Source organism: Ammodytes marinus (assembly GCF_949987685.1).
Source record: "Ammodytes marinus genome assembly, chromosome: 4".
Taxonomy (NCBI): Eukaryota; Metazoa; Chordata; class Actinopteri; order Uranoscopiformes; family Ammodytidae; genus Ammodytes; species Ammodytes marinus.
The window spans coordinates 31819997-31892085 of record NC_137233.1 but is presented as its reverse complement, the minus strand read 5'-3'; the positions used below and the strand labels follow the sequence as shown (position 1 = coordinate 31892085).

The 72089-nt window shown below is 40.3% G+C and overlaps 4 protein-coding genes across 4 annotated transcripts; 2 read left to right on the top strand and 2 right to left on the bottom strand.

The window, feature by feature from the left end:
- Positions 1–14857: 14857 nt before the first annotated feature.
- On the top strand, positions 14858–25339 carry LOC307248861 (endothelin-3). Its single transcript, XM_080025393.1, has 4 exons — positions 14858–15111; positions 16773–16971; positions 21765–21917; positions 23450–25339. The coding sequence occupies exons 1-4, from the start codon at positions 15039–15041 to the stop codon at positions 23529–23531; spliced, it is 507 nt and encodes a 168-aa protein (XP_079881519.1). The 5' UTR covers positions 14858–15038; the 3' UTR covers positions 23532–25339.
- A 13940-nt stretch (positions 25340–39279) lies between these two features.
- Positions 39280–43608, bottom strand: pdrg1 (p53 and DNA-damage regulated 1). Its single transcript, XM_080026875.1, has 6 exons — positions 43520–43608; positions 42461–42536; positions 42057–42131; positions 41825–41905; positions 39750–39833; positions 39280–39624 (listed from the first exon to the last, which is right to left on the bottom strand). The coding sequence occupies exons 1-5, from the start codon at positions 43601–43603 to the stop codon at positions 39751–39753; spliced, it is 399 nt and encodes a 132-aa protein (XP_079883001.1). The 5' UTR covers positions 43604–43608; the 3' UTR covers positions 39280–39624; position 39750.
- Positions 43609–52440: 8832 nt separating this feature from the next.
- svbp (small vasohibin binding protein) lies at positions 52441–54533 on the top strand. Its single transcript, XM_080026269.1, has 3 exons — positions 52441–52552; positions 53057–53191; positions 53747–54533. The coding sequence occupies exons 2-3, from the start codon at positions 53078–53080 to the stop codon at positions 53831–53833; spliced, it is 201 nt and encodes a 66-aa protein (XP_079882395.1). The 5' UTR covers positions 52441–52552; positions 53057–53077; the 3' UTR covers positions 53834–54533.
- A 3300-nt stretch (positions 54534–57833) lies between these two features.
- fbxo2 (F-box protein 2) lies at positions 57834–62536 on the bottom strand. The gene is made up of 6 exons (XM_080025483.1): positions 62495–62536; positions 60286–60351; positions 59274–59400; positions 58994–59086; positions 58774–58912; positions 57834–58178 (listed from the first exon to the last, which is right to left on the bottom strand). Exons 2-6 carry the CDS (start codon positions 60320–60322, stop codon positions 58044–58046), a joined length of 531 nt encoding a protein of 176 aa, XP_079881609.1. The 5' UTR covers positions 60323–60351; positions 62495–62536; the 3' UTR covers positions 57834–58043.
- Positions 62537–72089: the final 9553 nt, after the last annotated feature.

The window sequence follows — 72089 nt, the reverse complement described above, 5'->3', positions numbered from 1 at the left end:
TAATCGGCAGTTGGATTGAAACTGTCAAATAGATTAAGGGCCAATCAGAGCAGTGTGAGCTCTTTGGAAGGTGAGGTTTAAAGAGACAGGCTCTAAAAACTCAGCGTTTCAGACAGAGGCTGAAAATAGGAGATTCAGCGATGGCACTCATCACAAAGGTTTCTGTCCTATTCTCATTGTCAGCTCATTCAAATAAGAATTCCCTGAAATCAACTGTCATCATTTAGATATCAACAGCATGCTATTTGTCACTGTTAGCAGCTTGTGGCGCTTGCTTCAGAATCTATAGCTCCTGCCTTTTGTCCTTCTTTTGGTTTCACGAGTTGTTGACAGAAACATGTGTGACTCCCTCTGTTATTTAACCCGACCAATGAGAATACTTCTGCCCCAAAGGAATGTTGTACCACTTCACACACACACACTCACTCACACACACACACACACACACACACACACACACACACACACACACACACACACACACACACACACACACACACACACACACACACACACACACACACACACTTACGCACACATAATCGGTGTCAGTCTTCCCACACTCTCTCTTTCATATTGCACTCTGTAACCTTCCCAGACAACACCTGTGTGCATGAATCACGTAACACACATGCTGCCAAATGCACATACACCCATTAAGTGGATCTCTGCTGCCAATCACATCAGCCAGGTGGATTGTGGGTGCCCCCTCAGGGAATTGACTGGATCCATTCCCAAGTCTGGCTTTTGTGTTGAATCATCAGCTCTGATAAAGCACTGGAGCTCACGGCAACAGGAAATGAGTGAGTGTATGTGTGAACATTTTTGTACATAAATACTCAGCCTATTAGTGGTCATAAAACACTTTCTGTCAGATGTGTAGGAGTGAGCTCTAACTCCAATGTATCTGTTGAAGCCAGTTTGGCGAGTCAGATCAGTTTACAGTGCTGTTTGATGCAGAGGAAGAAAAGCAAAAGGCACAGACTTGTGTCAAGTTAAAAAGCTTATTAAATATTGTGTTTTAAATGATGCTTTTTATTGTGTATTGTGTCCAATTTTAATATTATTAGTTTTGTATTCATTTTAAAATGTTATATTGTTGATACAGATTGCATAAGTAAGCATATCCCGACACAGCGAATGCTTTCAAATTCATTGTACATCATTTTGGGTTTTTTAATCATCTCAAAAAAGGAAGCGGTAAATTAAATCATACTTAAAAGCATTTTTCTCCTGATCTGAATGTGTGGGTCTCTTCTCCAGTTAAACCTCTAAGTTATGTCTAAGGTTGCTCTAAGATGCAGTGGTCCTAAAGTAGATCAGGATACTGCATTTATTTTTAGTTTTTTGCCATTAGGGGGCCAAAGAATGACAACTGTCAAATACAATAGCTTATTTCCACAAACAGTGGACACAGCATACTATTTATTAGAATGAGTCCGTTTAGCTAACTTCCTGTCAGTGACTGCAGTCAGCGGTCCCCTCCCTCTTCCCTACGTCACCACATTAATGCACTGTGGTCGAGTTATCTAGCATCATCTCAGATCCATAAGTGTGATGATGAAACATGATAAAAACCATCAAAACAGACATTGGGAAGGATTTTTACCTGCTCCGCCATTGTAGGCGCATACACATTCACCCATCTGTCGCTCGTTTGAGACGTGCCCGTTTGTAGCGTTCTCTCTTCTGATTGGATATCAGGTTGTGGGATACTCGAAAAGTTTATTTGCCGAATACATGCAGAGCGGGTGACTGAGAGACCTGTGTTATGAAGCGTGCACACTATATAAGTGATCACTGTAAGAATATAGAGCGATTTAACACGTATTCATTAACATAAATATAGCCTACCGCTCACTTCACCTTTAATTTGATCTGCCTACTTCTTTTCTTGATAGGGATGCTATATCCATTTAAAACACACTGATCAATGATCAATCCTTTTTTTCATTTTAATAACCATAAATAAACCACCATTGTTTGTAAACAATAGCTTGCAGAGGTGAAATATTAGATCTCTGTTTTCAATGTATCCAAGATTCACCGTATCTTCTTCAATCTCACTTGCCTTGAAAGCCAACCTGGTAAAGCATCAACAGTACCAGATGATCAAAAGCACTTGGCCTTGGGAGCTTCATAAGTTAATAACTGATCTGTGTTTCAGATCCAGTTGAATTCTGAAGACCCTAGCCCCGCCCCCGCAAAACAGGTCAAGGTGCCGAGATTCTTGAGACCAAATGTTGTAACTAAAGGCAGATGGCATGAAACACAGCACACTAGGCAGTGATTTGTCTTCATACATATTTAGAGTTTTTTCCCCCAAAACGAATAAACATCTCTATAATCCGATCAAACAACTTAATGCTGAACATGAAGAGACTATTAAATCATTCACTGTCATCTAAATATTTATCATGCCTTTCAGAAACGATAATGGGTAAAACATTGAAATGGACACGCCAAAGCTACTTATGGTGAGCAGATATATAAGCAGAAAAAGAGCCACAGAATGAATGCAGAATGTTTATTCTATCACAGTCATTTACGTAAGGGTCTGACTTCATACCTCAATAATCTGTTTAAAGAATAAGACTAAAATTATATATAACATTTTTACTTTTTTCTATTATCACACATCTCCTTTGAAGAGATAAAAGAAAACATTTGTGAATCTATAAAAACTCTGTTATAGTGTATGTGCTATTGCTATAGCTGTCCAGAACTGAACACTGATACAAATTAAGCCATACCTTTACATTTACCTTCACCAAAAACTCTCTGTCAGCATTGTGACCCCAACTTCCTATATCATTTATGCCCTTAATGTTTTACATTTAATATAGTTAAAGGCCTACTTCACTGGTTGGAATATGAAGGTGTATTGAACTCGGAGATCCTATTTAGTATAAATGTGCAAAAAAAATTGAAATCGGATCATATTAGCCTGAGAAAAGCCAGAAAGAGTGTTTTATGGTCTCACTGTCTAACCCTACATTTTCCTTACTGTGACATCACAGTAAGGGTAAGAATTAACAGGACAGCTGGGCTAAGGGAAGACTGAGGGAAGACTGAGGGAAGAAAAACCTCATTCATCATATTATAATAGTTATATTATAATGATAGAACGCTGGTTCCGTATGGGTGAAGTATTCCTTTAAGCTTGTAGCCTACAACATACTATAACCAGCTTACCAGCAGATGTTAAATAAGCATGGTTTTATTTTTCAAGAGTATTACATCCCTCATTGAACTCATTTAGACTTCTTTGGTCTCTCAGGAAAACTTTGACTTTTTCATAAACCTTCAAATGTTCCTCAGTCTTTTGAGTCATAAATGAAATGTGTGTTTTTCATGTATTTTTCCTTCCTTCGTCTACTTATTGTCTTTATATCTATCTAGCCTAATTGGCTCTCTTCTTGAGTAGAACTTGAAATGTCTGCATGTGTCCAATAGTATATGTAGGCCTACCTATGGTCATACACAGGGAAAAATCTCTGGAAAAAAATCTAGAGAACATCAAAGCCATGTCTCTTGAATTGGCATCTCTACATTCATTAATGGAAATGCTATAACAAAAAAATATGTATTAGGAATTTGAGAGAAGTGTTGTCTGTATAGAATCAATCAAAATGTTTTAATTTTATTCAAACATCTACCTATAAATACTAAAACCAGAGACATTGATCATTTGGAGTGGTCTCTTAATTTTTCCCAGAGCTGTATATACAATTTATGACAGATGACTAGTGCTGTGCCCCCGACATAATTCTATGAACGAGTCAATTGAAAACAGAGACCCATGTGCACTATCAAGAATGAGTGTTAACAGATGAATTCAGTGATGTATTGTTTCGTTCCTTACAGTTGTTGCCCTTCAACCTTATTGCTACATTGAAAGGAAAGGGGGAAATATTTTTGAGATCTTGCAGCCCCAAGAGATTTGCCTTCTCTGCCTCCTTGACATGCAGGAAGATGGAGATAATGCTGCAGTGTCCAATAACGTTAATTACACAAAATGCCTGTGGGGTTCCTTGTATCCCTGGCTAGAAGCTACATCATCTATCAGTTACATGAATAAGAACTCACTGCACAAGTGAACAACCAAACTGGTTTGCGTACAGGATGATTGGCGGTTCAGTTCCAGCACAGACCAGTCGCTTCAAGGTGTGGACTTCAGTTCACCTCCCTGGGTATTGCTGTGGTTTCACTGAGGAAGGCTCTGAACCCCTAACTGTGACGCTATGTGGCAGCACCATTAGCCTACTCTGCCATCGTGTCTAAAGGCTCATGTAAGCTCCCATTTTGTGTGTAAATAGATAAGTATGTTTATAACGTTATAATCATCACTGCCCTCATACTTCCACGTGTCCTTAACGTAGGAATGGCCGTTAAGCAAAACAACCACTAGTGGACAGCAGTGTCTCTCAATGAGCCTTAATATGGACAAAAGGCTCCGTCCAATTCGTATCTTACTTAGAGCATAAATACCTATTATATATTAACCAGGGAATTTGTCTAAAATGCATGTATGTCATTATCCGACACTTTGGTATCATTTAGCATGACTGTATAACATTATAACAGCATGTATAGGTTAGAAAAGAAGAAAAAGCATAATAGGTGCTCTTTACAGTAAAATTCATCAATCTTGTGCACTTTGAGAAGAAAACTAAGGCTGACTCAACTGTGTCCTATGTGAGCTAGTTAGTACTATTTTCTGGAATAATTTGGAGACACACAAAAAGGAGCGCAACTCTGATTTTTCAAAAGATGAACAGTTCTCAATTCCAACAGCTCCTACGAGCATGCGCATGCGTTCCACGAGCACAGAAGAGACAGTTCCACGAGCACACATATTCCACCAGCCAAAGTGGCGGGTGGACTTGATAACTTACTCGCCTATAGACTACATTAATCCGCATTTGGCGAGTGTTAATTTAGAGCCCTCTAAGCAGTGTTATGCATCGCTCCTCTGTGTCTAATAAATTAAATAGTATCTTGTCAACCTAGCCTTCCAATTATCTTTGCAGTAATAGGCCTACATTTTAATAGCAAATGCTATCAAAACTGTGGCACTGTGTATGTTTACTTGTTTAAACCCCACCTGTTAAAAACGGCAATACAAACAGAAATGATGAACGTGTTGATTTAGAGCGGGGAAATGGAATCAGATCAGAAGTGGACAAAGAAGACACATGTGTACTGCCAGGTGTGAACCAAGCCCCAACCACAGTGATTTCTACCAGCATCCAATGAGGAAGTGACAAAAATTGCAGAACGTTCCGGTGGTACCAAAAGTGAGCAATTTTTCATTAAATCACTTGTTAAACAGGCTGTTTTCACAGTCTTATTAAACCTATTTATGGGCTGGTCCACAAAACCATTCTAGTCTGTAATGTTTAGGTCATATCTCCATGACAACACTGAGGGCGGTGAATTTTTTTTCTAGCAGGCTAGTTTTTATTGTTTTGGAGGTTAAAATGTATTAATAATTAGGGGCACGATCTCTTGAGTGCAGCTATCAGCCCGTTGTCCCTCACTTCGCCTTGGAGGTATACGTCATCCAGAGGGGCGTATCTCCTTCCCCCGACGTCACATCGATGCCCTTTTTCGGCAAGAGGAGTGAGGCGGAGTAAAAATCTCACAAGATGGCGACGAGCAGAAGCCAGGAGAATGGGATGCAGTAGGAATAACTGAGGTCAGCCCGGATGCTACATCCATTTTATATACTATCTATGGTGTGAACACATGGACTGAGTGCTGTCCACTTGTGGTCGGATCACTAAAACCACATCATAACCCCAGGTGGAAACAGGGTCTTAGACAACGTCGTTAGAGTTGTCCCAGTGTTTCCTCCGTTATGTGTCCACAAAAAAAGCATTGGGCTGTGGGAACATAGACATGCTACAATTAACTGTCAGCTTAGAGGTAGTCATGTAGCCTGTGGGAGAATAGATTGTGATTAGTGAAGTTTTAAGAAGTTAACAGCAAGAGTTCTTTAAGAGCGCCATTAAGACTCACCCTCAAACATCTTCATTCCCCCATGACTAATATGAGTGATTTATTTTGAAAAAACTAGTGGCTCAGCTACCATTTCAGGACATATTCTTTGCTTGTTTTTCATGCCTCAACAAGATCAACCGTGTGATAAATACCATGACACTGAGTAATCTATCTGTCTGTGTGTGAGCACATCATCTCAAACCAAATAGCACAGACAACAAAGGTTCTAAGTACTTTGTACAGTAGAGTCAAACAGTAGATATATGGGGAATGGGGGTTCTTATTGAAGACCATGCATTCCTAATGGATTTTGGTGGTAACTTGTTGAAGACATTATTCCCCATTCAGCCTGTGTTTTTTATTTGTTTTGGGGGTTTTTTCTAGTCAAAATTCCACTGGGCTCGTGGGTAAGACCCCAGCAAATCTACAAATCCTCCATTAGTGTTGCTCTGGATTAATGACTTAGTGTGGACTGAACGCAGGGCAAGCTAAAATTGTGCTGACAAGCTGGTTTGTTCCAAAGGAGAGAGCGTTGAACAAAGTGATGCAGAGAAAAAAAATTAAAGCATTTTGTCATTGTTAGCAAACACCACATGGATGTCAAGAGAAGCAAATGTCTTCCCTGCGTCTTTGGAAAAAGACAAATTCAAATTCACACATTGTCTCAGAACATTTCTCCTAAATGACACCTGTGCCACTTGAAATACATGTTTTTGGTTCTCCTTCCGTCTTCTATCAGCCAAATGTTGGTCCCTCTGATATCTGTGGCCTTAAAGCCAATACAACCCCCCCCCCCCCCATCCCCCCCAAAAAAAGAATGACAGACAGTATGCATAAATGAAACATATGGACAGTACTATCAACTTTCATGTGTCTGAATGAGAATTTTATGATTCGCACATGCGATGTGAGCATGAATTGTAAAGAATGTCTTCGTAACACACTATGTATGTGCACATGGCTTCTAAAGTTACAAAGTCATAAAGTGGAGATGCTCCACAGGCCTGCTGGGCGGAGAGAAATGTACTGTTAACAGTTGAATTTATCATTTTTTATAGTCCTATTTTCTGAAAGGATTTCTGAACTTTGGCCAGGCTTAATGCCTGACTTAGATATATAGTTTCAAACTCAGCATGCAGGGAGCTTTGATTTAGCATGAAATGGGTCAATCCAGAACTGGGGGACAATTAAGGAATCAATAATTTCGAATAAAGGGACCTTTTTATTTCACTATTTTATGTTATATATTTAAGAATAACAGGTCCTTTTCCATAATTTGATTAGTCCAGTTCAGGTATCAAAGTACACTTTTTATGATAAGTTGTATTTGATGTTTGATATACTTGGCGCAAACCCTTTACCAATACTCAGGAAACCTTAATATAATTCCTTTACCTTTAAGTAAAGAAAGTCATATTCACCCCAAATAACCATTTCATTTCATTTATGACCTGAATTAAATTCATTTAAGCAACTTTTGAAATCTATATTGGCCAACTTGCCAATGGTGACATGTTTCATTTGACATATCTCAATATAATATACATTCTTAAGTATTTGCTCAGATGCATATATGCATATGCAATAATGTACATTCATAACATTAACAGTAGTAGTAAAAAATATTAGCATGGACAGTATTTTTGGATTTGTATAATGGGGAGAGGATGAAATGACTTACTTTCCACATCCACTTGCCAAATGGGGGCATGACAATGGATGTTGCCAGTCACAAAAACACACCTACAGTAGTTTCTTAACAGATTCACATATCACTTTGTGGAAAACTTGCTGGAGGAATGCATACTACCAAGTGCCTTCTTGTTTAGAAAGCTGATATTCTACACTGTAAGAAATTTCCCTGTAAAAAAACATTAATCAACTGGCAGCAGGGTTGCCATTTTCTTACTGTTAAATTAACATTATATGACTGTCAATAAAATTGACAGGATTATGCTGTTAATGAAGAAAACTGTATGAACCTGTTTTTTCAGTAAAAACAGTAATCAACTGGCAGCAGGGTTGCCATTTTCTTACTGTTAAATTAACATTATTTGACTGTCACTAAAATTGACAGGATTATATTGTTAATGAAAAAAGGGATGAACCTAGACTAAATGTTTGTTATGTTGGTTGCACCGTGAGCGAAGGGGATGTTATATTTCATTGGGCAGATCTGTTTCATTCCATATGTAAATTTACTATGTCTCCTATTTGTTCAAATGCTAAACACAGAGAGCAGCTTCTGTTTGTTACTTCAAGACACTTTCTACAATATATTAAGTTCAATGGAATGATTAATTTCTATTGTAAATTGTCTCCTGAGTTGAACTAGGGATCTTGTTTAAGATTTCCACAAACCGTTTGTTATAACCAAAAATAACAGTTAGTTCACACAGAAATGTTTTATTTAAACAAAATGCATAGTGAAGTAATGGAATGAAACATCCCCTTTACTGAGGGTGCAAATAGCAACATAACAAACGTTTAGTCCAGTGCAAGTCATTGTGGGAAAGGGGGCGTCTCTACGATACACTTTGTTGTGCTTACTTGATTTATCTAAGTGGTTCTCAACCGGTGGGGCGCGCCCCCCTAGGGGGGCGAGGGGGATGTAAAAAAAAAAAAAAAAAAAAATCTTAATTTTTTTTTTTTTTGTAATTTAAATTTTTTTCCTGATATGTATCCTAGTTCAGAGATGATATGTATTTTTTTTCTTTCTTAACTTTTTTTGATAGGTAGTTGCCAAGTTCATCACACAAACACTCCAATCCACTGATATGAGATCAGTTTGCAATTTTCAAGTACTGAATTAATGGTAGGACTAAAACTGGTCTCTGGTCAGCAAAGGTCTTGAAAACAGCATAAGTGTGCGTGTGACATGCGTGCCACCCATGCATGTGTATGGGCACGTGTCCCAGCAGATTTTTGAAATCTGAATAAAAAAATGTAAGTTTGTAGTTAGCAAGTGTAACATGTTCTTAGGGCAGAATTTCATAAATAAAGGTTTATTTTTTTAGCAAGATATTTGGTCAAAAGCTAGTTGTCATCCGTCCCTCTGTCCAGTTGTTAGGCATCTGGCTGCTAGCAAGTTATGTTGTCTTGCTAATTTTACTATTCATCTGAACTGAAATAAATATTGACTTTTTCCTTTATTATCTTCGCCAGAATGCACCAGAATGCTTAGATTACATGTTAAAAACACAAAAAAAATCTTCTGGGGGGGATGCCCCCAGACCCCCCTTCAGGGGTTTAGTTTTCTGACAAACATTACAATGGATACTAACATGATTTGGGCATTTCGGATTATAAATCATCTTTGAATTGGTTGTACAACATATCACATGCTATTCATTCAGGGGTGCGATGGCCACCCCACTCTAGCTCTGTGGCCCACCTTGGCCACCCCCAGTCAAAATTTCCTGGAATCGCCACTGAGACACACACAACTCCGCGTTCAGGCTGCACAGCACATTAATCGCAGGTAGCATTTTGAGCTAAATCTGGCCACTTTCCAAATCCAAGACTCAATAGTTGAAACATTCTCTGAACTGGGTTGTCAGACAGCAGTGTTTCCCATTGATCATAGACTTTGTTTTGTGAAGCTTTTTCATAACAGGTATACCTATTGTAGAATTTATTCTGTGTATGTTCTATTTAGGCTACTATTTTCTTCTCTTCTAAGGAGATTTTAAAAAAAAACATTTCCTCAGTGTCTCATTGATACAATCAGCTTTTAAAGTGCACCAGAATTTAACGTTAAAATATAAGAAATTTCTGGTCCCCAACCCTAAACCCAATGTTCAACTCAAAGGTGCGCCACTGGCCTAGCCCTTGTGATAATAACAATAATAGATTATCTATCTATCTATCTATCTATCTATCTATCTATCTATCTATCTATCTATCTATCTATCTATCTATCTATCTATCTATCTATCTATCTATCTATCTATCTATCTATCTGTGTAGGGTGGTGTGTGTGTGTGGGGGGGGGGGGGGGGTGAGGGGGTTGTCAGGGTCGGTGGGGGGGCCCAACTGCAATGACCCAGCTTTGGGGGGGCCCAGCTTGCAGAAGGTTGAGAACCCCAATCCGTTTCCTTAATTCTACTGAGTAAACACAACTCTTCAGTTAAGTAAGACTAACTTGGTTTAATTACGTTAACTGCAATTTCCATTTCCAAGTAGATATAACTCAACTTTAAGTAAACTTAACCAGAGGATATACAGTAAACAACACTTATTAGTTAAGATGTGGATGGATGAGGATTAATGAAGAAAACTGTATAAGCTTCACATGTGCAGGCAGCTCATGTCAAGTTGTCCCTTCCAAGTTTGATGGTAAATTAACAGGAAAGTTCAGTATTTTTGAAAAACATTACCGTTCCGTAAAATAACAGCAAAGGACTGTAATTTAACAGACTGCCTTTTATTTTAACAGTTAAATGCTGTTTTTATAAATAACAGGTAAATGCTGTTGAAATCCTGCTGTAAATTTACAGCAATTGTTTACAGTGTAATGTTCAGATTTCATTTTGATGAATGGGCCAATGTAACCCATACCTCCCTTGTAATGGCCATGTGTTGTGAGGTAACGTTCTCTTGGGGGAGGTATGGCCTTCAGCACACCATTGAAGGGATGCCAATGGAGATTATCCCTCGTTTTATTTTCTCCACTCTGTGCATACATTTCATCTGGCAGTGGGTATCATTCATCTCTTGGATGTTCCCTGGGTAGATGGTGTGGTTGTACAGCTGGGCACACCATTACCCCCCAAACCCTCTGGAGTCTGCCACTGCTCATCTTCTGGTGTGCTGAGCATGGACTCTCCTGTGTGCTATTCTTTTTTGGGCAATCGCTCTTCAGATTCTCCAGTTGTGGTGCAGTATTTTTCTCCAGGAGAAAGATTGACCGCCTGGTGAAGCCTCATTGTGGACGGCACAGCCTGAAGGTGAGCTGGCAATCAATTTATTTTATTTATTTATTTCAGGTTTATGGAGCAGAGACAATGCATACTGATGAAAACATTTTAAAAGAAATGTAACGAATTTGCCAAAATTAGCCAGAAGGCTATTTTACATTCGCTGTCCCTGGACTGATGCTAAGAGGGCACCCTGGAAATATCAAGCTTTAAATAAAGCAGCTTTAGCCCAACACATTAAAAGTTGATTATTGTTAATAAACATAAAAACAGTAACAGTTTTTCAATTATTTCACTGCATCCTCCACATCTTGCTCTCCTATGTAAAACAATTTAAACTGTGATGGTCCCTCGCTCAGAGCTTGGTACAGGGGCAAAGCTGTTGGGATACCAACTCCTTGGTGGACAAGCCAGTCGGCCCTCCTCTTCAGTGTGCTACTTCTATTTCATATGGGGCACCTTCGCCATGGATTGCTCAAAGTAGTTCCAGGTCCCCCTTGTGAACCAGTTCTTGAAAATGTCTGTACAAAAGAGGTAAATGATTAATACGCTGCTTGTACTGTGTGCAGGGCCTGTTGCTAAAACAAAAATGCCTCTCTAATTTCCTTCAGGAAGGGCTCAAGGTGTTGCCATATTGCAGGTGGTCCCTTCAATATCGATGTCCATATTTTGCAAAAGGAGGTATAGTAGGAGCATTATGCTTCCTCCACTTTGGAAAATATTAATTTATAAAACCCTGGGGTAGCCTGTTAATGTGACGCACCGAAATGCTAGGCTTGTTTGCCATAGTTCTCTGAAAAGTCAACATGGACTACACGTCCGTTTACAGGGAGGTTCAGCTTCAAGGCCCGGGAGAATATATTGATGCCTGATATTATAGAGATGGCCCCTGGACTTCTGGAGCCAAGTGGCAAACGTTTCCACCAGCTGTTCTTGGGAGTATTCTTATTGTTTTTTCAATTTTATATTTGATGTTGCTCCAGAATATTTTTTGAGTTCTTTGTCAGCAGTAGCCCACTGAAGGTAGGAGATGCTGTAGCTCTGTAGTGGCTTATGAGCTGATAGGTATTATTGCTGCATTCCTCACATTCCTCATATACATGGCTTGCTTGCACTGTCACACGTGATGGCATGTGTCAGGGTCTCCAAATTAGATGTGTCAATGATGCGCATCTGGTGGAGCTTTTAAAAAGTAAAAAAAAAAGTATTTTCATGGGAGCTCTAGTGAAGCATGTCTCTCATGTCCCATCTCTCTCTCTCTCTCTCTCTCTCTCTCTCTCTCTCTCTCTCTCTCTCTCTCTCTCTCTAGCTTTGCATACTTGGTATGTAGCTCCTCAGCTTCTGTTTAATGGAACAACAGACTTCTCCTTAGGGATGTGTGTGAGACTTGCCAAAGGAGATGCTCTGTATTTTTCTGCTTTCTGATCAGCTTTTCTCAACTTATCCTGGCGTTCCTCCATCTCTCTGATTAGGCCTACATATATAGGACTACATGTGTCATAGGCGTGTGCACATGTACATATGTACAGCATCAATTTAAATTAATACCTTTACCCAAAATCTATATAAAGTAAAGTTGTATAAATAAAGGATGTGTTTGTATACTGTATTAGGGGTGTAACAATACACGTATTCATACCGAACCGTCACAAATACAGACCACAGACCCCGTGGTTCAAGAGGTGAACCGTGATATGTAAGTATGTGCCTAAATAGCGTTAATATGACTTAAATATGACAAATGTACAGGGGTGTTTTGATTGCGGTGCAGAACCTATTTGAGAAGTTTATTTTTTTGAGAACTTTGTTGTTTGCAGCAGCATTTATTTATAATGAAAAAGACCTATAAACTGCAATTGTAGCTAATGCTGCAACAATTTTATTTTTTGGAGAACTTGCAGCAGTATTCTTTTTATATATTTAACCGTACTGTACAGAACCAACCCGTGACTTCAAAACCGAGGTAAGACGTTTGTGTAGTTACACCCCTAATATACAGGTGAAACTCGAAAAATTTGAATATCGTGCAAAAGTTCATTCATTTCAGTAATTCAACTTTATAGGTGAAAATAATATCTTATACAGACTCATTACATGCAAAGTGAGATATGTGAAGCCTTTATTTTTTATAATTGTGATTATTATGGCTTACAGTTTATAAAAACCCCAAATTCAAAATCTCAGAAAAAAGGATTTTAAATACAGAAATGTCGGCCCTCTAGAAAGTATAATCATGCATATGTACTAAGTACTTGGGTTTGGGCCCCTTTTGCATGAATTATTGCCTAAATGCGGCGTGGCATGGATGCTATCAGCCTGTGGCACTGCTGAGGTGTTATGGAAGCCCAGGTTGCTTTGATGTGGCCTACAGCTCGTCTGTATTGTTGGGTCTGGTGTGTATCATCTTCCTCTTGACAATAGTCCATAGTTTCTCTATGGAGTTCAGGTCAGGGGAGTTGTCTGGCCATTCATGCACAGTAATACCATGGTCAGTCAACCAGTTACCAGTGGTTTATGGTACCGTGGGCAGGTGCCAAGTCTAGCTGGAAATGAAAATTGTCATCTCCATAAAGCTTGTCAACAGACAGAAGCATGAAGTGCTCTAAAATCTTCTGGTAGACAGCTGCGGTGACTTTGGACTTGATAACACAGTGGACCAACAGCAGCAGAAGACATGATACCTCAAATCATCACTGATCCAAATAAAATGTTGCGTTTCATTTGGAAATCAAGGTTCCACAGTCTAGAGGAAGAGTGGAGGGGCACAAAATCCAAGGGGCTTGAAGACCACTGTCAAGTTTCAACAGTCAGTGATGATTTGAGGCACCATGTCATCTGATGGTGTTGGTCCACTGTGTTATCAAGTCCAAAGTCACCACAGCTGTCTACCAGGAGATTTTAGAGCACTTCATGTTCCTGTCTGTTGACAAGCTTTATGGAGATGCTGAATTACTTTATCCAGCAAGACTTGTCCACAGTGCCAAAACCACAAGTAACTGGTTGACTGACCATGGTATTACTGTGTTGATTGGCCAGACAACTCCCCTGACCTGAACTCCATAGAGAAACTATGGACTATATTGTCAAGAGGAAGATGATACACACCAGACCCAACAATACAGACGAGCTGAAGGCCACTATCAAAGCAACCTGGGCTTCCATAACACCTCAGCAGTGCCACAGACTGATAGCATCCATGCCACACCGCATTTAGGCAATAATTCATGCAAAAGGGGCCCAAACCAAGTACTTAGTACATATGCATGATTATACTTTCTAGAGGGCCGACATTTCTGTATTTAAAATCCTTTTTTTTTATTGATTTTATGTAATATTCAAATTTTCTGAGATTTTGAATTTGGGGTTTTCATAAGCTGTAAGCCATAATAATCACAATTATAACAAATAAAGGCTTCACATATCTCACTTTGAATGTAATGAGTCTATATAATATATTAGTTTCACCATTTAGGTTGAATTACTGAAATAAATGAACTTTTGCACAATATTCTAATTTTTCGAGTTTCACCTGTATAGCCTGTATATTTTAAAAAAATATATATTTAGGTTTTTCAGCACAAAACAGATACAGAGCTCGTAAATGACTTTAAATATTAACTGTATTTTAGTTTTGTTATTTTGGAATTAAGATCATTTCATTTCATTTTTTAATTGCAAAATTTGTCGGCTTATGTGGATTAAGTCATTTAGGCCTACACAACTATTCAACAACTAGTACAGTCAACTCTTCCTCCATAAACGCGTTCTGCTCGTCTGCTATTGTCAGCAGTCATATTTCAATTTGTTGGACTGAAACACTTTTATTTTGAAAAGTGCAGTGTGTGGTGTTGCTTCGGACTTGTCTCACGAGTTGTCAGCTCGTGATAAACCGGAGTCTGTCGGAGGAAGGCAAACACACAGCGTCAGCCGCGTAGAGGTGCGTGCGCTCAGCAAGCAGACAGTTCATCAGGCTGTACGAGTACTCCTAACGACAACAGAGAACACGCGGACGCTTTGGAATTGTCTTACGCTATTCTACCTGTCTGCACATTTCAACAATTTTTTTTTTTCTTTTGAAACATTTTTCTTTATTATTCTAATGTTTCACGTGTGATGGCTAATGCGCCTTCGGTTGATGTGGGAGTGCTGTTCTTTCTTATCGTGGTGGCTGCATCTCTGGCAAACGGTGAGTTGTAAGCTATTAGTGGGTGGTCTATTTTATTCTGGGCCTTTAATACATAAATAGTGTTCACAAAAAGGAGTGATGGAGAAGCCTAAAAGATCAATTAAAACATGCAATTGGCGATTTATCAGTCATCTGTGTGCAATAAAGAACTGTTCCTGTAATTCTATAACATCCACAATAGGATAGTGTGAATGTCTGTTAGGATGTTGTTTTCACTGTGTATTAATCTCCTCATCATGCAGTGTTTGGCTGTAGTGCACTCCATGTAAATAAACTAGTAATTGAACTACATGTTGTAGTAGATTGCTAGTAGTTCAACACTATTCATATTTTTTCTTTGAAGTTAACTACTGAAACTGCAAGTATTTTTGAACCATAAAAAGAAAGGAATGAATTTTAATTTGTACCATTGCTTCTTTAATTGAAGCCCCATTGATGAGCCCCAGATAATAGAAAAACCCAGATTTGTTTACAACATAAATGTGACATTCCTTGTATTTCAGTCCTTGTGAAGATAGGATGGCTTTGTTACAGGCAGGTTAGAACTCTGGGCTATTCATCTTCAGCTCACCTGTGAAAATATTTGGTTATTGTTTTTATTTGCTTTGTTTATTTAGTTATTTTTAAACACATTCTATTTAACCAACATCTTTTTGGTGTGTGTTTGACCTGTGAAGAACAAACTGGCACTTTTTAATTTCGGCAATGAACTCTAAAAAATGTTTTCGTCTGGCACGTGATTTTTTTTGTGTGATATTTTGTTATAATGTTATAATATATGTACATTGGCTATTTGATCACTTACTTTAAAAGTAGCTTAAGTCAACTGTATAAGAGTTCTCCCTATAGGGCATCTTTGCTGTTGTTCAACATCTTCCAGTGTGAACTCATTGGTAGTTTTCAAAGCTATCCTGAAAAGGTAGCTTCCCCATCACTGCCATTGTGTGGCCATATTGAACATAATTGTTCAACCATGGAGATAATGGCAAATACCAATCTGAGGTGCAGAGCCCAAAGTAAATTCACATAACAGATCTCATGTCTCTACAATGATGTAACAGAGAATATAAGCACATCCTTCTTTGTTTTTGCTATCTTTACCAATGTGTGTTATCTTTTCCATCTAACTTTCAAATGAAGATAATAGGTCCATAACTGAAACGTTCATAAGATCATGTATTGCCATTAGATTTGTCTACCAATGAGGTCATCACTTTGCTTGTTGCAGAAATGGCAGTCAGTGACAATAGCATCTAGTCACTGAGGTCTGAGGACTTAGAATAATAAAGAGGTTCCATGGACTTGCTTAGAAGTCCCCGTCTTCCCCAGCAAGTGGTGTGAAGAGTACCTGACAACCCTACTTGAGTAAGAGTAGTGATACCTTACAAGAAAAAAGTCACATATAACACTTGGGTAAAAGTACAAAATATTTTGATGATAAACAATTTACAATTTAATAAACTCTTCATATTTTTCTTATGCAAAAATCTTAAGTATGTAAGTAGAAACTTTAAGTAGGCTAATCAGATAAATGTAGTAAAGTAAACAATGCTATTCCCTGTTGTATTACATCCAGCGATACTATTACTGCTATATACTATTTTAGGCCAGAGATAAAGAGTTTTTCTCAAAGACTTTCTGAAACGCTCTTGACCCTGCAGGATCTTCTTCTAGCAGAGATGTGAGCCAGAGGAGGCAGGAGGGCGAGGTGCAGCCCAGCACACTGCTGCCCAGCGGAGTGGACCTGCTCCAGCCGCCCGGGGCCAGGCGGCGCGCTAAGAGATGCACATGTTACACATACAAAGACAAGGAGTGTGTGTACTACTGCCACCTGGACATCATCTGGATCAACACACCAGAGTAAGAGGCAACCTCCAAACATCTGCCTGCCATGGTCTGTGTGTGTGTGTGTGTGTGTGTGTGTGTGTGTGTGTGTGTGTGTGTGTGTATGTGTGTGTGTGTGTGTGTGTGTGCTTGCATGTGCTCTTCAAAGGTTAATGGGTATCAATCATGAACTTACATCAACATCATAGGTAGCGTTTACACCAGTCTTGTTTATTGCTGTTGAATTGAAACCTGGGGCGCTGAACTCCCAGGTGTGGTTGGGGACTCTGGTCCAGTTAAAAGGGCTGGTCAAGGGCCGCTTGTAAGTGAACTGTGGAGCAGTGTGAACCCCTACAGCACCAATCACAGTAAGCTTAGTTTTTACACGTCATTTCACCGTCACACATGTGTTATGAACATATTTAGCGCACGTTGTCTGAGCCTAAAATTGAGATGGATTTCCCCCTTTTATCTTTTAACTGTCTGACCAATCATTGATCACCATTTCAGTGCACGTGACTTTGTTTACAATTTATATTCAGTTTGAGTTTTTTTTCAACGCTTTACCGAACCATCTTAAAAACAAAACAATGTATCCAAGGCACATCTGGTGCCAATCAAGGGAGCAGACCAGTAGGTGTGTGAGCACAGTTAGCACATTCATGCTGATAATGGCCCAAATATGTGAATTGGGGAGAAAAAAAGGCACTAAGCTCTGTGTTCAATGGACACTCCAACACTCTCGAGCTTCGTAGAATATGGGGGTAAACTGAGCTGCAAAACAAACCAGGCACCGTGACTTTGTGAACTGTGTAGATTTGATTTAATCTGAAGTGGTCTAGACCCTGAGCTCTCAGGTATTTTTAATTCCAATGAGGATTTGTGACAGTAGCCAACAGGCAGTTGAGTTCTTTTTGTATGTTACTGAGTGGCCTTCCAATTTTAAATAGAAGGAACCCTTTTGCAAGTTTACACACTTCCTTTTTCTTTCCGCTGACAATTCTATATGGAAATTATACGCCCACGAGTAGCTAATCTTCTTCATTCTTTCATACCAAAACCAACAGCCTCAGGTGGCTTTCACTTGCCAAGACTACTATTTGTCTTCTCCTGGTATCCACTCCATCAACATTCTTGTACGCTTTCTTTTTATTGTTTTTATTTTGAATCAGAAAATGTCAAACCTAAAAATATTGCTCTTGATTTGGCATGGGTTTGGCGGAACTAAATCCCATTGAAACTTTATTGATTTATCTTTGGCATGAAAAATACATCAACAACAAAAGCAAACTGCGCCCCTGCCAATGGAAGACACCATCTGATGCCTGTCTGCAGCATCAAGCAGATTAGCAGACACACTTATCCGTTCTTTGTAGACTCTAAACAATGGGCCTCATGATTGGGTTCCTGAAGAGTATGATAACACGTATCTCAGCCAGTCATTTAAGGAAAATGTGAGAAAATAAAATGATATCAGGTGATCTATCTCCCTTCAGTCCTTTGATTACAAAGTGCAACAGAGTTAAAGTCTTTATCCTGCAGAGGGCAGTGCAGCAACTGTTTTCTGTTCTATCAAGCACACACGCACAACTCCTCTCTGCAGAACTTCATGGGTTAGAGCTTGACATGTGAAGTGCATCATGGTCATTGGTCACTCACCGCATGAGGCCATTCAAATGTGTTTGTAATCCCGGGAGCATGCCTTGATGCTGACTGAAAGGCATATACACCTTACAGCATCTGCCCAACAGCAAAAACCTCCGTGCGATGAGATCAAAGACGGTGCATCCTGATCGGGCATTTTTCCCGCAGTAATGCCATACAGATGAAGATCAAAAACAGTCTTTATCTTCCCACGGTACACAGGGCATGGCTTCTACCATGAGGAGTGAGTCAAGATGCAGCCAGCAAGGTCTTTCTGAGGAGTTTAGTACAGCACCCATGCACCTGTTCACCTCTAAACCAGATTAAAGCTATAGTGCGTAACTTTTTCATATAAATAAATAAATGTATGTTACAGTCAAGCCATTGCCAAATGAGTTGACACAACGTTAATTAAGCCTATCAGCTCCCTGAAACTCTCTGTATGTCTCAGTATGGCAGCCCCGACACAAGCATAGGAGCTAAGAGAGATCCCAAGAAGCGGCCAAGAAAGTTATCCGTTGTTGGTTCTACTGCTAAGAAAAAACTTTGACATACAGCAGAAGGAATCAAATCCATTCGCGATCACCGAAGGCTTTCCTCATGTAGATGTACCGACAGTGTTGTTGTAATTACTCAGAGATCCTCATGGGGGCGACAGAAGTTACGAACTATAGTTTAATTAGTTTGCAGGCTAACCACCTTTCCTCTGGCCTTTAAAGCTCCCATATTATACACTTTTTGGTTCTATTATACACCATATTATATGGTCTTAGTGGTCCCTAATACGGTTTTCTTTAATTGTTTGCTGAAAAAAACTTTCAGATAATTTATTGTACTTTGCTTAAAAAGAGCTGCAGCTCCCCTCGTAAATATACAATCTTTGAGCTCCCCCCGCCCCCTGTCCGGAAGCGAAGCCAGGTACGCCTCGCCCTCTGTCTGTCAGGGCCGTGGACCAATAAGTAATAGGGGTGTGGGCTGCACAGTGGAAGCTTCTGGCTTTCCAGTTTTTGAGGTCAGAAACGAGGAGAATTCTGACTGGAGTATATTGGGGGGGGGGGGGGGGGAGAGGTGGGGGTTTCAGAAAGGGGGAGAGTGAGAAAAGGAGAGATTGTTATTTTTTTAAATATTTTGGCAGTCTCTAGGCACACTGTGGACCCATGGATATGTTAGAACACATTTAAAAAGTGCATTTAGCATAAAAAAAGAGAATTGGTGTTTTTCAGAACAGCCTTGGTAGAAATGGAATCAAATATATTAATACATATGTTTTAAATAGTGTCTTATGGCTTGTAAATAAAAGTGGAATGTTTTCTATGACCTTAAAATGAGCCTTCTATATCTACATAGGAGCAGGGCGTGCCGCCATGTTTACAGTAGCACAGAACAGACAAACTCAACATGCTTACGTGTTTAATACTGGGTGTACACCAGAAATCCACCTGTTGGAAGACCAAGAAGAATTGGTCAATAACTAAAAACATCCTCACCTCAACAATTAACATAGTGAAAAGGCCTTGAGGCAGAGGTGATGCCATCTTTAATAACAAGCCACTGTAGCATCTGTAAATTCTCCCAAAGGGAGGGGTTCGCAAAGGAACATTGAAATCTAGAATCTCAGCAGTAGATGATGCAAAAATAAAAAATAAATGTTGTAAATATATAACTCAGGAAAATCTGCAACCAGTATTTATAAGTTGACCCCTGGATCTAATGGAGCAGTTGTAGCTCGCTATTGATGGAAGGCTCGGGTGGGAGTGTGAAAAGGGGAAAATATTTGGTTTGACAAAAATGAATCGCCTGAAATACTACGCGTCCTTGGAGGCGGCTTCTTAAGTACCTGCAGCTGTCAAACTGGGTTGACCTTTTGACTTCAGTTCCCTGACTGCTGAAGTTTTTCGGTTCTGGATAGGGTTAGGGATTTAATATTTAGTGCGAAAGAAATAACTGCAACAAAACAAATCGTTTTGCCAGACAGCGTGTTAACCTAGAGCTAAAAGTTAAAGGTCAAACAAAAGGTCCGTCCGTGCAGGTAGGTCACAAATCGTAGGTGATGTCGCTGGAAAAATTATTTGGTTCGATAGGCTCCAAGCATTTAGATTGTCATCTATGTCTCATCTACTCATTTGAATTGATATATATTGAATGACAAGTCTTTAGGGTAAACATTGATTAACAGTATGCCCTGTACACAATCCTCAGAGACCAGTGCAGGGATACAGGAATGTAGCATAGGAGAGACTTGTAACATATGATATCCCATCTGCCATACCAGACTGTTATAATGCAGGGCTGCCACACATTTGAAGAATCTCACTCCCTTTAATGGTACCCTGTGGACCACTTTTGTGATCATAAGTAACAACGTGGAGTTTTTACGAGCGAGTCTGTGTCTGTTTTGTATTGTGCATGTGGATGAACATGAGTGAGCTCCTTTGGACAGCCCTGGTTAAAGCCACTGTACAGAATGCAAATGATAAACTGAACCTTTAAAAAACAAAGATGACATCATAAACCAAATGTAAAGATTATGAACAGATTTTTTAACGTTGTTACGAATGTGCCAAGAGAGGCAGTGAAGACATAGCTAAGTCGCAGGCGAACCTGGTGGTAAGCAATATGATTTAAACATATTCTGCTTTGCAAAAGTTTTTTGAGTGAGGAAATGAGTTTCAGTAAGAAGTGGATGAAAACATGACGTTTGTGTGTGTACATGAGAAGTCAGCGAGGTTAACCTTTGATTGTAACACTACAGGTTTTAAAATACTTGCTGTACAAAAAATACACCGCTTAAATAAGCTCTGGAAACGGTTATGTAAACACAGGTCCCACCATAGCTAGCGACATGCTTGTTACAGAGCCTAGGCTGTGTATTAACACTAGATTTTATTTTCAGCACACAGTTCCGACAGGTAGCGGATTGTGAGGAGATATTCACTGATTTTGACAAATAGGGAGTTTGACAACAAGCGTTCTCCAGAATCGCTGACTCAACCTTTAAATCAATTCCTCTGATGCACTGACAAAACTGAACATTAGAGGTAATCCTCTGCCTCAAGGCTGTATTGGTGTAATGTCAGTGTAATGTACAAGTGTTCTGTCAGTCACCGCAATGGATGTTTGTGTGTGTGTGTGTGTGTGTGTGTGTGTGTGTGTGTGTGTGTGTGTGTGTGTGTTTGTGTTTTTAGGCACACTGTACCATATGGCATGTCCAGTTACCAGGGTTCCCTGCGTCACAGGCGCTCCGCTGGTACCAAGCGGGGGAAGGGGGGCGCCATGTCCCAGCGCTGTGTATGCACCATGCACACTGACTCTGACTGCAGCAGCTTCTGCATAGACAGGTAAGTGGACCATATGAAAGTGTCATAAATAAAACAAGATTTCCTTTTCTTTAGGCGATGTGAACAGTGAACATATCCTCTGACCATTGCTCCATAGCATGCCATCTAAAACACATGTAGAATTGAGCTGCAGGTGTCATAAGCAGATCAAAATGTTAAACTTAAATACAAATTCACCTGCATGTAACCGTTGTGTGAATGCGTATCCGAGGGGGGGGGGGGGGCGCTTGTGGTGTAGTGGTTATAGAGCAGCAGACCTGGTTCAATTCCAACCCAAGGTCAGTTCTCTGCATGTCATTCCCCTCTCTGCCCCATTTCATCTCTGTCTCTCTGCACTATAAATAAAGCATTGAAAATCCCCCAAAGTAATCTTAAAAAGATAAAAAGGATGTGTATCTGGCATGGCTAATTTGCCCTTTGCTAAGACACGCCCCGAACACACAGGCTGGCCAATCACAGCACGGCATAGGACAGGCTCCGAAACCCTCTCTTGACTCCTTTGCGCTATTGACTCCTTTGGAAAACAGTTAGATTGTCTTACTTTTCAAGCATTTCCTGGTGTTTGATTGTTCGAAATGGTCAAATGTGTGCTGGGCGGCACCTGTAATAGTGACACCTGGAGAGGTTGAAAGGAAAAATATTTTTTTTCTCTCTCCAAAGAGAGCAAATAGAGACAGGAGGAGCACCATGCTAGCTCAGGTAGCTTGTCAGACTTAGCAACTTTAACTATGGGGGGCGGGCTTAGCCAAGGGTCAATTAAAGGAGAGGTTTAGAGTTGTTCAGGTCCATCTTAATACTGTGCTAATGTGCCCATATGTGCAATAGAAAGAGTTACTGGCCACTGTGATCATTTCTCCTGTCAATACCATTCACTAAGTGCTCCCAGACCAGCCCAACCATGAGGGTATTGTATTAATCCCGACCATTAGTTAAACCAAATATAAACACTTTCAAAATTGGAAAAAATCTATAAACTTGGCCTGTCTTCTACCTTTTGGTTATTGGCTAACTATACATGCATAAACAAACTTCTTTTTAAGTCATTCCAATTGGATACAGATGAGAAAGTTTTGTTTGTTCATGGCAAAAGGAATTCAGAAAACAGTTATGACTAATGTTTCTGGGTGGCTGGCTGACTCGTATAGTATCATACACCCAAATGTGACTATAAATGGGAAACACATAACCGTTGTGGATAGTTTTTTAAATACCTTGGCATCATTTTGGATTTGCATTAGAAAAGGTAACATTTAACATTAAAACTGTTCAATTTGGATGATCTAATTGTAGTATTATTAAACCGCATATCTTGCTGCAGGCAGCTAAGTTATACATGCATGGGATACTTTCTCACTTTAATCAATGCATGATCAGTTGAATGACTTAAACAAAAACACTGAAAGTCCTGGATCAAATGGCTAATAGTTACTATTATAATTTTCAAATAAGGACTGGAGGTGACTGAGTGAATTATGTTGAAATGAGTAACACACAATAATGTGACCTGATGTTGTTCTATGTATTTTTTCCAGCAGGAAGACGAGGTCACCCACAGCAGAGTCTGAAGTGGACAAGAGGACAGCAACTCAACGTAGTGGACCTTCTATGAAATGAACAATTAGGTGGCATGCTCATAACCTTAAAGATGGACATGTATTATCTTTACATAGGGACATCCCGCTATTTGGACAAAAAATAACAAGTGTATACGTTTCTGTAGATGGACGCGTGATTGTAGTGCACTAATTGCCTTTTCATTAGCCTGATAGTTGAATAAGCGCAATGCTGCTTGCTCAAAGAAACTGAAAGTGAATGGTACCAGCAGGGTTGCTATTGGAGTATGTATGTGCCCCTAAGCACTGTATTTAATGACCCTTGTCATAACTGGTAATGGCTAACTTTTTCCTCCTTGAGTTGACCATGAAAGACTTTGGTAGAATATTCAATTTACACACGTTGCACGATGATGAGGCCACTTCAAGAGCAGCCAACTCCACCACCTCAACCCTTACTATTAAAGCATCACCTCTCACAAAGCCACAGGGTCAACATTTGACCTGCTGCCTGCCTCTCTCAGTGTATGACAGCCAGTCACTTAGCATTACTGTTCAAACTTTAAAAAAATTGAAAGATGTAATATATCATCAAGTTGTCAAGGTTTCATCTGTTCTTATTCAATTAGAATATTGCAACTTTCAGTGACTTCACTTTTACATTAAAAGAATAGTTCAACATGTTTTATTGTTAGCTTGTTGCCTCACTCTCTGGTTGAAGACAAGGTTACGGAAACCGCTCCTTTAACTATGCGTGCATTTTTTTGAAGAAGAAATGGGCAAAGGGCGCTCATCCATAATTAGCTTAGTTCGAATACTGATAGTCAATGGGAAGTGTTACCCTGCCTCCGACCGACATTCAGAAGTTAAACTTCAACACTACAACATCACTAAACTGTCCTGTGTGCTTGTTGTGACTTGTTTATTTATTTCTTATGCCCGAACCATTGCAGATGTGCTTGTCAGTACGTCAACAAAACAAAACAGCTGTGTTTCCGAGTAGATTTTGGTATGTATTTGATTCTTCAATAATATTAAGTGCAAAATATATAGATCACAACATAACGTGGTAAATAAACAAGTCCTCTCAAACACACAGGAGCGTTTAGCCATGTTGTAAAGTTTTTCTTCCGACCAACGGTGGAGGCAGGCTAATACTTCCAATATTTGAGATAAGCTAAGTAGCGATGAGAGACCTTTGCCTTTGTCCCTTTCAAAAATGCACGCACAGCTAAAGGAATGGTTTCTGTCGCCTTGGCTTCAACCCGAGAGTGAGGCACCAAGCTAAAAGATAACATTTTTTTTAACAATTCCTTTAACAATTTGGGAGGCTAAGGAACTGAAAAGAAAAACAGGCAAAACCCCATTCCCCAGTATTTCTTCTATTAGACTGAATCCATGCCCAAAGTCTTGTGTATATAAAATGTGTGTTAATATATAAATTATATTTTCGTACAATACCTACATGTACAATAAAAGTGTGTATAATAAGATGTTTTATATAAAATGATGTATGCTAATCAACAGTCGAGTTATACAGTAGATTTATGGGAGCCCTTATTTGTCATCTGTTTATTGTTAAAATGATTGGGCCACACCAACTACATAACCAATCAATCTGTGCAGAACAGATGTTAAGAATGACAGGACTGCTGCTCTGACATTGATTCCCGGCTTTACATTTGAAATATTTGGAGGATACTTCTGGATTTATCGAAGCATATTACAAAATTAAATAAAAAATAAGTGCTACCTATTTAATTTGACTGGAGGAATGGTAAAATAAATCACTTATTATCAGGCCAGCATCCAGTGGTGGAATGTAACTCCACACATTGATTGTATTTATATAAACCTTAAAGGCCTACTTCACCGGTTTGAATATGAAGGTGTATTGAATTCTGAGATCCTATGTAGTATAAATGTGCGAAAAAAATTGAAATCGGTTCATCCTAGCCTGAGAAAAGGCAGAAAGAGTGTTTTTTTAACCCTATATTTCTCTTTCTCGTGACATCACAGAAAGAGAAATATAGAGTTAAAAAAAAACTTACTTTGTAAATATGTCACAGTAAAAGACATCACAGTAATATTTACAAAGTACGTTTTTTTTAAGCATAAGTGTTGTAATGGCCACACCCTGGACTTTGCAGTATAGTTCACTATCAGTGTTGTGTCCACAGAGACGTGTGCTGTTCTGATCAGCATGGTAGAGGATTGTGTTTTGAACCAGTCCCTGCGTTCCAATCCCCATACTTCCCTACTATTTAGTATGCCAGAAAAAGATTAAGGATGTCCCAATACATGCACATCAATTGTAGTATGCTGAAAATACATAAATGCCCCCGTAACTCCAATTGCATTTCAGAGTATTCGTCTTTATTCTAGACATTTCTTGACATAATGAAAAAAAATCTTCCTTAACTGATTTTTTTCTCTCCTGTGGCCCTAAAACTATTCTGTACTTTAGTATGTAGTGAAGTAAAAATAAAAAAGTATGTGATTTGGAACGCAGGGAATATGGGGTTCATTCTCAATTTCATATTGGGACTTCCAGGGAGCAGCAAAACCAATTCAAGAATGTTCCACATCCTTTTTGCCTACTTTGCCTTTAAGTGGTTGTAAGGACTCGAGTAACAACGATGGATAAAATCATTATGTAAATAAAAAGAATCAAAATATTGTCTATACTATGTGGTTGTTGTGGTGTGTGTGTATATTATTTGAGGTTCTTCTTAAATCCAATAACATGTTAAGACACCTGGGAAAGTCAGTCCTGGATACAATTTTCATAAAGTCGAGGCATTCTTGAGCTTTATGGTCATCTTTTCATCTCGTTATAAGGCTCATGCTTTTGAAGTTATAATGAAATTGGGATTGCTGTAAGGAATGTGCCAGAAGAAATCTGGGCTGTACAAACACACATACCATGCTGCTTGTGCTTGGAATAGAAGCCCAAACATATTTTAGAACAGACAATTGTGATTATATATTCAAAAGAATACAAACTGAACTTAATGCTAATTTTTATTCTCATCTCATTATCTCATATCATTTATTCTTTGATTAGCTATTGCATGACTTTGAGCATTCTTTTATACTGGAAATGTTCTTACTAGATACATTGAGCCTTACTCAGCCCTGACCAATGAGGAACACACTTCTGTTTAGAGGTGCATTATGAACTGTACAATATGACATTACAGAGAGTGATGAGAAGCTTTTTGGGAAATTTCAGCTGTGCACTAGGTCAAAGTTGAAAACCTCACGCGAAGAAAACTCAACATGAATTTTTTTTTCTTATACCCAGATAGTGTGATTTGTAACTGACGTGCCGGTAATGTTAGGCACACCATGACATGGAAATAATTCTTACTCATATTTTGAACCAGACCTCCTTCATGCCTTTCCTCTATGCTGCCCAAGAGGTGAGGTAATGTCTTCACTGTTCCTGCCTGCATGGTGGCATCTCTAGACTAACCCTGTGTTCCAATCCCCATACTTCCCTACTATTTAGTATGTCAGAAAAAGATCTAGGATGTCCCAATACATGCACATCAATTGTAGTATGCTGAAAATACATAAATGCCCCACTAACTCCAATAGCTTTTTGGAGTATTCGTCTTTATTCTTGACATTTCTCGACATAATGAAAAAAAAATATTCCTTATCTGATTTTTTTTCTCTCCTGTGGCCCTAAAACTCTCCTATACTATAGTATGTAGTGTAGTAAAAAGAAAAAAGTATGTGATTTGGAACGCAGGGTAAATATAATAAAAAATCAGGGAAAACATGTAAGCTGCGAAAGGCCAAAGACTGGTGTTTGATAGAACTTTCATGTTTTACCTTTCTGCCAGTCGGTTAGGAATATGTTTTAATGAAACTGCTGCAGTAGCTCAGTCTGTGAATTTGGTTTTGAGGCCAGAGGGGTTGCTTGTTCAAATGTGTTTCACCGCAAATAATATTGAAAATGTAAAGATATGTAGATGAAACTAATCAGATTTCTGCAACAAATAGCTGATTTCTGTGTTGCTTGAGTCAAGAGTTAACCATTAACATACTCGGAAAATGTTTCCTTAAAGTTTTTTGCCTTTGATACAAATTACACAAGTGAGGAAAAGAAAAGCCCACCTTATTGTTTTTTCTATTTCTGCAGGTGCCTGCATGATGTTGTGGTATTCAGTCCTGTCCACAATATAACGTATGTGTGTGTCTGGGCGTCTATTATATTCCACCAGTTTATAGTAAGAGGGAAACTGTAAATAATCGCTACAAAAATAAAATCGGACACATATCTGACCAGGTGCCATTAGAAAACTGTCTGAACATCACAAAGTAAAATAGCAGGTGAGTGGGATGGCTGCAGGGAAAGACATATGATGGGGAAGTGTGCCATAGGTGTGACAACATTTCACACCGGAATTAAAGTATTTCATGTCTTTATGCTGCTTTCTTGGCCAGCATCCCTTGAAAAAGATATACTAAATCTCAATGTGATTATTCCTTGTTAAATAAATGTTAAGACAATTGGAAACTGTGTACACATACGTATATCCTAGAGGTTCAAGCGAGGTGTGTGCAGTGTGGAAATTTGACTGTAGGGAACAAGTCGATAAAACAAGTCAATGATAAATGTACCAGAACTACACCTTTAATCATGGATATAGTCAGTTAAACTTTTCACTGACCTTAAAGGACAAGGGGGTGCATTCCGGGACGATGAGTCAGAAATAGCCCATTCCTACGTTAAAGCAATGCCATTTAAGGCCTCAAGGTAAGTAATATGATTTTTGATTTGAAATCTAACCAGTAGCCATTGCAAGGAGCAGGGCAAATGGTTGATGTGTGCATGCCTCTTTGGGCAACAGCGTTTTGTACCAATTGGAGACTGTAGCTATGTTTATGAGTGTGATATTAGTGACTACACTTCCCAGCACCTTAGCGCCAGGATATGACATCATGCAGGAAGCAACGGACTGTGTGAATTTGGACACCAGCCGTGACTGGCGGCTCAGGAGAGCTGGGGCCTATTTCAGGTAGCTGGTTTTACATACTCTGGGTTTAATCCTGCGCTCTGAGTTGGTCAACTCAGAGCGCAGGGTTGACGAGCAACTCTGGGTTTTCGGTTTCAGAACAGTGGATCAGCGTTGGGTTAATCAACTCTGAGCGTGTTCACTCTGGGTGGAGCGTGTGCATAAAAGCCATCGTCAATGGATCGCTGATAACATGATTCACCATGGAAACAGAAGAAACAAATGCTTGATCCTCCCACTTCTCCACTTCTCAAAAAAGAAAAAAAAAAGAAAACTTCTCCGCTCCTCCCACTAGAGTAAGAAATATTAACGAATGAGCTTATGGAGAAGAATGAACGGGGATATTGTCTCATAACTCTGATCTAATCACTTCGGCAAATTCAGAAAAAAACGGTGCAAAAGTTTTTAGTCAAGAGCATCATTGCTTCCGTATAAGAAGCAAGTCTATTTTAAGAATTGAGTTACGCATATCAGCAGCAACAAAATTATTAAACTGCCGCTGCAAAGCATTGCTGACAGTGTTTTATATTCGCTGTAGCCTATTATGTAGGCAAGCTATAATAGGCCTAGGCCTACTGTAGGCCTAGGCCTACTGTGCAGTAAACAGACTTTCGCTTCTTTTAAATGGGGAGTGAAAGATATTAACGTTTGACACATAAGGTGACAGTTTCCATTGTAGAGCCTGATTGTTTTATTACCAGATCCCTTGTCCTCTAGTGATCACAGTTTAAATTATTATATTATTTCTATATTCATATTGGGCTATTTAACGAGGCTTGTCTGTGACTTTGGGATGACACAAGTGAACAGTAACGATCGCGTGCAGCCGCAGAATTACATTTCAACCTGACATAAATAGCCTATGTTCAGTGGCACAGATGTTAAAAAACTACTGATAATGATAAAAATAAATAACGAGAAACATACAATACAATAGGTTTATTAATCTGAATGTAGAGCATGTTCACGATGTGTAAGGTGGCCGCATATGAATGGCACGAGGGCTGAGAACAAGGCTACTGATCAGATAAATGATCGATCAAACGTAAAATCATCAGGAAATGATAAAAACATCCCGATGGAGATTTCTATCGAGTGATTTTGCTTTATACTGTACAGGGTTGCGTTGTGACAGTGACACTCTTTCTTCAGTCGGAGCTGCAGCGTAAAGTGAAAACAAACTCAGGGTAGGTCTAACCACCTCCCGAGCAGGTTAGACCCATGGCGTATGTTGCCGCAGTAACTGACTCTCGGTTGCGCTAAACCTGCTTCTTGAAACGGAAAACCGAGAGTTTCCACTAACTCAGAGCGAACAAACTCTGGGTTGTCTCAAAACCAGCTACCTGAAACAGGCCTCTGGAGACGGGGCTCGCGCATCATCCAAAAATGGTGGGCATACATAGCTACACTAAGCCTCAGTCATAACTGCTCTATGTTTTAGCCTTTCATTTTGTTCTTTGCGACTTATTGCAGTAGCGGCAACCCGGCAGCGGGGGCTAGCTCTGGGGTATGACAATATCAATTTGTTTAGCTGTCTTCATCTGACAGGTAAATGTGACAGGATTTGATTTTGAGTTACATGTTCAAAGAGATTATATGAACATCCAGTTACAAATGATTCCAAGTCCAACTATTGTGTGTGTGTGTGTGTGTGTGTGTGTGTGTGTGTGTGTGTGTCCGTCCTGCTCATACCTCAGCCGTACTGCTTCCATTTATCAAATCTGATGAACTGTCATGTTCAAAGGTTTGCACTGTAACATCTGGCGGGGACCACAATGTACATTGTCCTATCACACGTGTTTTCACTTTTTTCAAAGCTATTAAAGTGTCCATCTCGTGCTTTGCATTAGTTTCTTTTAGTTTATTCTCTTGTGAGCTTTAGATGAGGGCGAATCCCATTTGCTTTCTAACATCCTGAGTGTTGAGTCATGTAATATCAGATGTACCTATAGGCCTATCCATTTTCCTGTCAGATATAAGAAAGCTCTTTCAAGCATCTTACTTATTCTGTAATAATGATGTCCCACTGCTTTAAGAAAACATTGCACATATCCTCTATGTGCAATGCTTTCTTAAAGCAGTCGGATTAATTTGTCACCGTTGACCTGGAAAATACTGACATCAATTCCCACAAGAGAGCTGAAGAACCTCTCCTTAATCCACACGTAAAGTATATTTATGTGTGAGAGCAATACGAACATTGCATGAACATACAATACATTGTGGCATTTACATTAAAAAGCAAGTCCTCTTGAGAGAAAAGCAGGCAGTTGTTTCGATGGGAACATAGGGATGACCCCTCTGGGGATCAGGGCTTTGGGGTCAATGCTGCTCAAAATATGTTGCAGAGAGTGTGTTGTTAATCCTTCCCTTCCCCTCCAAGACTTAGGTCAAATTCCTGCTCCAACGAATATCCAATAAAACTGACTCTACCGTGGTGGAAATATATCGGACTATTGAGCTGTAGGAATAATAGCCATTTCTCAATTTGGCATCCCTATAATACATCTAGGCATCGAATTAATTCAAAATGTACCCAAAACCTGAACCTGTCAACTCATTTTCTGTGCTGAAAGCATAGATAGACTGTATACAAAAGATGAACATAGCCACCATGGCGTCACCTGACCATCTTGTCTGTGTCTGACACCGCCTGTTCCATCATGGACCTAATAAAAGAAGGATACCTGATTGAAAAATGACATTCATTTCTATGGAATGCTGCTAAGTGGCGCATGGTACAATTTGAAGCTGTTACTTCCTTGTTATGGGACCCATAGAGCATGCACATTCAGTGTGTTCTTTCTCACGGAAAGCCTGGAGCACAATGTTGGCACGTTTCTTGCTTGTACCAGAGGTCAAAATATCACGTTCCCGAGCGCAATCGTCTTGTTTAGCTGAAATTGTAATATTAACTGTCGAAAATGAAGCAATGTTCATTTGCTTATAAAATCAAGCAAACTAATATTCATATGCTTTTTAAAATTTCAATTCTAGGAAGACTCTTTTGATGTCAAAGCAAAAGCCTAAATGGCATCTAAATAAATAACTGTATTGGTTTAATAAAACATTTTTGTGTCTTTGACTATTAAAAGGTCTTGGAACTTTCAATATCTGGCTGTTACTTACAATTTACTGCATGTTATCAAATCAAAGTATACAATTAAGAAAAAGACAAAAACAGATTTTGATTTTAGAGTTTCAGTGAACTAAAAACACTGCAATTTTACATGAATAACTGATTTAATAAATATCTATTTACAATAAATAAATATTTGTGAGTCAGGTAGGTCTTTATTACCCGGGGTCATCTGAGGGCCAACTCCAAGGAGGTGTGCAGCGACCTCCTCCTGGAAACACTCATGGCTCATCAGGACTCTCTCCTGCTGCAGGATGTCAACCAGATGCTAAAAGCTTCTCCTGGTTCTCCAATGGCGGTTGCTGTTGTGTTGTCTTCCGCACTGACACCATGTTCCACACTTTCTTGGCTTGTCCATGACTTTACAACATGAATAATTATTTAAATGAATTATAATATCATGAATAGCAATGTTGCAGCTAAAGCAGAGGAGTCAACAGCACTGCATCAGATGAAGGAGACAATACACAGATTGTTGTTAATCGGCAAAGGAGGCTTGATGCTTTCCTGGCAGGCCACAGAAGAGAAAGGCTGAAGAGAAGTGTTCCACAGACATACATGTTGAGGTCAAGTAAGCGTTTGCTCAGTGTTATAGAGTTAGAGTTATATAAGTTATCCATAAACATTCTGTAACCATGACCTGCCAGGCAATAAATAAGGTCAACTGTGTCTTATATGGTAGCTCTGTGTCACAATCACAAAGGATATAGGACTTTATGCCATATTTGAAGGGATTTAAGGGATTGTACTAGGGTTGCTCAGTGGCACCCGGGAAAATTAGTACAGGAAATAGCGACGGGTCCCGTCTTCACGTTTTTTTTTGTTGGTTGGTGGATAATTTCCATTAATATTAATCTAACTCAAAATACATATAAGGACCATAATGTCCTTTTCTGACAGGATTCAATTGATGTGCAAACAACACTTGACACCCAGGGAGGTGTGCAGGTCCTGGACCGAGTTGAAACTTGTGAAGTAGTTGTCACAGAGGACAACAGAAAGGCATGGCTGTGTTATATCATCATGTTGTATCAAAGAGGGGACAGATTTTGTAAAATTGGTCTCTGGACTCTGATTCCACAGCTGATTATCATTTAAATGAGTGAACCAGCGTAACAGCTGGAATCTCTTCTTTGGCACGATAGCAGCATTCACATCGAAACGTGACTCATAGTGCCAATAGTCCTCCAGTCATCGGAAGGTGAAAACACCCAGTCTTGATCGGATCCCCCAACTCTTTGATCATGTCTCCCAAACTGATACAAAAAAAACGTTTTCAGGGCTTCTCAATCAGCAAATTAAATGAATTGTTCTCCCTCAAAAGGGCAGTCTCTACACTTGAAGCACCCCAAACCGTCAATCATGCCATCGTCTTCTGCACATGTCTGATGGAACCAGTCTTTGCAGATCTCACACTTCACCCACTCCACTGTCTTCTTGGGTTCCTCTGCCACTCTGTATCTGAATCAGATGTCATCCCCCTCTGCTTGTGTTTGGCTCGTTACAAGATATGAAAAGGAAGGTGGTTTGGAGGGCATCCTTTTCTGGTCCCTTTGCCTGATGGGAATGGAGAGCAGATCATAGAAGTACACAGAAGTGGGAAACTCTTCCCTTTGCACTACTCTGTTTGGTGGGACAAATGCTTCTTCCTACTCTGCCCCAACCCTCTCTGTCAGCAAAGGGGATGGAGACTCTTCTGGAGCAAGTGGCATTTCTGTTGTCAGGCCTGACTCAAACACACTGGACTGCAGGGCCATTACATTAACAGGGAACATACCTGCACCGCTGAAAGCATCCTGTGATGTTTGGACAGTAGCTGATCTTGACCGGGCCCAGAGAAGGACTATGACTTCTGGAGCTTACCTCGCCCTGTCGGAGGGGCTACCTATCAGCATGAGATGCTACTGAGGCTGAGCTGGTGTGTTTTGTGAAAAAGAAGTGTGTTGGTGTGAGACTGTTAGAAACATTGACAGTTGGGAGTCAGATGTTAGAGTCACTGCATGAGTTCAAGCATCATATAGGCCTATATATCACCCCCCCATTTTACCACTTACCATACTACCATTCTGTCTGTCTGTCTTTTAAAGACAGGTTGAGGAAACTTAAAAAAGAGATGTATTTCCACGTCTTTCTCTCACCTCCTTCACCACCTCTTCTTATTCTGTATCCTCTTTTCCACAGTTTCTTGTACTCTTCTTCTGCAAAAACAAATCACAATTTGGTCTTATAATATGATAGGGTGTTGCGTATAGCTTATTATCAACCATTTGTATGATTACAAAAGCCAATCTTATCCTGTCACTGTGCCTGGCATAGAGAACATATACAAACGGCTATCAGTTAGCATTGTGTTAGGTGTTATTTCGTTACTGTCTCCAAAGATCCATCCCATCTTTTTCACAATGTCTAATTTGTAAACGAGCATTTCATGATATACTAAAAGTTTCATAGATGACTTAAAACACATTTTTGATACGTTTACTTTGCACTTAATAACACACTTAATAAACGTAAATGTTCATTGTTATTTAATGACTTGTATAACTGAACATTATTATAAAGCGTTACCCTTGTGTTTTATTTGCACTATTTTGATGAGGGCTTAAAGTTAAGAGACAAAAGCAGAAATTGAGAAAACAAAGAACTGCTGTTTGAGCCAGTGACCTCATAAGGTCAGTGCTGGTGTCATACCATCCCACACACTGTTTTTTTAAACTCTGTAGGTTTTTTCTGACCCTCTATGGAAAGGTTATAGCTTGTGTCAGACAGCCCTGACATTATAATTGACCACGCAAACATTTTGTGTGACCATTTATTTCCAGTGTTTTGAGTGCTTCAAATTCCTTCTCACGTCTATCAACTTGAGATGGCAGCCCCAAAGTCAATATGAAGAGTATGGCCCAAAGAGAGCTGAGCAAAAGGTCTTTTTAAAGTCTCTGGGGTAATTCAATGTGTGCAGACACTGAGGTGAAATTACAACTTGCTTCCTTGCAATTTCACCTGTCATGCAATGAGGTTAGCAATTTTTTTTAAATGTTTCGGTAGCTATCAGGCATCTGAAAGATGTTCCTAAACTGAGGCTGGGGATTTCAAAATGGTTGAATAAAGCATCTGGCTAAGAGTTCATATTTCAGGGCGCTCGTGGCAAAGTGGGTAAGAGTCTGTAGCAGTCTGTCTAATAAAGCATAAATGCCAAAAAAAATCTTTAAACAAAGTTAATATGTCACAGTGTTCCATGCTTGTTTTTTGCTGTGGTATTATTAACTTCCATCGTGCTGACACTGTATACCTCTTCTCAACTAGCCTTTACATTGAAGGCTATCTCTGCACTACTGCACTAACACAGAGATGACTGTGTTAACAAGAACTGCCCGCCCACAGTTACAGAGAAAGGGATATTATAGTAGGGCTGCAGAGCATGGGCACTATGGGATAAGGTGTGGGATTTAATCTTCAAGCCGGTTAATTCAATATCCCTCAGTACCCTGCCTATATGTTTAGTTTAAGGTTGTGCACAGGCTGCGGTGCCGCCTGGGATTGGTGGCCCCACCACTGCCCAGACATGCATGTAACTTTCTGCCTCAATTGGAATTCACAATTTCATGGAATACTGATACCATCTAGGAAAAATGGGCTTAAGGCCATCTTTAACATACCTTGGCCATATGACTTGAAGGTATCATTTTAACTGTCTGTTATTAATACAGGCCGAGTAAGTAAATGCTTCAAACTGTCATCCAATACAGATGTTTATGTTTCATATAATCATCACTATGTGGAAAAATATTTATTGAACTTTTATTTCAAAGCAGCGGCCCTGCATTTTCCTAAGCAAAACTATCTCGGATTATTGCTTTCACTTATGTGTGTCTCGCCTGCAAAATACACTCACTGGCCACTTTATTTGGTACACCTTGCTAGTACCGGATTGGACCTCTTTTGGCCTTTCAAACTGCCTTCATTCTTCGTGGCATACTTTCAACATGGTGTTGGAAACATTCCTCAGAGGTTTTTGTCCATATTGACATGATAGCATCACACAGTTGTTGCAGATCTGGCAGCTGCACATCCATGATGCAAATCTCTTTTTCCACCACATCCCAAAGGGGCTCTATTGGGTTGAGATCTGGTGACTGTGCAGGCTATTGGAGTACAGTCAACTCATTGTCATGTTCAAGAAACCAGTTTGAGATGATTTGAGCTTTGTGACATGGTGCATTATCCTGCTGGAAGTAGCCATAAGAAGATGGGTACACTGTGGTCATAAAGGGATGGACGTGGTCAGCAACAATACTCAGGTTGGCTGTGGCGTAGAAAATATCCCCCACACCATTACACCAATACCAGCAGCCTAAACTGCTGATACAAGGCAGGATGGATCCAAAATCACTTAAACCCCCTTTCTTCCCCATTCTGTTGCCTGGTATGAACTCCAACAAGTTGTCCTGTCCAGGTCTACATGCCTAAATGCATTGAGTTGCTGCCATGTGATTGGCTGATTAGTTATATGTGTAAACAAGAAATTGAACATATGTACCTAATAATAAAGTGGCTGGTGAGTGTATATCAATAAAGCTACGGCACAACACACATTTGGCCTTCAATACCACTCAGCTGACAAAGCCACTAATAATAGCAATTAGGCTTTTTATAGATTGATTTTTCATTCCGCTTGCGTGTGACTCATTTTGCTCTCCTCTAGTTGAGACAAACAACAGCGCTGTACTGTGATACTCAATCATCAGTTGGAGTAAGTCGAAACTTAGTCGTTTTGCAGGTGGCAGATAAATATGTCAGTGTTGTCACTTTTTTAAATACAGCGAACCGGTGCGTGTCTTTGTTTGGTATAATTATCTAACCATTTTGAGACGGTCAGCAGCTTCCCATCCTTTGACTCATTCACCACTCAGAGTTGGTTTCAAGTCTCAGAGCAGTTTGGCACGCAAGAAGAGTCATAGAGAGTGAACAACAACAATCAACTCACACACACACACACACAAACAAAAATACCTTCGATGTGTTTCTCTCCCCCTTTCCCCCATGGCCAGAGGCTATTCTTCATGTCTTCTCATGCTCCATTGCGAGTCAGACCGAGGAATTTACACTGCAATACACCTATTAACAATGTATTCAGAGCAGCAAACAGGTAGTTTATCACTCCTATTGTGACTAAGGGTGTACGATGTGTGTCTCATTCAAAGAAAAAGTTAAACAGAGATGACAATTCATACTAAAAGCAGAGTGTAAAGGTGGAGTCGGTGATTCTGGAGAATGCTTGTCAAAATCACTTTTTGATCAAATCAGTGAATATATCCTCAAAATATGGTACCTGTCTGTACTATTTGACTGTGTGTGTGTGTGTGTGTGGGGGTCCAGTGTTAATACACAACCTAGGCTTTGTAAACGGGCATGTAAACAAAGGGGGACCTACATGTCCATTTATAGAGCCTATAGGCTTTGTATTAACACTGTTTCTTTCCCAGCACGCACACAGTACGGACAGGTAGCGGATCGTGAGGAGATATTCACTGAACAAAAGTTATTTTGACAACAAGCGTTCTCCAGAATCACCGATTCCACCTTTAACTGTGGAATATTAAATAAACAAACATTAAACTCATTTACTCATAGACAAGATGCCAAGTAAAGGACCTGAAAATGTCAGGCCACGTTGGAGAGGGAAGAGTAAATAAAATAAAACTATTTGCACACACTATCTTAATGGCAGAAATGGGTTTATAAATAGCAATGATTCGGTATTGGACTTTCATCAGGCAAACCTGATAAAGGTCTAGTACCAAAACGTAGCTTTTAGCTAACGTTGGAGTTCACCTTTTTTTTTTTTTTTTATAAGGTACATTTTCATGCAATCATTTTATTTTTGTGTGCAGATTTTCAAAAGGACATTCATCATAAGAGCTTTTGTCCTGCAATATAAATAGGCCAAATATGAAAGGGTGCAAAGGAAACTTATTGGTGGAAATGTAGAAACACAACTCTTATTAGAAGCTTCTTAGATCCATGCTTGTAAAAAAGCAGCACAGAAGGGTCATCTTTTATAGGTGGAAGGACTGAAAGCTGATTGAACTTTTGTGCCAAGACCTTTCAACAAGGTTCATCAGAGATTTATGATACACAGTAAATCATTTCTATCAGCTGTAGATGGATGTTTTCCTTTAGCTTAAAGGTAGGGCTGTCAAGCGATTAAAAAAATCTATCTAATTAATTACAGGCTCTGTGATTAATTAATCTAAATTAATCGCATAATTTTATGACACTTTTATACCTGTTTATAAACAGCTGTATAGCCTGCTACAGTTTGTTTATCTCTCTCTCGCTCTCCGTCTTTCGTAACTTCTGTCTCCACAACAGACAGCGCTGCACTGCCACAGATGCCTATGCCGATTCATTCACCATCGTCGTACTCATAGGCAAAAATATTGACACACACACACACAGGGCGGGTGTCCGTTTACGCGGGAGTTGAGACAGCTAGCAAACAAAATTGAGACACACGGAGGAAGATTGAGAGATACTGTTTTGAACCTATATTGTTGCCCCAACTAAATCAATAATGCACAGACACTGCGGAGAATAAAGTAAGATGTCTTCCTACCTTCATGCTTATTTGCCCGAAGCATCCCATAAACCGTCCATAGAGCCCTCGGCCCCGCCCTTTCCCCTGCTTCTCTCTTTACTTTTCTCCCTTTCACCCGTGCGGGCCATGTAAGCAAGCTACAGGTGCAGCTCAGTGCAGCTGCGCACCACTTTTGCACCAGGTCAAAGGGCATTATAGAAGTGCGATTAATCTGCGTTAATTTTTTTTAATCGCGTTAATTATTCTGTGATTAATTAATCGAAATTAACGCGTTAATTTGACAGCCCTACTTAAAAATTAATCCAAAACATCTGTGTAAAACAGTCAATCAAGTGGATCCTGGTTTCATTTAGCATGTCTAAGCAACTGAGTAAAACTGGAACACCAATGGGTTGGAGGCCTATTTTGAAGCTGTTTAAGGCACTTTCCCTGCGTTCCAAATCACATAGGCCCTACTTTTTCTTTTTACTACACAGCATACTAAAGTACAGAAGCGTTTTAGGGCCTCAGGAGAGAAAATAAAATCAGATAAGGAAGAAAATGTCAAGAATGAAGATGAATACTGTAAAATACTATTGGAGTTAGTGGGGCATCTAAGTATTTTCAGCATACTACAATTGACATGCATGTATTAGGACATCCGAAATCTTTTTCTGGCATACTAAATAGTAGGGAAGTATGGTTATTGGAACGCAGGGAAAGTGAATCATGACTTTGTCCTTCTGCTGTACACTTGTACTGCCTCCTTGTGGCCAGTCTCCCACTACATGGCCCGAGTTCCCACTCCAAACTAAAGGCCTACTGGAGTCAAACTGTTGTACCGTCCAATTCCACATAGCAATGGACATTCATATTTTTTTTTGAAAGAGTTTTAGTTTTAGGTTTTTAATAAAATCTCTTTAAACAACTTGCATGTAATCTGTATTGCTCTGGTTGTCAGTCCTATTGTTTATGAGATTATACCAACCAAAGTTAGCTCTCCAGCTCTGTATGCATGGCAACAACGCTAGAAATGAGTCCAAATATGCAAGAAACATTTTTAAAAGATGTTTCTTTATTTTGAGAAGTCGAAATGATATGAAGAATATAATGTTCCCATGATGACAACCGACGGACAATAAAAAAAAAACATTTTGTTGTTAGTATGTTTTCTCATACATTTATTTGAAATGTCTAGAATTTGAAAACTTGCCGTGTGTGTGACTAGCAGTGAACAACCCCTACCCCTGCTAGTTGTAATGGTGAGGCCAGCAGCTACTGAGCACAACAGCCATAGAACCAGCTATAGATTGACAAATAAAAAAAAACAAGACAAATGCTAAATGAAAGGCAGTGGCTAAGACTCCAAACTAACGTGCTACTGCATCTGGACAGCTCACCGAGATGGCTTCAACATGTTGGAGGGACAGTGGGAGGAAAGAAGGAATGACTTATTACACTTTCTGCCTTAAATTTTGCTTTTGTAAAATGTAATATCTTGAGACAATATTTTTTATTTCAATATTTACATACGTCATCTCTTTATAAGGCTGTTTATAGCTTTGATTTCATCAGAGGACAGGGGAGAAAGATTGTAGCCTCTCAGCTCCGGTTTCCCTGTAAACAAAGAGAAAAACACATCATGGTGGCCTTACAGAACACAGCCTTAACTTCAGCTATCATGTCCCAAGTAAATATTAACAGGTATATAGAGGCCTTAATCACATACGTGACGCTGTAATTCGTGTCGGGAACATTAGAGGGCAATATATGCCTAGTTTCCACCGAGTAGAGCGGGTCGGGTCGGAGCGGCTCAGAGCGGGACAGCTCGCTTTCAACAATCTGGGAGTTGTTTCCACCGCCGACCCTTACTGGTAGGGTGGGGTTTAGGCTGGACTGCGATAGCCGCCGCCAGAATATGGGTCAAAGTATGGGGCTTGCTATGTGGTCAAGCCAGCGGTCTCTTGTTTTTGCTTGGCCAAACCGGACGCTTTATTCCCCCGGTGTCTTGAGTGTATTACGCCGGTAAAACCATGCACAGAGACGGCTCGGTGCAGTCAGTGAGCGAACAGCGCTGGCCGCGGCAGCTATGTAACTATGGTGACATCGTAGCAGCGGGACCCAGTGTAGCCTTTTACCTTTTATAGGTCCGTGAGTGTAGCCCACTGATATGATTATTTAATGAAGAGGAAAAACACCACACAATAAACAGTGCTGCGCCAACATTTTCGCTACACACATCTCTTCACTCTTGCCGAGGTGAAGACACACGGCGATTTAATGCGGAAATGATTCTTTCGACCCATCAACGGACGGCAGTGTGTAGCTCCGCCTTTTCGGCACCCTTTCAGGCGGCTGGTACCCCAACGGAGGAGTTCCGAAATTAGGAGCGGCTCAGAGCGGTTAGGTGCGCTTATATCCGTACCCTACCCAACTTTTGCCAAATGAAAAGCCAAACTACCCGGACCGAATCGCTCCGATCCGACCCTCTCTACTCGGTGGAAACGAGGCAATAGTTTCCCTGTGTTTCAATTCCCATACTTCCCTACTATTTAGTATGCCAAAAAAAAGATTTGGGATGTCCCAATACATGCACGTCAATTGTAGTATGCTGAAAATACATAAATGCCCAACTAACTCCAATAGCATTTTGGAGCATTCGTCTTTATTCCTGATATTTCACAACATAATGAAATAAAATCCTCCTTATCTGATTTTTTTCTCTCCTGTGGCCCTTAACATCTTCTGTACTATGTAGCGTAGTAAAAAGAAAGAGTATGTGATTTAGAACGCAGGGTTTGTTTTATCTCGTGTAGTGTGACAGTGGAGGACAACTATGACACCTCACGATGTTCTGAGAGAGACTAGCGTGTTAGATTATTTGGTAACACTTTATAATAACTATCCGTTGTAACTCGTTAATAGATCATTAGTAAACTCTTAAATAATGATTATTAATGATTTGTTAAGTGTTTGTTAGCAGTTTGTTAAGGATTTATAACAATGGTAGATAGTTAATAGCTTAATAATTGAATCAGTTCATCTGGGAGGTAATCCGAGATACCGACGAGGCTGAAATAGGCTATAGACTATACACAGTGCATGGGCAACTGAGGGCAGCCCCATTTTCAAATATTTTTAAATAAACTCAATACACACTGTGCATGCCATGGACTTGAACGTGACGTGATCAGTTAATCTCGGATTACCTCCCAGATGAACTGATTCAATTATTAAGCTATTAACTATCTACCATTGTTATAAATCCTTAACAAACTGCAAACAAACACTTAACAAATCATTAATAATCATTAATTAAGAGTTTACTAATGATCTATTAACGAGTTACAACGGATAGTTATTATAAAGTGTTACCGATTATTTGTTAACCTCCCACGACGACTTGCTCTGTTTCCATGATGTAAACCAACAGGAGCAAAGCAGACAGCGCTCTGAGGCCAAAAACCATTGTCAACAACACGGCCAAAGAAAAAAGGCTAGGGAAGTTGCCAGCTTCTGTCGCTCACAAAGTCACAGACAACCATCAACATACCACTTTTATAGCGCTATTGTATTTCATAAAACTCATCCCTAATGATTTTGCATACCTTGTATCACATTGAGATGGTTGACTTTTGCTTTCAGTGCTTTGCGAAGGTCATTTATCTCCTTGTCCAGCTGCTCTTGGTCTACAGGTAAAGAAAAATAAAGAGCAAAAAGAATTTAGGATGAGCTCATACGTAGCAACAGTGTGTACAAGACAACTATTCATAGAGATGTAGAGGGGACATCTTCCCAATTCATTTAGTTTTGATCAACTGATTTTTTATTTTTTTTTACCTTTCTGAATCATCTCCGTTGTCTTCGATTTGGGAAATTTGATGAACATGTTTCCAAAGCAAACCTTCACTTTCTCTGCAAACAACAAGCAATGCATAAAATCATATCAGACGCCAGCAAAACACATGTACACCCGACTCATAAGTATCAACATACTAAACTGTTGAATCCACAGTGAAATCATCTCAGCCAATACTTGTAATATGATATTACTGTTTTTAATGTGTGAGGCGAGATGTGGAGTAACAGCTGAGTGACACAGAACACACATTGCCAAGCCCAAGGGTGCGTTTCAATCCCCCATACTTCCCTGCTATTTAGTATGGTAGAAAGAGATTTAGGATGTCCCAATTCACGTGGTCAGATGCAGCATGCTAAAAAAATACCCAGATGTTCTCACTCACCTGAATCAGGCATTTCATTTTTCAGTGCGTTCAAGGCCTCTCTGTTCTTGTTTCTCTTTGTGTCCAGGTCCACTATCTGAAATGCCAACAGACAGTTACATTTTCATTAAAGGTGCATTGTGTAACTTTGGGTGTGTCAATGAAGTGAGCATGTTCTATTCTCATAACTGAATAAATAAACTTTCCTCACATGAAAATGTGATCCCTGGAACACTGTTTGAAGTTAGAAGGCTACCGGACAATTGACTGTTTCACTGTTGTTGTTTAAAGCAGCAGGGCCTACAGTTTGGTTTACAGTCATATTCTAGGCTTTAGGGCTTACATTTGTTTTCAGGTGCCTTAAATTATATATTTTTTATGATGCTAGAATGATTCAACAACAAAAATCCCATGTACACTAAATGAACTGCATGCTCTGCAAATGTAATAAAATAATAAATATAAACTAAAAACTCACTTGAAACTGCATAGTGCAACTTTAACGGATGAGAAAGGGGGAAAACAAGTGAAAGTAATTGTCTAACTATTTGGATTGATGAGAAAAACGTAACCATAGAGTCGTTAATATCAGATTGTAGTCATACACAAGATAACATACAGAGACCCTTTTTTTAGCTCACATCCTGCTATGTTGTTTTCTCATAGTTGTATGCCCCTCACCAATTTACACTAAATAATACCCCATAAGGTCAAAGAGAAAAATAGGAATGGAGATTCTACTATCTTATTAAGCAGCTAAGGATTGTATTTAGGGCATAGTTGCCTCCCCAATGTTTGATTTTTCTTCTTGTCAGTTAACGTAATTTTGAAGTCTTGTCAGCAGAGCTACCAATGCATTACTCCCAAAGAGTTCAGTTCATTTCACTCAAATAGACACAATAATCTGGTAATGTAACTATAAGGGCTGGCAATGGATGGACATATAAAGAAAGGGGCTGGCTAGCGTGGAGCCAGTTGGCTTAGCTGCTAACTTTGTCACCTAATGTCCCGTTAGCGGCGATATCGCCGCGCTCTGCATTTTATAAACAGCTGACTGTATCCAAGTTCATATTTAGTCACCTGTTGTTTCGTGGTGAGAACATCCTCGGCTGCCTCCTCGACTTCTGTCAAATACTCCAAAACACGCTGGGACACAGCGTCCATGGCGGCGGTGTGGCTACAAAAATACGTCCGGCCCGAAACAATGCCTGGAAGCGGAACGGATCATCCATGTGCCGCATGATAATAATTCCCCACAAACGGTCCAGAGCCATCCAGATGTCATACACAACTAGGTACACTCAAAATATGTTATGTTCTTCTGTACACCTCCCAGTCCCCTATGAGTGTCTTCCATTTCTTCTGGTGAAAGCTTTTATTTGGATTTGTTAGAACAAATTTGTGCTCCACGTAGATTTATGGTTTAGAAATGTAGGCTATCATTTTATTTATACCACATTATCTAAGGAGTATAACCCAGTGAAACTAGCCTAGCCTACTATAGGCCTATATAACTAAATAACCTTGTTTGATATCACCAAGTTTATCTTTAGATTTGTTTGCCCTCTATTTTAGCAATTTAGTCGCCTTTATTTCTTATCATTTCAAGGCAGCATTAAGAAGTAGAAAACAATTGAAGGCTATGTGTATCCAAAAGAGCAGCTTTCTGATCACATACATAAAAAGCCTATACTGGCCTATATATTAGGCTAGCTTATCCGAACGTATGGTAGGACTATGTGGTTTGGTGAAAATATGGCTGTGAGTCAAGTGCCTATAAATGTTTTGTATGAGGTCCATCCATCAGACGTTAATGTGGGGATGTCTCTACTAATGTGTGCGGTTCTGTATTTGCATCGTGTTTCTGCTGACATGTCGCTATATGCTTCATAGACCTGCAAAATACATCAACAGTCAGACCATATCCAGCCCCACCATGGCAGTGTGAAGCATTTTATTTAAAAAAATAAAAAATAAATAAAAGACCCGTGCTATCAGTCTACAGTAATAGATTCTATCAATTTAGTACAGGACGTGATTATTTTCAAATGAAACACACATTACAGCACCAACAACATGACCCTTGTGATGCCTCTATAATTTACTCAGGAAAAGAATGGTGCGACTTTTGTTGTGTGGCCTTTCAAACTGACATAATTGTGATGACATTGTTATACAGTATGATATGTGTCATTGTTGCATGTCAACTTTTATGATAAAGAAAAAAACTGAATACAAATTTGCATACAAATGTAATGTTTTGTGCTGACAGATGCTTCCTGGGTTGACTTAAAATCAGTAAAAATAAATATTTTAATACGGATATCCCCAATGTTCATACGAATTATGTCAAGATCGACGGTGCAAGTGAACATCCGTCGTTGCATTAGCTTATTTGACAGCAACTACATCATTGGATATAATAGGCTGAGTTATTATGGCCAAACATAACATCCATTGGTGAAAAGATTACATCTACATTCTAGCTACACTCTTGTCAACCTGATAGAAAAACTGACTGAGAATATACATTCATGATCAAATATAAAATGTAAGCACCGTTAATGTGGCAGATCGATTGCGCTTAAGCCTCGTTTCCACTGAACGGTACGCTTTTATTGCATTTCCACTGTCAACAGTTGAAAATGGGTACCAAAATAAGCCAACCGCGCCGCACCTATTTTTTTCACCCTTTTGTTGGGGTACCAAGCTGTCCCAAAGCGTACCAGAAGGGTTGAGCTTCACACTGCAGTCCGTTGATTGGTCGACAGAATCATTTCCGTGTGAGATAAACCTGTGTGTGTAATCGCCTCGGCAAGAGTGAAGGGTCTTGTGTTTAAAAATGTCCGAACAGCTCTATGTATATTGTGTCGTGTTTCCTCTTCATTGAGTTAATCAGCGGGCTACACTGTGTCCCTCTGCTATGATGTCATGATAGGTACGTAGCTGCTGCAGTCAGCACCTTTCAACGGCTTTGACCCCTAGACTCTGACTGCAAGCATACGGTTCACCCCGCCTACCAAGTAAAGGGTGCTGTTGGCAGTGGAAACACAAGCCAGATCTAGGGGTGACCGTGCACCTGACGAACCTTGCCGTGCTCAGTGGAAACGAGGCATTACAGTACTCGTGTTAACTTTTATGTAACAAATTCAACCTGTTTGGGTCTGTTCGGTCTCTTTACTGAGCCGTTCTTGGACCCAGGTAAATTGTCCATTATAGCAGTGACAGCTTCTGGTTTGATGTCCTGATCTCTAAGCCGCTCTGCTCCTCCTCCTCTCCTACACTCCGAGCCGCTGCGTCTTTTCTCTGACGCTCCTCTGTGTCTCTCTGCTCCCCCTCTGCTCTGCTCTGAGCCACTCCTCCTCTGCATCCTGAACTCCCCTGTCCTGTAGTAAGTGTCCATCATATCCCTCCGTGCTCCCAAAGGCTGACTACTCCCAGCAGCACCAACACTGGAGTCCCTGGCAGTGGACTTAGTAGTAGACTTGGTGTTAGCACCTTCTTGAAGGGGGATGCGGATATTGCCCGTGGCTTGCATTCTCCTCAGGTGACCGTTGGCCCTGGCTGGGCTGCCGGACCGCGGAGCTCGGGGCGATGGTGCCGAGCCCGTCCGTAGGCCTGGCACGATAAAACACAATTTGTTGCACAATATATTTTCCCCAGAAAATATCATGATAAACAATATTATTGCTGACACATCACTCTAAGACCATTTTATGCAACTGATAGAATGGTTATACAGCAGAATAATTCTAAGAGGAATTTTTAATTCTTAAGAATGTTCAACATTTTGGAATTGAAATTTGAAAAAAATATCAACGGCTTCTAGGCAGTGGGCACGTCGATTAATATATTGTCAGCGCAATAGGCAATGGAAACAATCATATGGGCATTAAAAACGATAATTCACACATAAATAGTTCATAGCTATAAAATAAATGTTTAAAAGTCCTTTAAAAACGTGTCCTTTGAAAAAAGGGTTAAGAACGTGTTAAAGTGTTACATCAGCAGACGGGAGGAAAGTAGAAATGCCACTGGCTAAAAATATCTCTTCCTGATCTAAACCAACACGCATGTAAACGGCAATATCAAGGTCAGAAAAATATTGAGTTCCTCACTTCTATTTCTATCTCACAATAAGTGGACATAGTTATTATCCCTACAGTCCTACCTGTCCTGTCCGAGGAGGGGGAGGGATGCACCCTGCTCTCGCTGTAGCTCCTCTTGGGCAGAGACGCCCTCCCGCCCTCCGGAGTGGGACTCTGCCTGGACTGACGGCCGAGGCGGCAGCAGGATGAGCTGAATGCAGAGTATCGTATCCGACAGAGGGTACAGGCACAGCCCGACAGCAGGGCAGAGTGGCTGGCCAGAGAGGAGAGGAAGGTGAGGGGGAAGGAGCGCTGACACTGGAGGATACACTTAGGAGAGCTGAGGCGAGCCGAGGCCCCGGCAGCAGCGGCAGCAGCATGCGCCCTGTGGCAGGAGGTAGACATAGGACCTTCTGACAGCCCAGTCTTCCCCCCGCTCTCCTCCTGGACAGTCTGAATCTGCCTCCACTCCAGCTTCAGCAGCCCGTCCATGTACCTTTCCCAGAGAAGGTCAAAGTGAGAATAGAGATATGGATCACCTCCTGCCACATCCACCCACTGATAGATATCTACAAACAGTCAGGCCTATACTGAGAACTGAGAACTTTTTTGCCTGATGATGGTCTAGTACCGAAACGTTGCTATTTATTAAACTTATTTTTATTTTTATGTAATTGGATGAACTATTCCATGCCCATGTCTTAGGTTACGGATGTGCTTAGTATCCTTGTGTTCTACCTTTCCAAAGGCCCCACAGGTCTGGGCCGAGGGGCGCCCCGGCCCTCTGTGTTGTAGAAGACGGCCAGCTGAGCCAGGCTCCAGGAGTTGAAGGGAGGAGGGAGGGAGTCTGGGAAGTCAAACCCACGTCTGGCACGTCCTCTGGGCCTGTGAGAGCAGCAGTCCTCCGCATCGATTACCTGAGATTTGATTTGATTTGTTTTAATTTAAAATAGGGACAGTGCATACTGATGAACATTCATGAATTTATGCCAGATAAATAGCTGTTGGCTAATTGACATCTTTAGTCTTTTTGGCAGGATGATGTTTAAATGAACAAGTTCCAACACAATCGATCAATAAGAGAAATAACAGTAAAAGAGTACAACAAACAGACAGACAAACAATAGACAATGTTGCTCCTGACAAACCAGGATCTTTGGGGCCGAACAAATATTTGCCCGATGGTTACTGAATGTAACTTGTATAGGTTATGTGTGTGTGTGCGTGTGTGTGTGTGTGTCTGTGTGTGTGTGAGTGAATATAAGTGCTAAGGTATAAAAAGTGTTATTATACCCTCCTCCTTATTGCACAAGTGTATAAAGTGCTGAATGCTTAGATATATTACACAATGCCCTATAGCACATGTTATGCACATCAGACGTGTGTGTGTGTGTGTGCAGGTATTATTGCATATTAACTAGAATACAGAGCTGTATTTATGTACGCACTATTGCACTTTATTAGCATACATACTGTACCTCTGGCCTCAGCTCCAGCTGTGGAGGAACCCTAACAGAAGTTGAAGCAGGGAGTCTCTCTGACTCTGACAGGTCGGTGTCACTGTCTCCTTCTCCATGCCCGCTCAGAGCTGCTGTGTCTGGGTGTGGTGGAGGTGGTTTGTCCAGCAGGTCAGGAGTGGACCCAGACAGGCTCTGGTGGCAGTGTGAGGCTGTGGTGTGTCCCCTGCCTCTCAGAGCAGCAGTGTGCTTGTGTTCTCTGGGGGGATGCACCTTTACTGGCTCCATCCGGTCCTCATCAGGGGACAGTGCGTGGGACTTTGACTCTGAAGTTCCCTGAGCACTATAGAGGGGAAAGCAAACTATGTTGTTATCTTATCCAGTTGCTTTTGTTTTTCATTTACCCATATGTTGCTTGTTTTATGGATCGATTTCCAAAATTGGCAAAGGCAACACAATTGTTTTGTTAAACTTACACAGTTAAAGCTATAGTGAGTAACTTCTGTTGCCCCCATGAGGAATTCTGATGAATTACAACAACACTGTTGGCGCATCTACATAATACAGACAGAGGTGATTCTTCGATGATCGTGAAGAACGGATTTTATTCCTTCTGCTGTACGTCCAGGTTTTCTCTTAGCAGTAGAATCAACAACTGAAACATTTCTTGGGCTCTTGGGATTTATCTGAGCTCCTGCGCCAGTGTCGGGGGCAACACCATGCAGTTTTTAAAGGCTGCCATACTGAGAAATACAGAGAGTTGTTTGGACCTGATAGGCTTAATCAACTTTTTTTCGATGTATTTTGATTTTGTGTCATGCATTTTCGTTTGGCTTGTCATCATACGGTTGTATGTGTAGGCTAATACAGTATGTCTACTACAAATAGGCCTATTGTACAATTTTTTTGTTTGTTTTTTAAATGTTAAATGTACTTCCAGGCACCACATAATGGATTGACATTTCATTTGCACAAACAGCAACAGCCTCACTTGTGTTGTGAAGAATTGCACTTGGTCGGGGGCGTGTTCGACTTGTGCTTCCTTCTGTGCTGCAATCTCTGTGGTAAAGAGAGCCGAGTTATTCCTGCACACATTCAAGTGACCTGTACAAAAACTGACATTGTGGTATGGAAGCTATAACCTAAGTCATATAAAACATTGTAGCCTAACAAAAATGCCTGCCAATTATTTGTCTAGATCGATTTCATCGTTCCAGTTGTAATCGACTTCACACTCACCTTCTCATTATTATTTTCTTGACTTGGGAGCGAACACTGTGGCGCCTGCAGCTTCCTTTGTGACTGCCGCCTGCCCATTGTATTGCTTGGGGAATAAAACATACTACTATTAAATATTAAACGTTGCCAATGACCAAAATAACATGATCAAACAGAAAATAAATATAGAAGCAATATAAGGCCACATTCCGTGATCAGCAGTGCCGACATGACGGTTCTCTTCTGTAAAGACAATATGAAGTGCATGCGTTATTAAGCAGTATCTCTCTCCGTGCTGTAAGAGCGTTCCAGAGATAGCTTACTGCAGCGTCTCTGTCTCCACCACTCGCATCGAATACCCATGAATAACTCCCGCTACCTGCTGGCCACATTAGGCCTGTTGTTGTTGCTCCACGACGCCTTCCTCTTCCATTCCCTCTCCCTGATGATGGAGAGCCTCTCCGGGCATTGTCGCTCCTGCAGAATGGTGCCCATCCCCGCGTTACAAAAAAATACACCAATAAAAAGGCAGAGTGGGGTGTTCACGCGAAACACGGCGGTGTGATCATAGTGAGTGAGGGACCCCCCTTTTTTCATAAAAAAAATGTAATCATAAAAAATGTGGTTGATAAGCTGCGGTTCTGCTGCCGTCCAGCAGAGCGCAGCGCAGGTCCGGTCTAGCGCTGTTCATCTGAGGGGTTGGGTCGAGCCTTGAGGGCTGGCTGGGAATAAACGGATCAAATAGCATCAATTCATATTTTTGCACAAAGAATAGTGCATATAAGCAGAGGACGATATGTTTTTGTGCAAATACAGCTACCGAGGTCCATTTTCTGAATAGGCTTTAGCCTAATATTGATTATTTATTCTTAGGCCTGCCTTTCTTTGATCTGTCAAACTTTCAGTGGTGGGAGAAGTCCTAGCCTAGGTTTCAAGGAGCCTATGTTTAAAAACATGTAATACCTGTAGGCTATATGGCAAGGCGTTAATAAAAATAAATAAAAAAACAACAACAAAAAAAACAGATCTCAACAATATAATTCTTACTATGGTTACATTTTGATTAGTCAAAACTGAATTACAGATATCCACAACGATCCTTCCTATGCAAAATGACGTAACTGTTTCCATTCGTTGAGTTTCTCATTTATTTTTTGTTGTTCTGGTCCCTGTATGGCACAAATAATGATGAGCAGCATCTTCTAAAATCCAGTCATTACCTAGGGGGCAAAACCCCCCTTTTTTTTTTTTTTAACAGACATGGAGCATTGTAAAAGGTTGTTCACCAGAAATGATATCCAGGACCTTCCAGGATCCCAACCTGGGTGGACAACCTTATCAACAATCTGCTAGAAAGCTACAGGGGGCCCACATAGAGCAAATCAACCACTGTTTTAAGCGAATGGGGGTGGGCTAATTTTTTAAACTTATAGATATCATTGTGAAACTTTGCAAGTTGATTACTGACATTAAAACAACAACTTTTTGTATTACAGTATTTTCCAAAAAGTTTGAATAAATATGAAAAATCATCAATATCTTACTAATGACGCGTACATTTGCATATCTGCAAAGCCCCAAAATCTAGATGTTGGACAAAATCAGAGTCAATTTGTTTTTACATTTTGAAAACAAAACAAGTGTCCAACTGCCTGAAGCCTTTCCTAATCACGGTTCAAATTTGATCAATAACCCATAGAAAATTAATTTTTTACACTGTTTTTTCCGAGGGAATGTCTAGCCGTTTCCTAAAATACCAGCTGGAGACTCCAAAAGGACACTTTTGGTCCATGGCACATGAAATGTAACTGTGTAAAAAAATTATTTTCTATGGGTTATTGATAAAATTTGAACTGTGATTAGGAAAGTCTTCAGGCAGTTGGACACTTGTTTTGTTTTCAAAATTTAAAAACAAATTGACTTTGTTTTCTTCCAACATCTAGATTTTGGGGCTTTGCAGATATGCAAATGTACGCATCATTAGTAAGATATTGATGATTTTCATATTTATTAAAAAATTTTGGAAAATACTGTAATACAAAAAGTTGTTGTTTTAATGTCAGTAATCAACTGGCAACGTTTCATAATGATATCTATAAGTTCAAAAAATTCCCCATTAGCCCATCCCCATTCACCCCCATTGTGGTTCTGATTTGCTGAGTCGGCCCGCTGTAGCTTTCCAGCAGCTTGTTGACAAGGTTGTCCACCCAGGTTGTGATCGTGGAAGGTCCTAGATGTCATTTTTGGTGAGCAACCTTTTACAACGCTCCATGTCCATAAAATCACTTTGCCCCCTGGGTACATCAGGGAGGTGAGTGTGGCCAACAAAAGTGTTCCAACTTCACCTTGTTGTCTGCTGCAGAAAAGAAAACTAGTCTGAAGTAACCACTGCACATCATCAGAAAGCAAACGGTTGCACCTGAACGTCAGACCTCTGTGCAGCTGGAAGTATAGCTTTTCCATTCTGTTCTCCAACAAACTCTACTTTCTCTGGAGGTTCTGCAAAAAAGACACATTGCAGTGTTTGAAAATGTGTTGTACAACTCTGTGTATTGTGTTCTACAAATACAAGTGCCCTGCTATTGTTGGGATGAATGGTTTGCCTCACAAGATACTTAATCATGTATTAAAAGGAAAAAATACAGTAAGTAGAAGATTGGGGGATAGCAAGTTTTCTCAACTATTGAATCAGTAGATACAGTGGGCTAGACATTGCATAGAAAATCAAAGATTAGCCCCTCTACCCCATTGAAAAAGGCAGTGTTAGCCTCATTTAACAATACATTTCTTTGTGCAGAGTCAGATACACACATGGTCAGTAGCCTATTAAAGGATGTCACATGCCCAACAAATCTGAATGACGTAGTGCGAACTCGTGCACTCTAAATGAATGTAACTGGACTATTAGACAAGAGCGACACGTTGTGGTCAGACCTAGTTGAGGGGGGGGGGGGGCATCTTTCCTGGTTAATAATGTATAAGGTCTGTAAATATCCACCTTTAAGATGTTTATAAATGAATGTATCCATTCATGTTTGTTCTTTTAAACACAGTCAATAAAGTGCAGACTCTTCTGGGCTCCCCCCTCCTTATTTTTCTTTAACGCAAAATACATAGAAAGTTCATCCTGCACTGTTCAACAGAAGCTGACTGAAAAAGGGAGCGGAACCAATGTCATAGAGCCGGAACCTTTGCCCAACCGCTTCGCTGCAAAACTCGGATTTGTTTATTGGTGACACCTGGGGAACAGCTGTTTTGAGTGGCTAGTAGCTAGCTACAGACAACTTACTACCGAACTTAACGTCTATCAAAAAAAATATTACGATTTTTCCGCCATTTATAATTCACGGGTAAGTGGGCCATTATACGGAATCACATTTTATTGTAAGTTTGAATGTTATAGGCAGCTGGCTAGCTAACACTGGCTAACAGTGCAGCAGATATGTGAGACTAGCTAACGTGTAATTGAGGACCAAGCATGTGCGGTCAGAACTTTATTGTACTATCTATGGATCAGAACCAGGCTGACTAGAGAGCGGGTCTTTTTATTCTTCTTTCTTTTTAGCTGGGCGACGTAGCATAAGTATTCTAGGAAGTACACTTTGGGAACGCTAACGTTGCCAGTAGACAACACCCTTTCTCGATAGCTTGCGGCCACAACAAAACACGACATAACACCTGAAATAAACTGTTATCAGTTTTCCTACTCAACACATCATCGACACTCGGCATTCGTTATTTAAATCACTAATAGGCCTACATTCAGAACTGGTTCAGGTGTAAAGGTACTAGGCTACTTTGCAGCAAGTGACACATTGTCAAACATTTCACGTTTCTCATCCAAACAATCCCAGGTTGATTGGAGGACTGTCACCATGGAGCCGGCCTGCCGTAAAGACAAACCAAAGCTGAACTCTACCCCGACCAGAGGAGACCGAGCCCGGCAGAAGTCTGCACAGCAGGAGCTCAAACAACGACAGAGGGCAGAGGTGAGGCGGCGCACTGTTTTGAAACCTCAAACTTTATTTTACTATAGACTAGCAGCAAAATACCCCTATACTGAGGTAAAAACAAAGCACAGCAGTGTTATTTCATATCATATCATGTCTTCCATTAATAAAATTGGAATAGATTGCTGAGAATTTCTATTTTGGGTCATTCTTTAGAACTACCCCAATCCCTATAAAGCCTGCCCTACATCACCTAAGAGTCATAATGTTATTTGACCCGCCCCTAAAAAGATGCTCCTGTAAAAAAATGTAATTGTACCTTTTGTGGTGATAAGAAAAGAGGGCTCCTTTACTCTTCTCTCATATTTTAGCAACACACAAATCCCTCTCAAATATCCCATTACTGAAATGTTCTCGGTTGCTATTGAACAAGAACCAGTGGTTGATATCTCCTACAGTTCAATACCCCTTGTCTGAAACCAGCCGAAGGGAGGATATACTAGTGTGTGTTTATTATCTGTTGCATTACTCCACATAATCACTCGTGCATACTCAATTGTGTCTGTCTACATTGTGCCCTTTACTTATGTACAGATTTATGCCTTGAACAAAGTGATGACAGAGCTGGAGCAGCAGCAGTTCGAGGCCTTCTGTAAACAGATGCAGTCCCAAGGAGAATGACAACCAGTCCTGCCTAGTTTTGCCTTCCTCTTTCATCTAGACCGGGACCTGTATCCCTCCAAAACCACCATATACGCACACTAACACAAGACACACCACCACTCGCTCACACACACACACACAAACACACACACAACACACACACACACGTGCATGTTCAATAAGACAATCTTTGCTCTTGATTTTTTTTACAGACTCAGATTCCTGACTATGTCACCTCAACATGCTAGTGAGTTTTGTTATTACAGGCAGAAACTGCAGACCAAAAAAAAATGTTTTTTCAAGCACTGGTCAATTTGATATTTTGGTCCATTTTGCTCCTATAACATGTCTTCTTTTATACTAGAATAAAATAAAATGTCCAAAATGTACATTTAGGTGTTTATTTGACTAAACCTTGTCTGTTTGCGTCTATTTTTCTCCTATACAACCAGATTTAACAGCTATTATCTCAACATTAGTTTTTTTTTAATACCAAAAATCTTACATTTGAAAGTATCAACTAAACTTTTCATAATCATCCTTAGCACTATTCTGAAGGTTATTACAGATGGATTTGTTCATATGTTCATTGTCTGATTTATTGTACATTTTCCTCTAAAAAAAACATGCTGAAAATGCATTTTTAAGACCTGTACATAGTATTTTTTATTTAATACAATGAAAAAAGGCTGTATCCAAAATCTTTTCTGTAAAAACTTTGGACTGTAATATGTTGTAAGAATGTAATAAAGATTTTAACTCTGGCTTCATCCAATATCTAGATGTTTGGTTTTTAAAGAGATGCAAATGTATGCATTATTAGTTAGATTTTACCAAATTTGCATATGCACATTTAAAAAAAAAATAACCTAAGTATTAAGTTACCAACTGGCAAAGTTTCATGATAAGTTAAAAGTGTTACCCTTTTCACCTGCAGTGTCTTGCCTTAAGGTCACTGGCGTTTCCTTTGCTCAAATATCAGTCTTTATAACATCAATATAAGGGTTGAACTGAGCAGCATTGATGTTATTTGTTTCAGTACGGTCAAAAATATCTGCTTTTGAGCTGTATATTTACCCAATCAAACAAGCCCCAGTATTGAGAGCTGAAGACTGGAAAAGGTTATCAACTCTCAATCAGCTCTCAGCTGGTCCAAGACCTCATAAAAGGGATACCAGTTATTAAATATATCATTCATAACTATCGGGATATGCATAGAAATCGATAAAGTTGCAAGAAGTCATTTTCGTTCCCTTAAGACTGCACAAAGAAACATATTGTTCAATGAGGCTAACACTGCCTTTTTCAATGCTACAGTAAAATTAATAATTAAATGTGTTGCCCATAGACCACATATAACGTATTTTTGCTGGCTTAAAATATGAATGTAGCTTTCTGGTGTAAGTTAAGTCCCAGTGTCCACTGTAGGCTCATGTGCATTAACTTCACAGCCAATAGGTGACATTTTGAATGGGTAATCCGGTGGAAATGTCCCCATTTTAATTATGTCCTGGGACTGTACATTGTTACACATGTTTACATTATCCCACTAATGTGACATATTGGAAGAGTACACTGACATCGTCAGACCATCACTAGAAGTTGTCTCATGTCTGAAACACGTTCTAAGATTCTTGGAAAAGCAAGTTTTCTCTGAAAAAACATCCAATCAGCGCCTGACTTCCAACCATAACAAATATGCTCATGTGAAAGACAGTTGCCTTTTTAAATGGTCGAATTATATCTGGAAAGTTTACATACTTTTGACATGAGACTGCAATGTGTAAATTGTATTGCCAACAGGACTGCAACTAGATCAAAGATAATCTCACAGTGAACCTTAAAAATAGCTACTGTTGAAAGTCTGAGGTGTTTTTCAGTGATCCAAGTAGATTAAAGTAGCTTCAAAACATAGTCCCCGTAAAGCCACTATGAGTAACATGGCACGTTGGCGTCCCCTTTGGACAAAAGCGGTAGTATTTTTACGACGCCCAAAGCTGTTTTCTAGCTCGTGCCAGGCGTGCAAGTGTGAACTGAGAAGGGCGCAATATAGTGCATGTCCGTGTGTTGAAAGTGTGAGGACTCTTTTCGGCTCCGTGAGAGTGGTTTTGACACTGCATCAACTAATGAGAGTCAGTGCTACACACACCTGATTGCAATGAGTTGATGCAGCAGCGTCACCTAACTACTCTCTCTCACGGAGCTGAAAGATTACGTGTCCTCACAGAAAGCGAATGAACGAGAGACGGCAGTTTGTATGGATCACGATGAGGTAATGTGTTTGTGTTGTTGATGTAAATAATGACTATTTCAGATAATGGTTATCTGATGATGGTGAAGCAAAGCAAACTATGTGTTAGTACCAACCGCTCATTCATTTAGGAGTAAACACTGCAGTCTAGTTTCGCTCTCGTGAAATTGTATACACGTTGCTTGGCAACGCCCTCGTCCCACCCGTAGCCCATATCACTCTCCCTTTTAGCTTTTCTTCATTGCATTCTCTTTTTTTTCTTTGATGGTTCAGCCCCGTTATTAGTCATAATGACGACAAATAACTGTCTCAAACAAGGCTCCCGCTCCCCTTCCCTCACCTGGAGGGATAGGCTTTCTCAAATTGCGTTGCTGCTCCACACTGAAATCTGCGACCAATACGGATATGTGACCATAGAGCCTGCACGAGCAAACCGAAAATCGAACTGGGTGTGCGACCAGACCAAACGCAGTAATAAAAACTATATAAAAACGTCTTTCTTTGCACTGATGGTCTCGTTTGCTGTTAAAGGTAATTTATGATTATCAGAGGAAACATGAGGCTGTTTAAAAGATATTTAAATGTTACTCGTAGCCGCTTTAATATGCCAGTGTTAATGGTGCTATGAACACTGTCTTTTGACCTTGCGTGCACGTGCCAACTGGCCTGCACATGAACAAAACCCCATTGTCAAGATCATCTAAACAATTTTTATTTATGTCTGATTACTGTAAAATATTTATTTTATATTATTTAGTGCAGTATGTCGTCCACTTCCACTTGAGTTATATTTATTTCATTACATTTAATTTAAATAAAAGCAAGTCTTTTTTTAAATGCCTGTCTTCGTTTGATGGTGTCTGCTTGTCCTATACAGTATAAAAGTAAAACATGAAACATAATGGGTCTTCCTTCATTTCTTTATATCATGCTGTTTTCAGACCAATAAAGTCCATTTGAATTCTCATTTAGCTCATTTGGATCTAAATGTAAGTGGACAGTTGAAACAATGATCAGCATTCTATTATTAGATCATGTTCAAATTAGCCTGGCTCCGCCCGTCTACCTACTTCCGGCCAAATTTCAATGAAGTATGATTCAAATTTGAATGCCTCCAGATTCTTTTTCAGCGTGCACACAGTACGGATTGTGAGGAGATTTCACTGATTTTGACAAAGTAATTTTAGTCTTTTTTAAAAACTCTCTAAAATCGCTGACTTTACTTTTAAAGGGGACAAAAATAGCAAATGTGATTGGCCATTGTTGTCACTCGATCAGCCATCTTTAATGTGTATTCCCTCTGATCCCACAGTTTCCTTAACTCCATAATACCTTTTTTTTCATAATTTCTACCACATTAACTACTGTGTTTTACTATCAGTTTTATCTGGTGAGCCTCTGGAGCTATAATCTATAATTAGACCAAACTACTTTACAGTACGCAGCGTCCATGTTGTATGGGCTTAAAAGATACTCTCAGGTGTACAAATTCAACTTGACAAATCAGCAAGAGATGTAGTGGACCATTTATTTAATCATTCTCATTTCAATTTGAACAATACACCGTTTGACTGTTTACAACAACTCCGCCCTTCAAACACATTATTTAGTTCTACACCCGGGTAGGCCCCTGTGAGGAAGTCGTTAATAGATCATAATTAATAACGGTGATGCAATCAGTATTTTTAATATTCTGAAGTTAGTAAAGCAGATATGGTGTTCTCTATATGTTTTTGTTTTTTACAGATTGTCAGTATTGTCTTGGTAGCAGCAGTATATGTTTCCAGTGCAAGAACTGCAGAGTGCATAATATACAGAGGTGTAAGCTGAGTGCATAAGGCATAAAGCTGGTTCTGGTCAAACCTTTAAAAACCTATGCTACACTCTGTCCCCCCTTGAGCCCTTATTTTACCATCTATCCCCGCCTTGGTCCACCTGACAGTAGTCCTAACTTCTTAGTAGCCTTCTTCCTTTGGGTCAGACCTGGACCGTCACAGAGCTCCCAGTGACCCGCACTCCGAACCAGCCATCCCAGAAGTTGGTGTCTTGTCCTCCGTGTTCAAAGGAGATGAAACGCATTCCGGGGCCGTAGTCTAAAAACGTATGGTTGACCTGAAGTTGAGAGAGAGAGAGCGAGAGAGAGAGATAACCACTGTGATCTTAATGGGAAGGATTTATTCATACCTATACCGAAAACTCCTAAGAGAAAGAAATGTCCTTACAATGGTGAGTGGCTGTCATGGAATTAATAATAATAATAATAATAATAATAATAATAATAATAATAATGATAATAATAATAATAATAATAATAATAATAATAATAATAATAATAATAATAATAATAATAATAATAATAATAATAATAATAATAATAATAAAAATAATAATATTATTACAATTACAATGTATAGAATGGACATTACTTTTTGACAATGTCATATCAATCTGAATCTAACTGGCAGCATACTGGACTTTCATAAGGAGGGGCTTGATGGAGAGAGAGAGACAGGGCTCTGAAACAGAGTGTTTCAGACAGAGGTTGTAAAGAGGAGATTCAGCAACGGCACTGTGACAAATACAAATGTGTTTGGGACACTATGAAAACAGTTTCTAATATCAACCCAAATTACAATGCTGAACCTGAAAATGAGCATTAATATGTGTCCTTTAATGTACAGAGCATGGGCCTCTCTGTGTAGGCTACCTGTTTCCACGAGCAGTCATCAACGTCAGGGTCGAGAGTCACCGGCTCCGGTTTGAACTCCTGTATGAGCTCCTGGTTCTCATCCAGCAGACACACGTTCATCTGGTAGCTGCAGCCACAGTCCGACCTGCCACAGTACCTGTAGGAATGTGTCATTCATTATTACATGGAGAGGAGTCACTTACAGAAAAGGAGCTTGTAGGCACATGGGAAGTCTTACCAGTCTTCCACTGTGACGGCAGGCTGAGCATCCAACTGTTCGCAAGAGTAACCCTCTGCTAACAAGTCGATCACCTGTCTCTTCAGACACAGCCTATTTTGGTCAGAAAACAAGATTGTTACATGAAAACCACTCATCTCATTTTGACCAACTTTATTAAAGTGTACACACGTCTGGGCCAGTAGATACAGAGTGTAGTTTGTGTTGAGCAGTACATAAATTGTTTTTGTAAGGATTTTGAATAAAGACACATTCCACAAATACAGTAATAATCGCTCACTCAAAAGAGGTTGCAAAGTATTTGGTCACTCCGTCGATGCAGAAGTCGTAGCCACAGTCACCTGGCATTTCCTCCACCTTCCACTGACTCCCTCCATTCTCCGTCAGCTCCCAAAATTCCAGCTGCTCTGGAAAGGGAATGCATAATGTCACGTTTTTTTACTGAGATACATTCAAATACAAGAGCTACTTTAGTTAAGTTGGACCATACAAAACATTTTGTCAGTAGGATAAAGGATTTTATTTTTAACAAGTAAGATGAGAAGATTGATGATAAAGGGTATGGCCAGGAGACAGCTCATTAGGCTTATATTCACAGGTGCTGATAGTCAGACATGGACAGCAACACGCTAGCTGTTTCACCATGTTTCCGGTCTGCTGGTATTAGCTTTATAATTTATCACACAAACATGAGAAAAGTATAAAATCTGATCATTGCTAAGCATGGGCATGGATTTTGTTTCAACATTGAGGGGGAAGAATAACATTTGTGGTGGAAATGTCTTTATTTATTATTAACAAACATTTCATTTTATATTGGCAATGCAATGCTAGTCCAAAATTAGAAATGAAAAGGGTGCGCTATCAGCTAGCGAACATTAGCATTCATCCTTAGACACTTAACGCAATCTTATTCAGGAATCACAAAGGTAAGAAAGTGAATCGATTTGGCTAAAAAGCTAGCTAGCTACGAACATTACTGTCTGCATTGCTTGTTCGAGGCTAGTGAGACAAGGTTGAGATGATACGGTCCACTTTAGGGGTGTCTGAAATATTTGTGAAATACATAGTAACAGGTAAGAATGATATAGTATAAAAGTTGTCCATCCCATGAACTGGTATCTTTACCTGTTGTGGGAAGAAGGTTATTGTTTTTCAAAAAAAAAAGTTTGATGTGGACAACATTTAATAAAAAAAAAAGCACCCTTCAAAAATGTGAAGTATTTACTCTTGTCTTGTTACAGTATCCCCACCTCAACCCAGTGACATAGTTGCAGAAAATGACATCTTACCTTCCCCATAAGCATTCTTCAGAAGGTTTACAGCCATGATCAGAGCTTATACAGAGAGCACAGGGTCTACACAGGAGAAACAGAGCAGCAGCTTAGATCAATAATTTAGATCAATAATTTCCTAGATACTGTCCACCCCAACTGATCAGGTTTACTAAAAAAACTACTCTCACACACACACACACACACACACACACACACACACACATCTTCTGACATTCAACGCATCTTTGACCGACTGAACATATTTTTTATATAATATTTACATGTTGTTTGACATATTTTGTACAACTTTCAATAACTTTCAATATGAAATGAACAATTTTGGCGCACAAACGTGTAGGTTCAGACGGACAGTGTATGCACCAGCAAGGTTGAATAGTTTAACCATGAAAGCAGCCTATATGAGGGTGGACCCAGAGTACCAAAACCAGGGTCGGGTCACCCCCACAGATTCCAAAAACCCAAACACTAATACCCTGTCTGCTGACCCACAGCACAACAGATTGGGGGGGGGGGGCATCCCTCTTTACATGCTGACTAGGTGGTATCACAGAGGATCAGCCTGCAATCAAACAAACATCAGTCAGCAGGAATTTTGTCTCTGTATGCCTAATGTGTGTTTCAGGGAGTGTAACATTAAAGGTCACCTATTGAGCAAAATGCACTTTTTCATGGTTATTCAACACAATCTGGGTCCCCGGTGTGGCAAGAGACTCCCAAATTATGAAAAAAACAACCCCTCTTTTTTTCTCCACCAACACCTTTCTGAAAAAAAGAAAAACCCCAGTCAGTCATTTATCCCCCCCTTAGGACATTACAAGGGGAGAAGCCTCTGAGAAAGAGCACAAGCTACCTGGTAGTGCAGTTGTATGAACTGTAATCCCATGCCCACGGACCCGGACTTTCCTTTCAGAAACAGAGGATGTCAGCGCCTCACGAACAATCTGCATTACGTTTGGTATGTCGTTTCAGTTTGTTGTGGGTATTTATCTTACCTTAGGGTTGGGTACCATGGTCTGGCTTATTTGGCAGTGTTTTTTTTAGAATCCTCCGTTGAAAAATGCTAACGCTGACTTGTGCCACTCTTGTACAAAGTATTGATGTTTTGATTCAGTGAAACTAGCAGCTGTCTCAGGCCTATATCGTTCTGTGGAATATAGGCCTAGTGACCAGGCGGACTATCGTTTGAACTACCCCGAAAAGCTAGCCTGGTCCTACCAGACCATCGTACTTAATTTCATTTGTACAGAAGGTCTGGAATCACTCAATTGGCAAACGTTAACTCACTTGAAGGCGGGTGTCTGTTGAAGTTTAAAACTATTGGATCAGCCCATTGCCACTCTGGATCTGCCAACCAATTCAATAACGTTTGGTCGTGACGTGTCATGCGCCGGCTTCTGACTGGTGGACGAATGAAACGTCATTGTTCCGAGCCACTCGCTCTGTTCGCTAATCAGGCCGCTAAAAATCTGGCGGACCAACAAGCACACATCTTCTACAATTACAGGTAGGCCTAGTTGTCGTCAATTTTAAAATCATTGTAGGCTATTTGTTTTCTTGTGTTTTTTGAATAAGCCGCTGTAGCTTTGAGTCGGCTGATTGGCAGAGTGATACGCTAGATTGCATCCACGCAAATTGGCGTAGTTATACAATGGCCAAACTACGCCTGAAATAAAGTGCAAAAATAAACAGCTACCTGGCGGCTTACTAAAGCAGTGAAAAACAGCATGAATTTAGCGTGCATTGAACGTTTCTTTTTAGGTAAATTTATATACAGTGTATGTGGAGAGAAAAAACTGGTCCCCTCTGCAACAGTACTAGCTAACTTATACCAAGACTTCTCCCCCAAACTCCTTATCGTGACTGCGTTGACCGCCATCTCCATAATGTTAACACACTAACTTTACGTAAGTACAACCTCATACAACCCCACTTCAAAAATACTGAACTGTCCCTTTAAACAATGGCCCTGTGAGAAATACTACGTTTCTTTTGAAGACCATGAAAACAGACGGCTCTCTGTTAATATTTCTGCTGCATTACATGGTTCAGTGAGGCTCTAAGCCCAAACAGCTGAGTCATGTTCCCCTGCCAACCCAAAGTCACGGACATTAAAGGTACAGTACATGCACAGTGATGTCATGCTCTACTGTAAATGATACACTCTGCTCTGTGTAAATACATACGACTAAAGTGTGTTACTCACAGCCAGGGGAAGATAACTGCAGGCCTCTATTTTGTCTTTCTCCGACTTAAACTTGAGCTCCTCTGCAGGATAGCACTCTCTTGACTGTGTGGCATTTATAGCCAGGGAACCGAGAGAGAGGGAGGGAGAGAGAGAGAAAGAGGGAGGGAGAGAGAGAGAGAGAGAGAGAGAGAGAGAGAGAGAGAGAGAGAGGGGAGATGAGCAGGCACAAAATACCCAATCTGCAGGTTGGGAGGGAGCATACATCTAGTATAGCGGAACTCAGCAGAACCACACATGCACACACTCAGCACAAGTGTCAGTAAGAGCAAACACATCCACAACAACAGTGGAGGAAGAAAACATTCAGTACTATTCTTTAAAAGGCTCAGAGTTTATTCTGCAAGGAGCGTGAATACAAATGAACCATGTTTGGAGTTTAGAGAATCTGTTCATGTTGCCATGCACTGTGTCTGCATCACTCAGTGGTCTGACCTCCACATCCTTTGTTGTACACCTTTTCAATCTTTATTTATCAAAGAAAAAAACTATTGCTTGTTTTTCTCAAAAATCTCATTCAAAAGGTCTCTCAAAAGAGTGGAAGACATGCAGAGAACTGACCTGGGTCAGACTCAAACCACTCAAGTCACTATGGGGACGCTCTTACCACTGTGCCATCAGCCCAGGTCAATCCTGCACAAAGTATTGTTTCATGAATAATACAACTGAACCAGAGGCTTTTTATAGTTCCTGATTGTTCCATACCATGTGTAAGAAACTGAGGGGGTAATGTGATCTACCTTTCCAGTAATGTGTGTTCTGTAGATGGACTAACCCTTCCATCTTCAGCACAGCACAGCAGTCTTCTGTCCCCAGCTTACTCCCTCAGGGAAGCTGAGGACTGAGCCCTCACTGAGCTCTGAGACATACTGTATGCTGCATTCCATACAACTCGGAAGTGGAGGATTTCCCCAGTTGTCATTTCTGATATCAGACCTCCCAAAACTGTGAAGTCGTATTTTTTTCCCCCAATCTCCTATTAGGAAAATACAACTGGAACGCCGTTTAAAGTCAGACTTCCTACTCGTCAACTCGGAGCAGATCCGTCTACCCCGACTTTGAGGTCGGATGATGGATCCATCCTGCCGCGCACCATCAACCATGCCACGTTCAAAGTCACCTAAACCCCCTTTCTTCCCCATTCTGATGCTCGGTTTGACTTCAGCACGTTGTCTTTACCACGTCTACATGCCTGAATGCATTGAGTTGCTGCCATGTGATTGGCTGATTAGCTATTTGTTTTTATAAGCCATTGAACAGGTGTACCTAATAAAGTGGCCGGCCAGTGTACATGTCAACTGATTTTATAAAGGAAGGAAGAGTGTGCCCCCTGCTGTCTGTCTTTAGGGCTGCATCCTAGGTGTGGGAAAACTTATATGCAAGATGTTTCCTTTTTAAACAATTTCTTTGTATTTTTCTTTGGTGTGCCACGTTCTGCCCGTTTCTCCTATGTGGATTTTGCTGCATGATAATCATAGGGTGAGTTCAGGTAATGTGGGACATACGGTGATTTAATATGGTCAAAATCAATAATCACTTATTTCAACAAAATAATGGTTTTGCTTGGTCTGACATCATCAGATTGGGTATGGTCTGTCTTCACATGTACAGTGCAAGCACTTGGTTAGTTCAGCTGCATATAGGCTACAATTATATTATTCAGTGATAAGGCTGTTAATGAAATTGAAATACAACCTGGACCATTGGATCCTAATTAAGACGTTTAATAATTGGTTAATACACTGCAAAACAAGTGTAGAATAATGCTTTGTTTTTATAAAAACAGTCACTGTCCCACATTACCTGAACATGTTAAATTATGTGGGACAGCATTGTTCAGGTATAGAGGGACAGCATTGTATGCTTTATTTATGTCAATGAACTAACCCCAACCCCCTAACCCTAAGTTGTAACCTTAGTACAACTACACCACCCCCCTAAAAGTTACAGAAATGTTAATGAAAATTGCTTATCTACTGCCAGATTACATTGAGAGTGAATAACATTGCCCATCATTGAAATGAATCTTCTTTTACTTTATCCTTTTGTTTCTATGAACTTCCTGCTAACATGATTTCATTATGACAATATTGATGGATGGATGGATGGATGGATGGATGGATGGATGGATGGATGGATGGATGGATAGATAGATAGATAGATAGATAGATAGATAGATAGATAGATAGATAGATAGATAGATAGATAGATAGATAGATAGATAGATAGATAGATAGATAGATAGATAGATAGATAGATAGATAGATAGATAGATAGATAGATAGATAGATAGATAGATAGATAGATAGATAGATAGATAGATAGATAGATAGATAGATAGATAGATAGATAGATAGATAGATAGATAGATAGGCTGACCTTTATTTGCTTCACTCTGAGGCAACGCTGCTCTCTCTCCACACACTATGTCAATCAGTTCTCCCTCCCACAGCTACAGTCCAGAACAGCCCGTCAGACATCCAGAGAATTCCCCCTTTCCCAGACATTGGCTGGATGGCAGTAATGAGTGTCAGCTAGACTAATGAATGTCAAATCTCCAGGAGCCTTCGGGAAAGCACACAAACACTTTGAGCCTCCTGTTGGGAGCAGCCGTTCATAAATCAACATGATATTGAAAAAACTAGTTCGAAAAAACATGTAGTAACTGCCACTCACATTGCCAGGAGGTGGTGGTCATCTTTAAAATAAAATAAAATGTATACAGTATGTGTTCATCTGTTTTTATGAAAGTACACAGCCTCCATTGTCCAGCGTTTAAATATGATATGAATGAACACTGATTGAGGAAGCGCCCCTTTGTGACCACTCCTGAGCACACAGATCTACAGGAGATGTATGTGTATTAATATGGTTCAACAAGTTTCTTATTGTCACGCCTTTATTAGCCATGAATTAGGATATCCGTTGTGATCCATTGAAAGCAAGAAATGAAACCAGACCTTCCAGGTGCTACTTCAGTAAAAGAACCTTATGCAAAGGTCTACCATTTGTAATAATGCAAACAAACAAAAACATTCCAACAAAATACTTAAGTGGGCTACTGAACATAACAGTAGCCCACTTAATAGTATGTTCTGTGGTTCAGTTCACTCCTTATTAATTTTTTTATTTTTACTAAGGGGAGACAGCAGGGAAAAACATAATTTTGAATCAAGTCAAGTACTAGTCAATTTTGCGATTTTTGTCTTTGTTGCTCCCATGACATGCTTCTTTCACACTAAAACGAAATGTACGCTTTGGTGTTTTATTGACAAAACCTTTTCTGTTTTCATCTGTATATTCCTCCCTTTACGGCCATTATCTCAACATTCACTCACACACCTACTGCTGCCCATCAGATGTTCTAAGGCTGATCTAACTACATTGTTTTGCCTCTCACCATTTTCACACCAATTATCAGCAGCCGTCGGGAGCAACTTGGGGTTCAGTGTCTTGCCAAGGGACACTTTGACATGTGACAGGAGGCTGGGATCAAACCACCGACCCTGCTGTACGATTACTAGGCGACCGCCCTACCCGCTTAGCCACCAACCCAGCCACACATGCTAGACATGCATATGGCAGTATTAGGCAGAGCAGTGTCTCTGTGCTTGTGGTGCAGAGATAATTATCTGTGCTTCATGTTCTGAATGACAGTGGCACACTGTATGCATACTGCATGCAAACTAGATACTTTCTATGATCAGCTGTAGTATGTATAAAAGCAAAAAAAGAAAGAGTGCAATTTTGGACGCATACAGGTCCAGTGTTTCTAAATGTGATTGATGTTTTTGTCTTAATGTTATGTTCGTTTTTCTGTCTGATACTAAAAATAGATAACTAATTGAACAGCAACACAACCTTGTGAGTAGGCTACAGTAAACAGTGATCAGAGAGAAACACTTGTTTGTGTGTTTGTTGACTACTGGCTCTCGCCTCTTTCTCTCCATCTGTATTTATCTTTTTTTCTGTTTCTCTCGCAGTCTGTCTGGAATTCATTGGGGGCAGACAGCACTGCAATCAGCCTGTTCAGTATTGTCTGCTCACAAACCCAATGTGATGGCACAGTTAAAAATAGAATTCAATGTGTTAAAGGAGTGAATGCAAGACACTGTCTGTCTTTTGGCTATTAATTAAGCACTCTTTGTTCTTTGCTCTCCTGTAGCCATCTGCCTGAGCCGCCAACACTCAGTCCTCTTTCATCTCTGTGTCTGCATTATTCATTATGAAAATTGACTTTGTATCAATGATATGGGCTTATACATGCAGGCACACGCGCACGCAAACCGTGCACGCACGCACACACACACACACACACACACACACACACCTGCAAAGTGACTTTTTATAGTTCAATCATATTCTTAACATGTTCTTATGTTTACATTGAGAGGGAAGCATTAAAGGTTCAGTGTATAGTATGTATTGGCATTTTTTCAGAACAGACTTGCAAGAAATGGAATATATAGTATGCAACAGTATGCACAGCCGTTCTGTAGCCTTTACAAAAAGAATGGCGAAGTAGTTACAGAAGTAACCCTGTGTTCATTCCAAGTCCAAGAGTTACACTATAATAAGCTGATTACATTTTTTAACGGGTTAGCTCAGGTTATGATAAATACAGCGCCATTCAGGACACAACTGGATACTCATGCATCTCTTCTTGTGATCAATTAAGCTCCTATCAAAGTTTAGATAATCACATCACTTAAAATGAATGAATATGTGGTCTTTTCTGCATGATGTGGCATGTGAAGCAATAGCTACATCTGGTGTTAATTAAAGCAATCTTCATGTCAGACCAGGTGGAATGACTAAACTGACGCAGGCATAATACAGTATGTCTGGATGCTCCAAGTTAGCATGAAGCCCTATAGCGCTAATGATCTACCAGGGACAGATCAGTGAATATATCCTCACAATCCGCTACCTGTCCGCACTGTGTGTGCCCTTAAAAAGCAAGTGTTAATACAGGGCCTAGGCTCTGTAAACTGGTATGTAAACAAAGGGGGCCACCGTAGCTAGCAAGATGCCCATTTACAGAGCCTAGGCTGTGTATTATCAATGGACGTCTTTTCAGCGTGTGCACACAGTATACAGTACAGGTAGATCAAGAAAGTGATTTTGACAACAAGCTAATTCTGGAGAATCGCTGACTCCACCTTTAAGTTCCCCCTGTACGCCAAAGCAAATACTAGAGATGCAGAGCAGAGCCACTGTTATTGGAAATCCACCCTGCTGTGTGTCTGGGAGGTGGTGCAGCTGTTAGAGAGAGAGAGAGAGAATAGAGGTCTCAGCAGGGCTCAGGAGGTGTACTTACCCTCCTGCTGAGACCACTGCTATTCTGCAGAGCGTTATCTCTCAATGCACTGCTCAAATCCGAAGAGGAAACTCCCCCATCTGTTTCCCTGCAGGTCAAATATCATCTGACTGCAGGAGACAACCACAGTGATCCTGCCAGCCTGTGTCTCTTCTAGTCGCACAGAGACGGTGGACCAATTGCGATGACGAAATATACATGCAAGCATACTGTATCAGTAGCAGGGAAATGGGAATACAATTGAAATGACTTCTTATATTGGCTATTTTCTGCTACAAGATTCTCTGTTTTTGTCTCTGTGGCTGTGGCCAGTTGTTAAAGGATACCGCTGGTGAAAACAAATCCTATGAAAAGACCAATAAATGAAAAATAAACTGATTCTACTAAGTATTGCCCGTGTGACATAGCCTGTCATTGATGTAGTGTTGCAACAGACCTGGTTGCACTGGGTGACATGTGACAATCTCTGCATCCCAAATCCCAACAAATTAAGAGAAAACCAAATCTGACTTTAAGGATACTTACTTACTTTAAGGAATCGCCAGAAGCCAGCTATGATTAATTCATTTTTAACTGATAAACACATTTAGGAAAAGTGATTTCGCCTTGCATGGCAGCTACTGCCATCGGTGTATGAGTGTGTGTGTGAATGGGTGAATGTGGTAAGAAATGTAAAGCGCTTTGGGGCTGAGAAAATCAGCTAGAAAGCGCTATATAAGTCAAGTCCATTTACCATTTACCATTTCAATTTACAAATGACTTCTGCATAACATATGGTTTAACTTGCTTATCATCTAATCTGAAATAACTACTGACATTAATACTTCTGTCTTCTTGGGATTCCGCAGCTACAACATTGCCACCTGGACAGCACCAAGATTTTATTTTTACAGTGAATATGCCAAAAAACTCAATTACTGCATGTAGAAAAAGTACATCGCCACATGTTCATGATGATGAAAAGACACCAATTTAAAATGATCATGTAACTTACACCATGGGGATGATGCAAAATATTTAAGGGCCCTTTTAACCAAACTCAGTGCAGGTCCGAGGAACATTATACATCATTTTACTGCTGAGCCGAGTGTGGCGAGTACTGTTTGTTCTAGGAGCCAGTAAAGAAAACAGATAACGAGGCAGTTCATGAAAAAACGCCTCATAAAAAATATATATACCAGTGTTCTATACAGTTTAGATGTCTAATAGTGTGATGTTTATTGCCTTTGTTCCTGCTGCAACTGTGTTGATTCAACCAGGAAAGTGATGGAAGAGAGAGGAATTAGAAATGTGAAGAGAGAGAGAGAGATAGAGGGAAAGAAGTCTATGTTTGCTGACCAAATATGAAACAGCCTCCCCGGTGCCAGCATTGAGCTGGGATAGGTTTGAACAGATCGATGTAATAAAGAGAGAATGGGAGGGAGGCTTGTCCGACACTGAAGGGCAAGGGCAATCTAATCACACTGAAGCATGTTCTAGGCCAGGCTGCTGTACCCTGTTCAAGTACCCTGTAGTGGTGTTTGTGTGTGTGTGTGTGTGTGTGTGTGTGTGTGTGTGTGTGTGTGTGTGTGTGTGTGTGTGTGTGTGTGTGTGTGTGTGTGTGTGTGTGTGTATGCGTTCGTGTGTCCTTACCCGTGTACATGCACAAGCATTTGAGACACTGAGATAAGCTGAAACAAAATGATGTTATTTGTAATTTCCTATTGTAACCTATTGTAGGTCCTATTGTAACTTAAGCCATCTCGTTATCCTTTTTTTTAAGTCAACGAACCTGATTCTTTGTAACAGTCACTGATATTCTAACCTCTCCCTGTCCCCTTACCCTAACCACCCAGCTGTGATGCCTGAACCTAATCGCCAATTTCAGGAACACATAGGGCATTGGGGACCTCATAACTGACTTATAGGCCATGTCCACAAGTACACAGGTATTTTACGTAACCTTTCCTTTTTCTGTGCAGTTTTGCCTTTTGTCCAAACGCAGATGACATCACCACCGGACAAGAGTGGAGATTCATAGGCACAGGGAAACTGGAAGTTTTTGAGTGAACACAGGTGTCATTTCATCAATTTTTCGCATTGGCAATTTTTTCTTCTATCTACTGAGCATGCGGCCTGCAACCTCGCTCAAGAAGACACTCATTGCGCATGCTCACGATGTTCTTCTATGACGTTTGACACGACACATTATCGCCACCTACTGGCCTGGCATGATTACGCCACTGTTTTTTTTTGCGTTTTCATGTGTTCGGAGAGATATTTTAATACACTGTCACATGTACGGAAATTTGCAAACCAAGGGGATGAATGCATTATTTTTTTCAATATACGTGTAGGTGTGGACATCCTCCAATAATGGATCTTTGTCTTTGTCCCTCAGTAGTATTTCCATCATCACCTGATCCTGTGAGCCCCAGCTGCTCCATATTCCCTCATCAACTCACTGCTTGTGCTGTCTCTCTGCCTTCTGTGTATCTGACCCGCTGCCTTTCTTTCTGTCTGTCTTGCTGGCTCATGCCCTTCCTTTGGTCTAGTTTGCGTGTCCAGTTTCTTGTTGCTGACCTCTGCCTTGTTGTTTGACCAGTTAAACCTTGCTTTGACCCCACCTGCTCTGCTTTCAGTGTACACACATATCCTAGAGTCTCCTAGCAGTCAACCAATGGTAAACCTTCTCACTCATCCCCAGACAACCTTTTTTGCCTACATTTGTCTCGAGCCCAGAACCTGAACAAAATCCGGAGGCCCTAGGCAGTACCCTTTTGTGGCCCTGCCTTAAGGGTGGAACATGAAGTATTGCCACCACTAACCAGTAACTGTATGCAATCACAACTCAGACAACTGCATCTTATCTGTGCCCAGCCTTTCCTCTTTTAACATGATGGGCCGCAATTATTTTCCTGCTTTAATTCCTTTAGATCAATAATTACATAATGAATCATTTCATCAACAAATATAAACTGTTCTGACATTAAACCATTCAACATTGAGCCTTAGAAACCTATTGGATGGATAGATAGATAGATAGATAGATAGATAGATAGATAGATAGATAGATAGATAGATAGATAGATAGATAGATAGATAGATCTGTCGATAGCCCGGGTAAACAAAGCTAAGGTCACTACATTGCAAATGTGGAAGAACATAGATTTCTAACACTCCAACTTGTTCTGTTTGTAATAATTGCTGTCAGCAGCTGCTCTATTTGTATGCCAATATCACACTGTTTACCTTAATATGTTTTAATGGGTTGACTAATAGTCATTTCACACCAGGTATAAACATATTGAGGAATTATGCTCTACTGCTAATAAAGGAAACCCAAACATACACAGACAGTCTTACATACTAAACACTAGTACAGATCCTGTTAGCTTTTTTCATGCATGCAAGCACACACACAAACACACACAACCACTCCCCCACCTCCCCCCCACACACACACACAGATACAGTATGTGTCCAGCAGCAGTTACTTGCACAAGCTCGACACATGGTAGATGCTTACATTCAAACATATGCACATATTTGCAGAGACCTATACCATCTGACATGCCCACAGGAGTACACATGCTTAAATGAGCAAATATGCCCCAGCCCCACCCCTACCCACACAGTACATGTGTGCATATTCATATTTATTTTACCCATATTCAATATAGGCCTCACTTACACAGACACATACATGTCATACAGTAGCTCTCACTGCTGTATGTCAGTCTTGTGAACACTGGAGGCTGGCTGAAGAGGAGGAGGAGGAGGACAGATACAGTGGGAACAGGCCTCTGTGTTATGCTGACTGGTGATTGGCTGTTGCCATATCAACGAGGGAGGGGCCTGTAGTGGTGGGGGGAGGAGCTGCAGGCTGATTATAAAACCCCTTTCTGAGCGAACAGTTGTGTCTCTCTTGAGCTGTATGCACTGTATCTGTGTGTGGTTAGTATTCTTTGTTATCTGACCAGAGAGGACCAAGGACAGAAAGAGGGTGAGAGGGTGAGACATCAGGTCCATTTTGACTGTGTCTTCCTGCCTGGCTGTCTGTCTATCAGCCGAGCATCTTGTGGATTTATCTCTCTGTGTGTGAGTGACACTTGGGGAAGGCGAGGGAAACCTTGAGCGGAGAGCCAGGAGTCTGCTCCCCTCCTGTCTGTGTGGATGACCTGTGCTCCCCTGTAAGTATACACTGCTGCAGCCACATCCACTCACATGCTCCAATTATATAAGAGGCCAGACACT

Bases quoted from the DNA above. Each gene is read 5' to 3' on its own strand.
- LOC307248861 (XM_080025393.1), top strand. From the start codon at position 15,039: ATGGCTAATGCGCCTTCGGTTGATGTGGGAGTGCTGTTCTTTCTTATC. The intron at 15,112-16,772 runs GTGAGTTGTAAG...TTGACCCTGCAG, and splicing joins GGCTGCATCTCTGGCAAACG to GATCTTCTTCTAGCAGAGAT. The intron at 21,918-23,449 runs GTAAGTGGACCA...TATTTTTTCCAG, and splicing joins AGCAGCTTCTGCATAGACAG to CAGGAAGACGAGGTCACCCA.
- pdrg1 (XM_080026875.1), bottom strand. From the start codon at position 43,603: ATGGACGCTGTGTCCCAGCGTGTTTTGGAGTATTTGACAGAAGTCGAG. The intron at 42,537-43,519 runs GTGACTAAATAT...TTGGCATTTCAG, and splicing joins TTCTCACCACGAAACAACAG to ATAGTGGACCTGGACACAAA. The intron at 41,906-42,056 runs GTAAAAAAAAAT...CTTTACCTGTAG, and splicing joins AACGGAGATGATTCAGAAAG to ACCAAGAGCAGCTGGACAAG.
- svbp (XM_080026269.1), top strand. From the start codon at position 53,078: ATGGAGCCGGCCTGCCGTAAAGACAAACCAAAGCTGAACTCTACCCCG. The intron at 53,192-53,746 runs GTGAGGCGGCGC...ACTTATGTACAG, and splicing joins AACAACGACAGAGGGCAGAG to ATTTATGCCTTGAACAAAGT.
- fbxo2 (XM_080025483.1), bottom strand. From the start codon at position 60,322: ATGGCTGTAAACCTTCTGAAGAATGCTTATGGGGAAG. The intron at 59,087-59,273 runs GTGAGCGATTAT...TGACCAAAATAG, and splicing joins TACTTTGCAACCTCTTTTGA to GCTGTGTCTGAAGAGACAGG. The intron at 58,179-58,773 runs GTAGCCTACACA...TCTCAACTTCAG, and splicing joins ATGACTGCTCGTGGAAACAG to GTCAACCATACGTTTTTAGA.